The 72,089-nt window shown below is 42.8% G+C and overlaps 1 protein-coding gene across 8 annotated transcripts; it reads left to right on the top strand.

Annotated features, from left to right (window-relative positions):
• The first annotated feature begins 12,331 nt into the window (after positions 1 to 12,331).
• Positions 12,332 to 40,079, top strand: Ints10 (integrator complex subunit 10). Of its 8 annotated transcripts, none has more exons than XM_055618708.1 (19): positions 12,332 to 12,513; positions 12,973 to 13,040; positions 14,504 to 14,607; positions 15,217 to 15,356; positions 15,874 to 15,955; positions 16,416 to 16,556; positions 18,318 to 18,489; positions 20,749 to 20,918; positions 21,737 to 21,870; positions 23,672 to 23,825; positions 25,032 to 25,114; positions 26,674 to 26,826; positions 27,333 to 27,441; positions 31,928 to 32,007; positions 33,180 to 33,342; positions 34,502 to 34,595; positions 36,545 to 36,622; positions 37,421 to 37,498; positions 39,679 to 40,079. In XM_055618708.1, exons 1-19 carry the CDS (start codon positions 12,385 to 12,387, stop codon positions 39,833 to 39,835), a joined length of 2,289 nt encoding a protein of 762 aa, XP_055474683.1. In that variant the 5' UTR covers positions 12,332 to 12,384; the 3' UTR covers positions 39,836 to 40,079. The 8 variants fall into 8 exon arrangements, with proteins under 8 accessions (XP_055474683.1, XP_055474682.1, XP_055474687.1 ...); XM_055618707.1 differs by having other exon boundaries at positions 23,669 to 23,825; XM_055618712.1 differs by lacking the exon at positions 36,545 to 36,622.
• Positions 40,080 to 72,089: the final 32,010 nt, after the last annotated feature.

The following is a 72,089-nucleotide window of genomic DNA, read 5'->3' as shown; positions in this document are numbered from 1 at the left end:
ACATATAGTTTGGGTATGGGTTATCACCAAATTTAGTCTCTAATGTAACAGTATTGGAAAAGTGATGGGTCCTCTGAGGTAGAGACCCTGGAACATTAATTCTGTCTCCTAGGAGTGAGGCAGGTATTGGGGGCTTAGGTTAGCTTCCTCAAGAATGGGTTGTGTTGAAGTGAGTTCGTGTGAACGCTCCTAGCTGTACCCAGCCCTCCTTACTCCACAGTTCTGGGAAGGTATGCTTTCCTTTTCACCCGATTCTAGGAATTTTTAAAATTCTTCTGTGGTTTCTCAGGGATGTGCTGATCTCTCCATGGTAGATGCTTTCATGTCCACGTACAGCTTCTGAGTTCTGCTATTAATTTCAAGACAGGGTTTCTCTGTGTAACAGCCCTGGCTGTCTTGAAACTCTCTTCCAAGACCACACTGGCCTCAAACTCACAGACATTCACTTGCCTCTACCTTCCAAGTGCTGGGATTAAAGTCATGCACCACCAGGCCTGGCTAATTTTGGTGTTTATTTAGAGTTGGTAGGCACTATAAAATGTGAAGGATTTAGAGGAAGTTCTCAAGCTGCTAAGGGAAATGCATACTCCCCAGATGTCAGGTGGAATATTCTACAGCTGTCTGCTAAGCCCACTTGCTCTGTGGTGCCATTTAGCTCTGAAGCTCTTTGTAGATATTTTTAAACCTTCATGGATTGTTCCTCTTAAGAAGTGCCTTCACCATTTCCTACACCTAAATGGCTCAAAGCCCACTCTGTTGGGTATGTGTACAGCCAGCTCCTGTGTTCCAGTTCTCTTTACTTTCTGCATTGAGTTCCATCCGTACTCTTAGCATGTGTGGGTCTTCACAGTCACCCATAAAAAAATAAAATAAAATAAAATAAAATAAAATAAAATAAAATAAAATAAAATGAAAGGAAAGGAAAGGAAAGGAAAGAAAAGAAAAGAAAGGAAAGGAAAAGAAAAGAAAAGAAAAGAAAAGAAAAGAAAAGAAAAGAAAAGAAAAGAAAAGAAAAGAAAAGAAAAGAAAAGAAATTATGTCATTCACAGGAAAGTGGGTAGAACTGAAGGTCACCAACTAAATAAAATAAGCCAGGCAATAAAGGGCAAACATCTCGTGAATGGTTAGCTGTCTAGATTGAGAGAGAGAGAGATTTCATCAAAGTAGAGAGTTGAAGGGGAGGAAAAGAGCCTGCAGTAGAGTGGAGGGACCACAGAGGAAAGGGAGATGTGATCATGTGCAAACTGCGCTGACACAGACGTTTGAAACACCGTAATCAAGCCTGGCCTGGTAGTTTGCATCCTACTTAAACAAATTAATTTTTTTCTTTTTCTATTATTTTTTTAATTTTTTTAATATTAGTTACAGTTTGTTAACTTTATATCCCTGCTGTATCCCCCTCACTCATTCCCTCCCAAACCCACCCTCCCTCCCTCATCTCCTCCCTGCCCCTTTCCAAATCCACTGATTGGGGAGGACCTCCTCCCCTTTCATCTGACCCTGTTTTATCAGGTATCTTCAGGACTGGCTGCAAAGTCCTCCTCTGTGACCTAGCGGGGCTGCTCCTCCCTTGGGGGGCAGTCATCAAAGAGCCTGCCATTGAGTTCATGTCAAAAACAGTTCCTGTTCCTCTCATTAGGGTACCCACTTGGATACTGAGCTACTATGGGCTACATCCAAGCCGAGGTTCTAGGTTATATCCATACATGGTCCTTGGTTGGAGAAACAGTCTCATAAAAGACCCCTGAGCCCTGATATATTTGGTCCTTGTAGAACTCCTGTCCTCTCCAGGTCATACTAACTCCCCCTTCTTTCTTATGATTCCCTGCACTCTGCCGAAGGCTTGGTTATGAGTCTTAATATCTGCTTTGATACACTGCTAGGTAGAGTCTTTCAGAGGCCCTTATGGTAGGCTCCTGTCCTGTTACTTGTTTTCTCCTACATTCAATATCCATCTCTTTTGTCTCTTTTAGTGAGGATTGATCATCTTACCCCGGGTCTTCTTTCTTGTTTATCTTCTTTAGGTGGATAGATTTCAGTATCTTTATTCTATTGTATAGGTCTATATATGTGAGTATATACCATGTGTGTCTTTCTGCTTCTGGGATACCTCACTCAGGATGATTATTTCTAGATCCCACCATTTACCTGCAAATTTCATGATTTCCTTGTTTTTAATTGCTGAGTAGTACTCCATCGTGTAAAAGACCACAATATCTGTATCCATTCCTCAACTGAGGGACATCTGGGTTGTTTCCAGGTTCTGGCTATTACAAATAAATCTGCTACAAACATGGTTGAGCAAATGTCCTTGTTGTGTACTTGAGCATCTTTTGGATATATGCCTAGGAGTAGTATAGCTGGATCTTGAGGAAGCGCTATTCCTATTTGTCTGAGAAAGTGCCAGATTGATTTCCAAAGTGGTTAAACAAATTAATTTTTAAATGACTTCAACTTTCTCAGCTTGTTTTCATTTAACTCTTTATAATGCAGTTTCTTCTGCATGCCCTAGCACAGTTTTTACTATGTAGTGTCATTTGCTACACTGTGGTACAAAACAGGCATGGGTCAGATCTGGTATGCTGTTTGGGCTTCACCAAACATAATTTGTTACATCAGCAAAGATGATCCAAGACAAAATGCATTATGAAAATAAGAAAATATATTGATGATTCAGAGAATAAAACAGACTTAATTATAAGTAGAATAAAGTAGATTTAATTAAAAATATTGAGTTAAATGCCCCTTTCAGCTGTAACTATGGAAGCTTTACCAGAGAGGTGGATAAACAGCTCTGTTCCAGAAATCCTTATGACAAAGTGAAGGAATTTTGCAAAGTGGAAGGTAAAACACCTCAAAAGAAGTCTACTTAAAAGATGCTTCAAAGGGCAAGCAAGAGGTGAGCTGAGCTCTTCTACAGGGGATATTGTAAAATTTCAGAACTAAGATTTGAATGGCTAAGATGGCATGACAAGCCACACCCTCTATGTGCTGCAGAACCCAGCTTGGCCTCTGTCATCAGAACCAGAGGTACCACTGCTGTGAGCGCAAATGTCCACAAGGTGTGGCTGCTTCTTCACCTTTCCTGACCTTCAATGGCGGCTTCATTGAGCTCAGCAAGGTAAGGTGCTGGAGTGCAATCATGCATTGATCAGTTTGCCCGAGCCTGAAGTCAGTAAATGAAATTATCCACATACCATTATGGCAATATCAGCAAGAAGGAATTGCCTAAACAGATAATTTGTTGGCTGCTTGATCCCATCGTAAATACAGCATCATCTGCACGGACGAGCTGCAAGATTTGGGAGATCTGGGCTGTTAGCAAAGTCTAGAAAAGGGTCTTGTGGCTCTTCAAATAACCTTCTTCACGAGGTAGAGTGAAGAGACAGACAATGCACTCTATAGAAGGCTGGGATACTCGCGGTAAATGAGGAAGACTAAAAGATGAACTAAGGAGCAGGATACAATATGTCTGTAATCTGACCCATTGATAAACGATGCTGCTGGCAAGTAAACAAACTAATAAAAATTAACAGAAAAAGATAAAGCATTAAAAAATGAAGCCTGATATAAGGAGGATGAACTGGGTATTTTATCTTCATTATCAGAACTCTTGTTGAGCACTCAGTAATACAACAAAAGCACAGTAAAATAAGGTATGTTCTGGTGTGGCAGCCTCAAACATGCTGTGTAGCCGGAGACGGTCCTAAATTCCTGATCCTCTTGCCTCCATCTCGATAATATTATGATCACAGGTGTGTACTGTGTGTGCCTGGTTTTATATGGTGCTGAAGGTTGAATCCAAGCCTTTATATTCTCACCGCAAATTTTTATCAATTGAGCTGCATCTTTGATCATGACTTCTCAAAATCTAAATGTACTATTCCATTTTCCTTTTAGCAGGATGGCTAATTAATAGTTGTAAGAAAATCTCAAAGCCATAATTCACCAAGAATCCCAACTTTTCTCTGGTGTAAGTTTATAGCTGGATTTCATTTATCCAAAATGACACCTTCTGAGTGTGCTTAAATGACCCGGGAAAATAACATGAAGAAATCCTTGAAATGTTAAAAATCCATTTCTATTGACTCTTGATGGTCCTAAATTCCACATTGCAACTTGCTGTCAGTTTTCATAAATGTTAAATTAATTCTGACACCAAACACTTAGGAGAAACTGTAGCAGAATTGCAAGACTGAATACCTCAAGGTGTCAGGGAAAGTTCACAGGGTCTGTGTTAAGTATTATGACACTCTGGAGTTTGTGTCAAAGGCTTGCAGCTTCCAGAACAATGGCCACCTAGTTACAGTTAACTTTGATAAATTTCAAGCTAGTACTCTAGAGAAATTACGAAGAGTTCCCCCCTCAGTCCTATGGCAAGCAGCCATTGTGTCCCTAAAGCAGCTTACAGGACTCAGAATGGGTGATAAAGACTTTGTTCTCCAAAAGGCCAGTCAGTGCTCTGATCACTGTTGGGCATCCTACAGAAGGACAGATAGAGGCTGGAAGCCATTGCCATGTCTCCCACTACCAGTACTCCACTGTTTCATGCCATTCTACCATCAGCTGGGGATGTTAAGGAACTCTTGAAAGCACAAGGACAATGCATGTAGATCAAGGCTCTGACTTTTAGATGAGATTCCAAATGTGGCAACATTTCATTATGTAGGACAGAAAAAGTGTTCCCATTAGCTTAGCAGAGAAACCTGCTTTCATAGTCAGAAAGGAGCCAAAGAAAGTAGAAATAAGGAATGGAAAACAGATGGCTCCTTTCAGTTATTCACCTTCTAGGACCCAGGAACTTTTTACATCGCTTTTGTGCTAAATGACCCATTACTGGTTGCTATTTCTCTTCTGTATTTTTGTTTGTTTCATTTAAAATTTTTTTCATTAAAATATGTTATATCTTCTAGGCTTGGTGGCACACACCTTTAATCCCAGCCCTAAAAACAGAACACATTTACATAACATAATTGAGTTTTTAAAGAAACCAAAACTTCCATTACAAATGAGAGATCATGTCTCATAAAGTAAGGTGGAGAATAAACGAGAAAGACGTTTGACATTGACCTTTGCACACATCCACATGAACAAGGTACATATTGTGCGTGTACACACACACACACACACACACACACACACACACACACACACACACACTATATTGAAAATCTTTCTTTGCTGGGAATGGGGACATGTGCCCATGAGCCCAGTATTGAGGAGGTGGAAGGAAGCAGAGCAGTTCAAAGCCAGATAAATATATCACCCATGGGCCTCTCCTGGGGACTGGGGGGGGGGGGGGAGCAGTAAATAGATTTATCTGAAGGTAAAATCAGAGGAAAGAAAAGCCAAAAAATTCATGAAAAAAGACCAAAGAAAGATAAGGTCAGGCAGGGTTTGAGGAAAACGTGATGAAAAGAAAAGCAACAGGGAGCTAAATACAAGTCTATGAAGAGAGTTCCAGGCATTTACAGCTGGATGCTGGGACCAGACACTTTACAGTGTAAAGGTTGTAGAGAAGACCATGAGTGGTGAACTCAGATTCACAAGAGGGCTCATGAAGGAGACAAGGAAGCCAAAAAGCATGTTTCCTGAAGGCTGGCACCTCCGGTCTATGCTCTGAAATACTAGCGTGACATCCAGGCTAACATCTGATTGGAGACTTACTCAAAACAGGAAGCTTACTAGTGTAATGCCAGGTTCACAGGACCCTCAGAGACCACCAGGAGATGACTCAATGCAATAGCAAGAGAGCTTTATTACGAGAGCGATCGAACTCAGGACCCAAGTCTCACTGCCGCAGCAGTAGAGAATTGGGACCCCGAGCTCTGAGTGAACAGGATTTTTAAAGGGAAAATCTGTGAGCCGGGGGTTTCCATGGCAGCAGGCAGTGGGGCACAAGCCTTGGCATTACAGAATTGGGTGAAGTTTAGCAGGACGGGGTGACCTTTTCTGAGGCACACAATCACAATGGCTAAGGCATATAATCACAATGGCTATTTTTCTAAACTACATCTGAAACATTGGGGAGAATTTTCCCACCCGATTTCTACCCGATTCGCATCGATTATTGCCAGGGAACTTGTCTCTATTCTCTATGAAGCATTTATTCTGTATTATTTCCTGAAGGCTGTTGCTAGGAGAGTCAACTTTGTTTTCTGCCAAGTGCACATTCTGTGATATTTCCTGGCACCTGAATTCAGCCCCCAGTCAAGATGGCTCTTTACTCAGGCTAACTATACCCAGGCTAACTTAAACTCTTCACTAGAAAATAGCACAAACTTTTTTCATATATTCAGGCAAAAGTTCAGAGGTCACCTTACATAACTGAATCTCAAAGACATCCACAAATCCCTTATTTAGTCCCTAAATTTACAATGTAAGTGTGATTCAGCAGAGCCCTATCTACCCAAGGATCTGGGTTGGAGGGTGGTCTCACTTCTTGTCGTTCCAAAGATTGAATCTAACTTGCTAGGCAGGTCGTGCTCTTATCACTGAGCTGTATCTCAAGCCCTGTTTAATTGTTATTTTGAAACAGGGTCTCAAGAGTTTTCCAGGCTGGCTTTGAGCTCATTCTGTAGCCTACATTTCAAGTGCTCCTGTACACCAGGCTGGCCTCAAACTTTCTAAGTATATGAGGATGACCTTGAACTCCTGATCCTCCTCCTTCCACCTTCCAAGTGCTAATATTACAGGTGTGTGCTATTAAACCTAGCTTGTTTTCTTGTTTGTTGGGGGGAGGGGTGTTTTAAAGTGAAAATCAGAAAGGTTAATGACCAAATAAGACATTTTTGTCACTTGAAAAATTTACATAACATTTCATATATTAATTTAAAAAATTAATGAGGAAATGCTTAAGCTAGCAATCTACTTTTATGACCCACATTTTTTAAGATTTAAAAAAAATTACCCTTGTTGGTATAATGTTTTTGTGGAATGTATACAATTTACCCCTGTTCATTAAAATGCTGATTTCCGTCCCCCACTATCTGGTTTCAATCCAGACATTGCATTGTGATGTTTATTCTAAGCATCACCTGTCTCAAGTTTGTGTAAACATGCCACCATTTGTCCTCTCTATTGTCAGTAAAACAACCAGCCAATGCTGAGCAATGGAGAGAATGGGGTGGGACATCCAGGTCCAGAGGGGAGGAGAAGGAAGCAGGTAGAACAGAGAGGGAGGAGAGGTCAGCAGGAGAGGACTTGGAACTACATGGATAGATGAACCAGATCTAAGATAGAACTAAAATCAAGTATAATGGGTAAAATCTGAATGCTATGCAAGTTTGGAGGTTTAGATGGAGTAACTATTGCCCAGCATTGTGCTCTAGGTTAACTAAATAAATCCTAGTCTCTGTGTTGAGATTTGTTTACAGCAGGTTTATGAATAACTGCTGCTTAACTAAAAGATAAATCAATAGTAAATATTAATAACCACAACATACCTTGATCCATTTAAATTCAGTTTTTTTAAGGTCTAGATATTGGTGGAAAATACATGTATGCTGCCTGTAAATAGGCTGTAGGCATAAGGTTATTATATAATTCAAATGTTTATTTCTGCACTCCCTATATCTGGTCGCAGTCTTTGTTCTAAGAATCTCCTGTCTCAATGTGAAAACTCTGATCTCCAGTTGTCCCTTGATATCCCAATAAAGAAGCTTATAGTCAATTGCTGAGCAGGAGAAAGAGTAGGGCTGAATTTCCTGCCAACCAGGGGAGGAGGAGTTAGAGAAGAAAGTAGGGATTCAGCCATGGCCAGATGTCCAGGAGACATCGGAAGAGAGTAGCTGCAGAAAGAAGCTATAAAGCGCAAGTTTCTCTGGGATGTAAGCTGGGAGGAAACCACACTAGTTTAGAAGGTTGAGAACAGAGTAATAACTGCTCAGTTCTTGTGTTGTGAAGCTTATTAATAAACAAATATAAAAGTTTCAATTATTTGTGTGATAGCTGGGTTGAGAGAGAAACTGAGAAACATACAGTTTTATAAAAATAACTTTAACAATAGGCAAATACATTCAGTCTTCTTTAGTCTATTCTACAAAGTCCCAAGTACTCCATCGCCTGCAAAGTCATCACAAATTGCTCCTGGCATCTGTGGAAAACATAAGCAACATCCTTCGGAACATAAAGTTTCCAGGGACATGATAACCCAATAGACACAACTCATTGCAGAGTGAGCAGCAATGAGTGAACAATAGCTTAGTGAACCTAAGCTATCACCAGGTCAGCTATGAAGGGTACTCATGAAACCAAATCAAGTCTCAAAAAGTCTAAGTGGAAAGGCTATGCACTGACTTAGTTCTAGTGCTGTGAAGAAACACCAGGACATGACAACCCTTATAAAAGTAAGAATTTAACTGGGGCTACCATACAATTTCAAACGTTTAGTCCTTTGACTTCATGGTTAGAAGCATGGGACCTGGCTGGCAGTCATGGTGCTAGACAAGTAGCTGAGAGTTCTATATCCTATCCACAGTTAGCAGGAAGAAAGACTCTGGCCTGAGAACGGGCTTTTTGAAATGTCAAAAACTCACCCTTAGTGACACACTTCCTTCAGCAAGGCCTTATCTTCTAATCTTTTTAAATAGCGCCACTTTCTGGTGACCAAGGATTCAAATCTAAGAGCCTATGGGGCCATTCTCATTTCTCATTGAAACCATCACATTCCACTCCCTGTCCCCATAGGCTTGTAGCCATATTGTAAGGCAAAATGCATTTAGACCAATTTCATATGTCTCCATAGTCTATTGGAGTCTCAAGACTGCTTAAAAGTTCAAGGTTCAAAGTCTCCTCTGAAACTCAAGGCCACTCTTAACTGTTGCTCTTGTAAAATCAAAAAGCAGATTACATACTTCCAACATTCAACTGCACACAATATCCATTACCATTCCAAAAGGGAGGAAAGGGAGCAGAGTGGGGAAATACTGGACCAAATCAAGACAGAAAGCCATCACGGCAAACAAATTCTGCATCTCCATGTCTGGTGGCAAAGTGGTCTTCAGATCTCCAACCCCTTTGGCTTTGTTGTCTGCAACATACTTGTCTTTCTTGGGCTGTTTCCACACCCTGTTAGCAGGTCTACTTGGCAGGTAGCCTACGATTCTGGCATCTGCAATATCTTGTTTCCAAAAAAATCTAAACTTCACTCACACAACCTCATAGAATGGTCTCTCTGGGCCTCCCCGCAGGGACACCCCTGACACAAGCCTGGCATTAGCACCTTTCCTTTCCACAAAGGGAGATTCCACATCCCCTTTCTCATATCCTTGACTCTAAAGCCAAAACCATGTTGCCCAAGCTCTAAAGGTCTTCTGCTTGCTGGGTCTGGAACTTAGCTTCCTTATTCAAATACGTTTTCATCAGCTTTCTAGTTTTGATGGTTTCCTTTGCTGCTTAAGTTTTTCTTTAATTCCTTTTCACAAGTTGAAAGCTGAGCTGGGTGGAGTCTTGCCCCAAGATCACCTCTCCCTTTATTCTATTTAGCATCAGGCCTTTAAAAAACTTTTTATCTCCTTGAGCACTGGAGTCACATAGCCACAGTTGAAATTCTCATAAAAGCCCTTTAAAGAGCCACTTCATGGTCGCTATTTTGTATGCATGTAAGAGACCAAAAGATTAAAAATGGCTATTTTAATGCTTAAGGCCTGAACTAGCTAGGTGGAGACATTTCCAATAATGTCCTGCTTTCTTTTCCCACCCACTAGAGATAAGGTTGCTAAGAAACTGGCCATTCCCCCTTGGGAGGGACACCAGATCCTTAATGGTTTGGGGACCTTCCTATAGCCAATCAATTTAAAATGCAACATCCCTTTTGCCTTTCGCCCAATAGATGCTTGCCAGGCAGGAATCACCCCTGCTTTGGGCATGCTGGGGTGGACCAGAATCTTTAAATCACCCAACTAACTGAACACTGAACACACGGGGCTCTCGGCTCTCACCACTTTGGTGGTGGGGGGTGTGAGGCCAAGCTGCAGCTTGTAACTTATGATAAAAAAAACCTCATGTATTTACAGTGGAGTCTATTCCTGGTCTTTTGGGGTTCGTGAACTGGGCACAACACATGCTTGTTGTTTCTGCAGAATAAACGATCTTTGCTTTTACATAGTCTCTGAGTCAGCGATTCTCAGACTCTTACAAGGTCTGTCACAGCAATACCCCACTCCAGCAACAACTTCTGTCTTAGTGTTCTCTTGCTGTGAAGAGACACCATGACCGTGGCAACTCTTACAAAGAAAACATTTTAATTGGAGCTGGCTTACAGTTTCAGAGGCTTACAGTTCTATTCTGTTGTCATGACAGGAAATATGGCAGCAGACATGGTACTGGAGGAGGAGCTGAAAGTTCTACATCCTGATCTTCAGGCAGCAGGAAGAGAAAGACTCCAGCCAGTGACACACTTCCTCCAATAAGGCCACACCTCCTAATCCTTTCAAATAGTGACATTTCCTGGTGACCAAGGATTCAACTCCATAAGCCTGGGGGCATCATTCTCATTCAAACCACCACACACTTGTGTTTAGAATTTCTTTCCTTTTTTTATTAGTATTTATTTGTTTGTTTGTTTGTTTGTTTATTGAGACAAGGCTGGCCTGGCACAGGTTACATAACTAGGGTAACCTAGAACTGATAAGAGATCTGCTCCAAAGTGCTGTAATGAAAGGTTCAAGGCACTATGCTCAGCTATATTTTCAGACTTCCTTTAAAAATTCAAAATAGCCAAACTTGGATTTGACAGCTTTGGTATTTTACAGAAAACAATACTCCTCTGTCTCTGCACCTTTTGATTCTGCACACTAACTCACCACAAATTTTGACTACTTGCTTATGAATTATTCTTAGGAAGCCTGTAAATTTTTTTTGCATATTTCTATAAATGGCATTGGCATAAAACAATAAAGGAACTTAAAATAAAGCTTATTCAAAATTTAATATGAATGAGGTGTCTTTGGCCAGGGGCAAGGGTTCACCTTGCTTTGAATGACATGTGCATTGCACAGGAGCCACCTGCGCTTCTACAAACACAGAACAAGAGTTCTAGATCAACGCATTACTCGGCTACACTGTGGAGGCATTGGTGGCTGGACTTCAGCAAGGCTGAGACACCTTCCATAATGTCCAGATGTCATATCAGTCCTCGATTTAAGTTTAGTCTCGAGTCTATGAAGCTTAACGATCCTGCCTTAAAAAGCCGATTTGCTAGAAGAATATTAGGTTAGATAAGTGCTGAAGTAGATGCCTATTAAAGGCTCCAAAAAAAAAAAAATTGGTTCTCAGTCCTAATCCCATCTCTCCACAATAACAATATTCTAATCCCTCAAGATTAAGCTGTTTGCACGAACCTTTGGGGGGAATTTCCGAGACAGGGGTTCTCTGTGTAATAGCCCTGCTTGTCCTGGCAGCTTGCATAATCTTTAACGTAAACACAGCTCCCTCCAAGCACTACAGTTCACTTTTGTAATGTATAGATATTCGTGTTTACTTTAACTATCTGTATTTTCCACTGACATAAGTATATGTCAATTTCTCTAGAAAAAATCAGGCACAGGTCCTTAATTCCTGCACTTGGGCTATACTCACACATTAGAAGTTTAAAGGCCAGAGTGGTTTTAAGTGGCAACAGTTGATAGAAACTACACACACACACACACACACACACACACACACACACACACTATAGCACTTAGATTGAAAACTAAAGTGAAAATTCACTTTCGGAACAAATTTCCAATTCATCTACTGCCTTGTCACAGAACAGGGAGATTTTTTTTTTTTTTTTTTTTTTTTTTTTTTTTTTTTTTGGTTTAAATGCAAAACAAAGCCGAAGTTTCGGTAAAGTGGCACCGATTTATACTGCAGTTATTTTCCCGTTGGTCAAATGACCAAATAGTTTAATATTTGCTGGGCTGGGGATTCGAACACACTGCTGAGCATCTTCTAAATGTAAACTGTTCAGTACTAGAGAAAAACAATCAATGCACAGCGCGCGGGGGTGGGGGTTGGAGGGAGAACACCAGCGAAGACGTTAGCACAGCGCAAAAGCAACAGGCCCTCTAGAGTATTCCCGCGTGCAAGGGGGGTGCGTTCTGCACCTCCAGGCCCAGCGCTCCGGGCACTTTCCCTCCCCCGGCAGGCGTCCTAACCATCAGTGACCCCGGCCGGGTGTCAGGTGATTTCGGCTCGGGAGCGTCCCTCTTGCGGCCAGCCCGGCGCGGCAGGCCGAGGGCTGCAATCCAAGAGCTGAAAATCCACCACTCCGCAGTTTCCAGAGGGCTCTGCAGAGCCGCTGCGGCTTGGGGTTGGCTGGCCTCTGGGCATGCGCAGTGGCGCCCGGGGCTGGCGGCGCCTTGGGAGTCCCGGGCGGACGGGCCGGTGGTCGCGGTCATGTCGGCCCAGGGCGACTGTGAGTTTCTGGTGCAGCGAGCCCGGGAACTAGTGCCCCAGGACCTGTGGGCAGCCAAGGCGTGGCTGATCACGGCCCGCAGCCTCTACCCGGCCGACTTCAACATCCAGGTGAGTCAGAGCCAGCGCGTCTGCCCGCGCGGAAGGAGTCGGGCGGCCCCGGAGCCGGGCGCGGCTGCCCCTCCCGCCCCACGCCCCTGCTGCCCTGCTCCGGCTGCGGCCGGCCAGCCTTCTGCCCAGCGCCTGCAGCCTGCATAGGGGGGACCGCACACTAGACTCGGGTCTGGTTGGGCCTACTCCGCACATCATCGCCGCTAGGGCCCGGGCCAATCACGCCTAGTGGCTACTTTTGAGACGTTATCCCACTTGATCCCAGAAGCCCTGCGGAAGGAGTGAGCTCCGAGTCCCAGTCCTGAACTCTGGGCCACCGGGAAGTGTTCTGTGCTCAGGCCCTCCTTTCACTTGGGGGTGTTGTGGGGGAAGGCCGGCCTCTGAGTGATGCTGCAGGTGGGCTGGAACTTGACCCGCTACCGTGGTGGAAGGCGTTGACCCTCGTCTGCCTCCTTTCAGTATGAGATGTACACCATTGAACGGAACGCAGAGAGGACCGCCACTGCGGGGAGGTTGCTGTATGACATGTGAGTTAACTGTTTGGGATCATTCGGGAGCTTTTGTTGATTTCTTCAGATACCAGCGATTCATAGGAGTTGGGGCTCTGCAAGGTCATGTGTGCCCGTGGTACCTAGAACTTCTTAATTGCCAACCCGACTTCTGCAGAGATGACTTTTTATTCTTCCATTTTGATTCCAAAATTTGTACCCAGTGGTTTATTTAAGAAACATATATTCGTTTAAAAACATAGACATGATAGAATGAAATTTGAAATCTCCTAAACCAGATTTGAGTTTTGTGTGTATCTATAAATCAATTTGCAAACATATAAATTCATTGGGGGGGGGGGAGGCTTACAGAAGTGAGTCCATTGTGCTCTTCCTCTGAAGCTTGCTTTCATCAGCCACCGTTATGGACCCCTCTATGTCTGGGATATAGTGATGGATGTCATTCTTGATGCCAGTATAGCACTTCTTAGCCTTTCTTTTTCTCGGTGCACATTTTCCTATTGTTTTAAACTGTGTTTGGAATATCAGTAAGTCTGTATCTGTACTTTGATATTTCTGTTTTGTAGCCAAGGGATTTGTGCATTTTGTCATCCATCAAATTACTCTGTAAAAAAGATATCCTAAATGTCTGTTTCCACAAATGATATATAGTTCTGCCAGTTTTTCACACTCTCCAGTCCGTATATGGTCATCCTTATCCACCACCACCCCTCTTTTTTTCTCTTGAGCAGGAATCTCACTTTATTGGGAAGGGTGGTTCTGAACTCAGACTCCCCTGCTCCTCCTGCCTTAGAGGCCTTCGTAGCTGGGACAAAGGTTATACCACCACACCTGGCATGTATCATGGGAAAAACAACATCATACTACATTGCTTCTTAAGTTTGAGCTCCTCTTACTACAAGGCAATATCAAGTATCCCTGCAACTGTTCTCTTTGGCTGTCTGTGGCCTGTGATTTCCCTTTGTCTTTTTTTTTTTTTTTTTTTTTTTGATACAGTATCACTTTTTCTGATATTAAACAGTTTAGAAAGAAGGGTGTATCCTGACTCAGGGTTTAAGGATACAGTCCCTCTTAGGGGGAAGCCGTGGCAGCAGGAGCTACAGGTAGGTCACAATGTGTATGCAAAAGATGAATGAGTGATGGCTCTCAGCTGCCTTGTTTCTCCTTCTGAGAGGAGGTCTCATGTCTGTGATTGCAAACATTCACAGCCATATGTGGTTGATGGAGTACAGGGATGGAACCTGGGGCTTTGTGCACGATAAGCAAGCAGTCTACCAACTGAGCTACATGTCAAGCCCCTTGTTTACAAAAACTTCTAAAGACTTTAATGAGTATTCTCAATTTTTTATAACTAATGTGTTTATTTTGCTTTATTCTGACATATAAACATTCACCTAAAGAAAAATGGTTTTCTCTAAATCCTAGTATTCTTACCCTTTTCAATCTGACATCTTACTGTAATGCATTCTTTTTAAAAACAGGTTTGTGAATTTCCCAGACCAGCCAGTAGTATGGAGAGAAATCAGTATCATAACATCAGCATTGAGGAATGATTCACAGGATAAGCAAACCCAATTTTTGAGGAGTAAGTACAGTAGCAGTCTAATAGTTTATAAATAACCACATCTGAACCATCTTCTCTGTCAGAGACATCTCAGTCACACCTGTCATAGTAGGACCTACATTATGTTATATACAAGGCAGTGAAAGTCCACAGTGACGTCAGATGGTCCCTACAGCAAATGGGATGGCAGTCTGTCAGTGACATCAGGAGATGAGTGTATTTTGAACACATTTTACAATAACCAGAAAACATCTATAGATAAACCGGATCTTCACACAATAGGAGGGTGTATTGTTTGCTATAGCCAAAGACTCCTAAGTCTAGATAATTAGCAAGCAAATGGTTTTGACCATTTCTGCTTAAGCAAGTTGATACCTTTGTCTCTAAGGCGATGAAGCACACAGGTCATTCCTGCCCCCAGGATCATCAGGCTCCGAATGTCTCATGATTATTCAGGAAACACCTCGTGCCAAATACTCTGGAGTTCCAAAGGTCTGCTAGTTTGCAGGTGACTGCTGAGTGTTTGCAGTGTTATGTGTGGAAAATGCCTCACTTAACCACGTTCAGGTCAGCATTCTCTTTGTGAAACAAAAAACAGAAAGCACTTCACAGGTGAAATGTTGTTTACAGGCTTGTTTGAAACGCTTCCGGGTCGGGTCCAGTGTGAAATGCTACTGAAGGTGACAGAACAATGCTTCAACACGCTGGAACGGTCAGAGATGCTGTTGTTGCTCCTGAGGCGCTTCCCTGAGACGGTGGTGCAGCATGGGGTACGGTTGGTTCTTCCCCTTCAAGGCTACAGGTGCCAATCAGTTGGTCCCTCGGCACGCTCCACGCATTTCTAGGTGACATAGTCGGCCTAAGGGATGTCCCCTAGATGTTGACAGCAGTGTTCGCAAACTTTATGACTGTCTGCTGGGGTCCGTTGGCAGTAAGTGTTGTCAGTTCTGCATATCTTGACAGGGTAAAGTTGACTTCCAGTTTCTTAGAAAACTCTCCAGCTCTCATTTGTGCGCTCCCTCACTGTGGTGCTGGAGTTTTATAGACATTTCTCTTACCCCTTTTTAACTTTGGTAGTTCAGGGGAGAATGAGCCAGAGTGGACAGGTAGTCGGGTTGGTGAGCTGGATCCTCTGGGCAGTGTTGTTGACGTATTCTGATGTTTCTAGTCTTTAAAGTAGAATTGCTTGTTTCCCTGAGAAGTCCATGTGACAAGCAGAGAGTACTGTTTCTTCCCGTAATTCTGAGATCTGACACTGCACATTAAGTGACTTCTGTGTGGATACAGGTTGGCCTCGGGGAGGCGCTGCTGGAAGCTGAGACCATTGAGGAACAAGACTCCCCTGTTAACTGCTTTCGAAAGCTATTTGGTAAGAAATGTATTTCATAGTATTTCTTTGGGGTAAGTAGAGTACCTGGGATTGTGATTTCAGGGGAAAGGTCACATACATACAAAGGAGTTCTTCAGAGCTTGAGGTTTAATCCTGCGTTTATTTTTCTCAAGCGGCAGAGCGTTGTAAACAACCCTTGATTGTGTGTTATTTAGCATGCAATACTTCTGATAGGATGTAGATAGCATATGTGTATATCTGAAGCAGAGTCTCCTGAGCCTCCTCCTCGGACAGTCGCCCTCCATGATGTCAGGTCCATGGGCATGTTCCTCTGCCTCCCTCCGCTGCTGTCCTTTGGATAGCTGGTTTAGACAGTTGGGCCTCAAGTGATTTCCCCCGTATATTTCAGATGCTGCACTCAGTGAACTGGAATGCAAATTAGTTTCTGTCAGAACCCCACTGCAGACAACCTGATCAGTTTGTTTTCTCCTTTCAACAGTTTGCGATGTCCTTCCTCTAATAATAAACAACCATGATGTTCGTTTGCCTGCCAATTTGTTATATAAATACTTGAACAAAGCAGCTGAATTTTACATCAACTATGTCACTCGGTCCACACAGTTGGAAAATCAGCATCAAGGTAATTGGAGCAGCCTACAACCCTGCTCAGACTGGCTTTGCTAAAATAATCCAGAAGTCCCTTGTTGTGCCAGTTGTCCTTCTCTGAATGTGTTGACAGTTCGACTGACATAGTGCAGTTGCTAAACACCACACAGGTACCTCAAACGTCGCCCTGCCATAGCTCAGGAGCCAGTTCCGGCTTTGACTAGCCACCAGCTGCAAGTCCTTGAGCAAAGCAAGCACGTGCCATGCATGTCGCACATGTGCTGTTAGCGATTGGACTGTATGGACATCGTGGGTGTACCAAGCTGGCTGGCATAGCTCTCTCCTTAAGTCTTCGGAATGGCCTGTTGCCCTGTGGTACAGCGCAGCCAGGGTACTGTGCTGAATGCTGTGCTGAGTGATACAACAGCTCGTGTTTATATCAGCACTCCTGCTCAGAGAGGATGTACGGGAAAGAACACCGTACAGGACAGACTATGCCCCTGTGTGTGGCCCTTCCGGTGTTAGAGCTTACAAGACTGGAAGGCGAGTGGGTGACGAGTTCAGGGAAGAGAAGCCTCGATACACTGCGTGTGCCTCTGCATGTATAGGTCTACACAACATTTATTAAAAGTTTTGTCTTTACTAGGAAATTACTACTGTAACTGTAAACTTCTTGAATTAAAAAACTTTTGACTCCTTTTAACACTTAAACACATTTTTAAACTGGAAAAAATAGTTTGTATCTTTATAACTTTTTGCTAGAATTTTTTTTTTTTTCATGTTTTAAACTTTTTGGTTGGAGTGAGGGGAATATTGGGAGAGGGTGGGAAGGGAAATGATATATTTTAATTAAAATTTTAAGAATTAAAGAAAAAAAAGCTTTCTGGTACCCACAGACACACACATACACACACATACAAAAGGAAGGATCTGCTCATGCTGTGCACCTCAGTAACCAGCCCTGATTTTTTGAAAAAAGCAACAGAGGCCGGAGTGTACCATAATCTGCCCCTGACCTGTCTACCACCCCCAGGCCCCAGCTTTACCGCAGTAGCACTGGCTCAATCTGCCTGAAGGCGCTGCCTGGGCTCCTTGCAGGAACCTGTCACTTTTTGAGGACTGTGCCCTTGGTTCTTCACTGGTTTTTTTCCCAGTTTTCCCACTAAGCATTCATCATGCTGTGCTCTAATCAGGACCTTTGGGCAGCAGTGTTTGTTTCTAGACTTTTGGGGAGCCCATTGAGATACAGAGGCATCTGCTGGCCTTCCCTGTCAACTGTCCTGGGTTCTTCTGCAGTTTCATCTCTCTTGCCTCTTCTGTAGCTTTTTGCTCCTGAGAGGTCGGAGCTGTGCAGTTTCAGCGTGACCTTATAGACTCCAGTTTGTGTAAATGGTCACATTGCCGAGGGGATCACTTTTAGGGCACTATGTAACTGATGTGTCAGTACTTCTCCTTTGAGTGAAGATTTAGATGTCTGTCTTCGCTATCTGGTGTCACATAAATAAGTAGTAATAATTGTAGCTTGTAAGAATATATATATATATATATATATATATATATATATATATATATATATGATGTTTATATTATATATGTCATATTTATATATATAATATATGTTTATTATATATATTATATATTTATATACTTATGAGCTTTTTCTTCTATTGTGATGTATTAGGGTCAGTTCTTTTGTCTTTTGAATGAATAGGCAGATCTTTTCTGTCAAATACTACATAAATAAGTAGTGGTAATAATTGTAAGTTGCTTTTTTTTTTTTTTTTTCACATCTCAGGTGCACAAGATACTTCCGATTTAATGTCTCCGAGCAAACGTAGCTCTCAGAAGTACGTAATAGAAGGACTGACTGAGAAATCATCGCAGATTGTAGACCCTTGGGAGAGATTGTTTAAGATTCTGAATGTTGTTGGGATGAGATGCGAATGGCAGATGGATAAAGGAAGACGGTAATGAATAGTTTATTTTCAGAATTGCTTATCAAATCTTTCGGTTGTGTCATCTCAGAATCCTTGTAGAAAACAAAACCATTTTTTTTTTAATCAGTATCATGCATAGATACACTTCTTTGGGGGGAAACTGTAACTTTCACCATTTATGCAAGAGAAAAGGGTAGTTTTTCCTCTTGTCCACAGATTCCTAATTGAAGGGTAGACTCCTAAATGCTATTTAAGTGGGGCTTTGGTGATTGCTGTATGGTGTAAGGAGAGGAACCAGTCTGAAGCTGGGCAGGTGTGATGGCTGCCCGTAATGCCAGCACTAGGGAGGGAGAGACAATTCCTGGGGTAAACTGCGCACTGGACAGCTTGAAAATTGGCTTGTTCTGGGTTCATTAGGAGCTCTTTTCTCGGTAAACAAAGTGGAAAGTAATTGCGAAAGACTGTTGATCTCAGCTTCAGGTCTTCCCATGCCCACGTGTTTGCTGGACTCTGGAACCACCCTTACACTGCTCCACACAAGCATACACAGCACGCCAAACAGTGAAACAGTGCTAAGCGTAGTGTGCACACCATTAATCCTAGAGCTGCGGAAGCAAGGCCAACATCTACAGAGTAAGTTTCAGGACAGCCCTGGCTTCACAGAGAAACCCAGTCTCAAAAAATAATAATAAAAAATAATAATAGTAATGAATTTTAAAAGAGGTGATGTTGAGAGCTTGATTTAGTCATCCAGAGAGAAGAGAAGTTACCTTGACATGCTTCTGTCATGAGGTTGTCTTTGTCCATAGCAGCAGATAGAAAGGGAAATTTATCACTCATGCAAACAATAAAAAGTAACTTTAATGTGAATAAACATGTCTCAGAAGACGTTCAAGTTTCTACCACAGTGATGAAAGATAAGAAGTAATAGCTAACAGTGAACTGTTGATAGGAATGTAAATTTGTCAGCTGTTATGCAAAATCCACAAACTGACAGATCTACCTTTATGAGCCAGCTGATCCAAAGGAACTAACTTAGCACATCAAAGAGACATCTGCATATTCATGTTTGTTACTATATGTTCACAGTAGCTATGATACGGAACCAATCCAGATGCCCATACATAGATAAAAAAAATGTGCATGTGTGATACAGCCATGTTATGATATTATTCAGTCATAGAGCATCATATTATGTCATTTTTGGCAAAGTGGATGGGCCTAAATGACATAAGAGAATGAGACACAGACAGATTCACCGTGTTCCCTAGTAACTGCCCTGTGGAATAGTGATTGTATGTGCCTGGGAATGGTGGTGAGAGGGAATCAGGGAAACATTTGCTGACACTATCAAATATAGTTATTAAAGAAAAATGACTGTTCCACAGAACAGAAAGCACACAGTAATTCACAATAACTTAGCTTGTGTGTGGTGACGAGGATTGAACCGAGTTCTTGCTGTTGCTAGGCAAGTTCTCCACTGCTGATCTGGAGCCACAGCCCTGGAATAGCTTATTATAGATTTAATTTAAGTGATTTGAATAGAGGGACTTGAAGTTTCCAAAGTAATGATATGAAGGCAGAAACCTAATTACCCTAGGGCCAGGCCTGGTGCCACATGCCTTTAATCCTAGCACTCAAGAGGCAGAGCAGGTAGATCTCTATGAGTTCAAGGGCTGGCCCACCTACGTAGTGAATTCCAAACCAGCCGGGACAGTATAGTAAATCCTGTCTCAAAAAAAGAAAATGACCCTGGTTTGATCTGTATATGGTCCACTGTATGTGTATTAAGATGGTACACTGGGCAGTTTGTGAATGTGTGTGTGTGTGTGTGTGTGTGTGTGTGTGTGTGTGTGTGTGTGTACTTACATATAATTCTTTTTTAATGTTTGAGGTAGAAATGTTAATTACCCTGATTTGATTAGATACTGTATTAGATTATCACAACATATCACATGAATTTGTACAGTTAAAATAATTTTTGAAGGGGCTGGAGAGATGGCCCAGCAGTTAAGAGCACTGGCTGCTTTTCCAGAGGACCAGGGTTCAATTCCCAGCACCCACATGGCGCCTTCAGGGGATCTGACACCCTCACACAGATATGCCTGCAGGCAAAATACTAATGTGCATAAAACAAAAATAATGTAAAACATTTTAAAGCTTCATTTTACTTAAAACCACCAGCATTATATGCCCGGTACCTGGAGCTGCCTCTGGTAAGTGGCGCTTCCCCTGGAGCTTTGCCTTCGCCAACAGGCAGTGAAGTGAATTTTGTCCCCTGTCCCTCAGAGGCTGCGGTGAAATACTGCACCGGATGAAGGAGCTCTGCAGATACATGAGCAGCTTTGACAGCGAAGCTCACGCCAACTACAAAAACCAGGTGCTCTACTCCACCGTGCTGGTGTTCTTCAAGAGCGCCTTCCAGTACGTCAGCAGCATACAGCCGTCTCTCTTCCAAGGTCAGCCACATGTTCGTGTAAAAAACCTAAAATACTGGCTTAGTGCAGGTAGGAAGGAGACAGTGTTTTACAGTGTTCCACTTTCACCATCGTGCGAGATTAAAAAGTTGTAGGGTACTGCCAGCACACTTTGTCGTTGACACTTTAATTTGGTTTAGAGTGACAAGTTTTTATGTAAGTATTTTTCACTAGGCATTCCTGCATTAAGGCCTGTAGAGGTCATATAAAACTAAGGTATACCGATTCCTGTGTTTGAAAAGGAACTCAGCACCTTGGAGGGTGAGAAGGCAGGATCAGGAGTTTAAGGACAGCCTTGCTTACATAAGCCTCTCTCTCAAAAACTCAAAATACAAATCAGAAAAAAAAAAAAACACCAAAAAAACCTGGAAACGTAGATTTTATTAAGACAGCACAATAGATAAAGATTTAAATAAACTACATATTATATACATTGCATGTTGACTTAACAGTTTTTCATATATTCTGTTTTTGCTTGGAGTGTGTAATTACGATATGCATGTAATGTTCATGATCATTTTATACTCTGTGGTCCTTGTTTAAACACTTACAGATGCATAAGAGCAAATGCAAAGAAGGAACCATCATTCATTTTCAACACTGAAAGAGCAGCTTTATAAAGAATTCAGTATAGATTCATGGCCTGTTTGTGTGTATGCTCTTGTTTACATAGTCAGGGTCACACTGGCCATGGTTTTCATAAGCTTTATTTTCATGTGGCGCTTGATCTACTTCCTGCTCACATTCGCTGCTTTTTTTCTTACTTCAGTCCTAATGTTCATGTGTCCTCCTTTCCATAGGTCCTAATGCCCCAAGCCAGGTCCCACTGGTTCTTCTGGAAGATGTAGCCAATGTGTATGGTGATATTGAGATTGATCGAAATAAACACATACACAAGAAGAGGAAGCTGGCTGAGGGAAGAGAAAAGACCATGGTAACTCTTTGTGCTTGATTGCTAACAGGTTGTGTGTGTCATTTGCCAGAGATGAATCCTTGTAAAATGTGATTTTGGAGGTAAAATAATGTGACTTAATAAATGATAGTATAATTAAGTATAAGTTAGGTGCCTTCAGGAGAGGCAGGTCAAGGAACTGCTTCACTGTGTTTTGACTAATTGGTATTGGTTAAATTTGTAAAGCCACCAGGGACTGGTGGCTGCTGGACTGAGATGCTGTGCTAAATGTTGGCCTCAGGATGGAAGGGGCAACCTGGTCAGCCTCACAGAATACCGGAAGAAGCTGACCTCGTGGCGCTTCTGCTTTTAGGCACACGCATATGTGTTCCTTTCAGTCATGACTATTGCATCGGAGCTTCCTCTCAGAGCCTCAAGCCCAGATGTATTCCAAGCTGTATTTCTTAAACTTTTGCAAGCTGTTTGGAATGTCATATACTGTCTCCCCGAAAACGGGGGTTCTTTCCTAAGTGTCTGACCTAATGTGGAAGCAGAACTTGTCTTTCATAGGTTGCAACACTACTGAACTCACCATTTGTGATAGTAAATAGGGTCTTAGTTCATCACTACTTACTATGGGACAGAACTCGGATAGACTTTGTGAAGACTGTGTGTGTGTGTGTGTGTGTGAGAGAGAGAGAGAGAGAGAGAGAGAGAGAGAGATCCCTGAGTGGACAAGGGTAGGATGGACTACCCAGGTTCAGGACAGCTTTCGGACACTGAGGGCAGGGAGGAAGGAGTCATCTGGGACTGAAGAGATGGCACAGTCAGTTCCCAACATCCATATCAGGTGAATCCCAACCATCTGTAACTCTGGTGCCCGCAGGGAAGATCACCATTCTGGCTTCTGCGAGCACATACCCGCATGAGGAGACATGCACATATACATAGTTAAAGTAATGACGATACATGTTTGTTTTTAAAGAAAGGAGGCACACAAAGAAGAACCGATGTATGTGAGGTCAGCTGGGGACGAAATGCTTCACCGAAACCTCCATACGTACCTTAGTGGCGTCAGTGGAGTAAAAGCCAGGGACCATTTAACTGGGGCTGTTGACATGGTAAAGTGTTTGGGTAGAATAACTGGCCGAAGATTCTTTGACAGCATGAAGTTCAGGAACTCATTTCACCTTGACTGTCTTGGCAGTATATCTAGCCGTGCCCAATGACATTTGTGACAGTGGCTTTCTCTGCAGCTCTCTTGCTTCTGTATGGCACGGAATGAAGAGTAGTAGAAATCTTTAAAACTAGAGAGTATTCCTGAGTAGATGCAAATTCTAGGCTCACACCTCAGCAGCGGAGGCCCTGGGCATGTGTGTGCAGAACAGAGGGGACACTCAGGCAGCTGTTTCTGTGTCTTAGCAGACGCCAGCTTCAGATTACTCTGCTGTGTGACAGACTGTTGTAAGAAACCCAGTTAATTAATGTCACATACGAAGGAAATGAAAAACTGTAGCAAGTGCCACTTATACACTCTCTCTCAGTGGAAGAATCTATTTTGATTTGACTTTGATTAAAATGATGTGTTTTGAACTTAGAAGACTTTCTCATCAAAGCCAATAAACTTAATTTTAAAGGTAGAACTTGACTGAATGAGAATGTCAAGATGAAAGTCATATTATTTATCATCAGAAATCAATATCAAGTTAGAACAGCCGTGCACGTAAATATCCGTTGATATAAAAGCCAGGGAAGACAGCATTCAGAACAATGGCTAAATAATGTTTCAGCCTGAGATTGCACATGTCACTTTCAGTGAATCGCGCTCTTGTCCCACAAGCAGAGTTCAGACGATGAAGAGTGTTCAGCAAAAGGAAGAAATCGGCACATTGTTGTCAGCAAAGCTGAACTCAGCAACTCCATTGAAGTGCTGGAGAGCTTCAAGCTGGCCCGGGAGAGCTGGGAGCTGCTCTATTCCCAGGAATTCCTTGACAAAGGTGGGCGTGTGCTCCTCACTGACACCATTTAATCTCTCATATAAAACCACACTCTGAATGGCCACTGTGGTGGTTGAAATGTCAGCTCTCGTATAGCTAGTTGAACCAGGGCTAGCCATCCACTCATTTTAGAGGATTCGTTCTTGATCAGGAAGCCTGTTTCAAGTACTGTTGAAATAACCATTCATTTCTGACTCCTACCAGACCATGTATTACCATCAGGGTTGCGGTGGAGTGGGAAGGACGGTTTTTGGTCCTATCCCTGTGTTTGTATTGCTTTCTTCTGCTTCTTGCTCTATTTCTCTTCTCCCTCAAACTACCTGTGCTCAGCAATGCAGAAGGCAATGTGGGTTTTGTCTGCCATCAGCTCTGCTGCCTTGGAATAAGGCACTATGGAGTTCTGCCTTGGAATAAGGCACTATGGAGTTCTACCTGCTATGTAGACCAGGCTGGCAGAGATCCTCCTGAGACTGAGTTTGCTAACCAATCAGTTTTGCTTTCCTGTGAAATCAGGGCCCATTAATTTCCTGTTAGGCATGTGTGAACATGTCAACATGTGTCCCTGGGCTTCCTATCCCAAGCCAGCCAGCTTCTTGTCAGATGTGTCCTATTATATTATATGTGTCCTATTATATTTTCTATATTTTCTATAGCCATAGCTTCCTTTGTTATATTTATTGTTGTAGATATGTATGTGACTATTTTGGAAGAAATTTTCATTAGTCATAAATCAACCTTTAAAAAAAAAAGATAAATGGGCAGCTGGGACTACATAAGACAAAGTCTTAAAAAAAAAACAAAATTCATGGGGCAATGCATGGAGGTATATTTCTTGGGATGTAATATATGCTTACAAATGTTGGTATATGAAAATCCTTCTTGTGGGTTGTGAGATGGCTCAATGAGTAAGTCACTTGCCAACTGCCTGATGACCTGGGACCTGCATGGTGAAAGGAAAGGGCAGCTCTTGCCGGTTGTGTTCCAGCATCCACATCTGCGCCATGGAGCACATGCATACCTAAAATAAGTAAGCCATGAAGAAAGTAATCCTTGCATCTCTGAAGTAAGTGTCCCTGGCTTAACTGCCTGCCAGAGATTCTACAGCATTGGTCAAAGTCCATCTCTTATTAGTTTGTGTGTTTTTTCCCCTTTTTTGCTTCAGTGTTTATCAGTTTGGGGTAAATTTGCTTTTGAATTCTCACACAGAATTTACAAGAATTTGTTTGGCTTGGAAGACAGATACCTGGCTGTGGCTAAGAATCTTTCTCACAGATATGATCATCTACCAGGTACAGTGACTGTCTGTAGGGTGGGATTGCTACAAGCTAGTCTTAGCACAAGAGGTGAGCTGTGAGTCCTTGGGGCTTGGCCACATCTTGGAGTATTTCATGGTTGTGAGATTATAGTCCATTTTCATCTCCAGTGTCTCAAAGTGGCACCTTCTTGGTGATTGTCAGTGTGTCCAGTCGTGTCCCTGCTCTTGGCTGTGTGGAGAAGCAAGACCCACACACCACATGTATCTCTTCCTTCATGCACATACATACTTCTCAGTTGTCTTAATATTTTCTCCATTTTAAATACCATACAGAATATTAGGTTACCTTATGGCGTTGGCATATAATTTGCTTTTGTTGATCTTCTACTGTTACCCTGCCCCCTTTGTGCCCTTTCCACCTCTAGTAGCCTCATTCTCTGTCATAGTAAAATTTCTATTACCCTCCCTCAACTCTTCTTTTTTTCCCCTCGTTTGTGGTCCCAGTTCTAGTCTCATGACCTCTACCTACACTCATAACCACATGTAAACTTTCAAAGCTCGAATCTCTATATGAAAGTGCATGTAGTGTTTGTCTGTCTGAATAGGGGTTACTGAAAAAAATCAGTATTTTTGCTTCAGTAGAAGATGGCATTCATGAGCCCTTCTTCTCTCTGCTCTGCTGTCATCAAGTCTGCCACACTGTTCTGTGGCCACCAGAATGGGAGAGTAGACGCTTGCCACCAAGATGCTGACATGGACAGCTTGCTGCTTTTCACAAGAAGTAGTGAGCTGGTTCTATAGAAAGGGTGTATCTAAAATGTGCTTCATCAGAGATTCTGTGCTAGTTTGTGAATACGTGTGTGTGCATTAATGCACTCTTGTAGAGACCAGAGGACACCTTGGGTATTATTGTTCCTCGGGAAATGTCCATCTTGATTTTTCAGACAAAATCTTTTCTGGCCTAGGGCTTAGCAAGCACCTGTCTCTCCCTCCTGAGTGCAGACAACCATGCTCAATTTTTTCACTTGGGTTCTGGGTTGCTCTCGGGTCCCCATGCTTATGCTGTAAACAAACACTTTACTGGCTGAGATATCCTGTAGCCCAGTGATGGCTTTATTTACCCTAAGACTTCAGAAACTCTTTGTACAGTTGGTCCTCCATATCATAGGTTAAACACCTGCAGATCAATCCACTGTGGATAATTCTGAAGAGCAAACTGTGGCTCTACCGATGTGCAGACTTTAGCCCTTATTTCAGAGTGTAGCATTTGCTCACTGATGATGATGGCAGGTTTATAAGACGATGTGTATATAGGTTACATGCAAACGCCTTAGTGTCTTATATTAGGGGCTTGAGCATATCTTCATGTCCTTTGGGTTCCTGGAGCCAGTCTCCTGAGGATCCCCAGGGATGGCTGCTTCTAAACTTTATCTAGCATTAATTTTATTCTCTTGCTAAGTCCCCCTCTGCTCCAGAGATGCTCATGTAAGAGCCTTCCATATGTTTGCTACTTCTTGCTTAATAAACTTGTGGGCACGGGCATAAGTGCCTCTATTTTAATGTCAGTGCTTTTTGCCTTTATGTCTTTTCAAGGGGCAATATAAGAAGGCAATAGCCAGTCTGCATCACTTAGCGGCGCTCCAAGGGTCCCTTTCTCAGCCACAGATCACAGGACAGGGGACTCTGGAACACCAGAGGGCGCTCATCCAGCTGGCGACATGTCACTTCGCCCTGGGGGAGTACAGAGTGAGTACTGGGAGGCTCACATGGCGTTCTTGAAGGCTCTGTGGTGCTCTGGGATGTCTCTTCTCCTTGAGTTTGACCTTGCCACTCAGATTTGTTACTTAATTTGCTGCTGAAAATCACAGTGATCTTCTTTTACATGCTGTTTTTATAGTGTAACTTCCTTGAAATTAGTCTTCAGTATTATTTGTTTTTTCTTCTCTTTTTTGACATAAGGTATCATGTATCCCAGACTGTCTTTGAACTTGCTGCGTAGTTTAGAGGTAGGCAATATATATATGCTTATTAGTATATACAAATTCAGGGTGTTTTTTTAACAGTGAAGAACAGATTAGTGTTCCCTCGGTTTCACAGACTTAATCTCTGTGCTCACTGTTGAGCGCTCAGCGGTGGTCACAGGAGGACAAACCTGCATGCCCACTGCCTGCTTCTTTGCTGTCACGTTTGCAGTCACACTTATGGTTTCAATTTAGTGCTTCAGGTAAGTACCTGTGGTCTTGTCTTCTCAGATGACATGTGAGAAAGTCCTGGATCTGATGTGCTACATGGTGCTACCCATCCAAGATGGAGGGAAATCACAGGAGGAGCCCTCCAAAGTAAAGCCCAAGTTTAGAAAAGGTACAGTGAAGTCTTGTTTGTCAGCATAGTTCCTAGTGAAAGCACACCACTGGGTACTGTGGAGAGCTAAGGTTTTCCCTCACTGTAAATCTGTGTCTTTTCCAAAGCCTGGGCCCCTCTTCATGAGTCTGTTATCCCTGAAGAACAGCTTTGCTGTGTTGCATCGCATGAGGAGCTGAAGAGACTAATGGGTGTGCTCCTCTGCTTGTCACCATCCATGTTCCTGTGGGACCATTTGGAACTTTACCTGATTCCACATCATTTGAATAAAAAAAATAGCTAATAATCTCAATTCCCACCTAAGAAGTTAGAAATAGATACGCAAGTTAAAGAAAATAGAAGAGGGAAATAGTTATTAAAGCAGAGTCAACAAAATAGAGAAAAATCAGAGGTCATTTCTGTGAAAAGATGCATAAAATTGATAAAACCCTAACAAGCTTAATCTAGAAGGTGGTGGTTACAGTTACCAATATCTGGGGTCAGATGGTAGGGGAGGAGAGCTCCCCTTTCTGAGGACTAGGGGAGGGGGAAAGAAGGACGGAGGGAGAGAGGGAGAATGGGAGGGTAGAACTGGAAGGAGATGAGGGAAGAGCCTACAATCAGGATGTAAAGTAAATAAATTATAAAAAATAAATTGAAAAATAAAATAAACAAATTATCATGAATGAAAAGACATTACTACAGCAAATCCTGGGTACATCAAAAGGACAATAAGAGAATAAGCTATTAGCGACTTTATGCCAAGAAATTAAAAAAAAAAAAAAACTAACTTAGATGTAGTAGGAACTTTATGCCAAGAAATTTAAAAAAAAAAAAAACAAAAACAACTTAGATGTAATGGGAACTTTATGCCCAGAAATTTTTAAAAATTAACTTAGAAAGTTCTTGATAAGCACAACTTACAAAAAAAAAAAAAAGATATAAATAGAAAAAAATCTCTTATTGTAGCAAAAGGAAATTAAATTTAGATGTTGAAAAAAAAACTACACAAAGAAAATGTCAGGTCCAAATGCTTTCACTGGTGAGTTTTATAAAGAACGTAAGGAGAAATGGCACTAAAAGTCCTTTCACAGAGTAGGACATAATGTTCCAGACTCATTTTTTCCTTAAGGCCAGCCCGACTTATACACGGCGAACTTACAGGCAATAGCTTTTCAGTAAGTGTGCACTACAGACCAGTCTCTGTTATGCATAGATACAGATGCCAGGTGTAATGGACTAACAGATTAGATGAGCAGCAGGAAGGGTGAGTCAGGACCAGTGCCCTAGAAACACGGAGAAGGCCTAGCAGACACAGCGGTGTGATTCCCCTCTTACCAGATGGTGGGAGCACAGGCACAATTGTCATTATTCATAAAAAGCTTCATACTAATTTGGGATCTTAAACAATTTTAGCAAAGTAGGCAGAGAAGAAAACTTCTCTGGTATCATCTTAAGCTGTAAAATATTGAATGCTTCCTTTCAATGGGGAGGTATGTTCTCAGCACAGAAGTTCACCAGGCAGGAAGCCCATCCCATCAGAAAACAAGAATAAAGGCATAAAATGTAAAGATTTTCCAGCTTTGCATGATGGCACACACCTTTAATCCCAGTACTCAAGAGTCAGAGACAGGTAGGGCTCTGTGAGTTTGAGGCCAGCCTGGGCTACCTAGGAAGTTCCAGGCCAGCCAAGGTTAAAATCTGATCTTAATTCAAAAAATAAATAAATCAAAAGACTCTCCACAGATATGACTTTCATAATTCATGATCACACATTTGTTTATGTAGAAAAGCTAGGGATCTCCTGAAAACTACTAACTAAAATTAATAAGTAACATTTCTAAAACATTTCAATGCAATTAAATTTGTGCATGCTGGTAAGTGCTTAGAAAATGAAAATGTTTGATTATAGTTTATAGTGACCTCAAAAAACACCAGGTATTTCAGTTGAAGTTAGGGGTTGATGAGAGATACACAGATCTTCCACAATGATTATTCCGAAACGTTTCTGAGAGAAAGGAAAAATGGCCTTTGACGTTATGCCACATGGTTGCTCATGCGAAGACTTGGTCCTGTTAAAATGCTATTTTTCCCCCAAATGTGTTTGTAGATTCACTGTGATCCCAACCAAGACCCCAGCAGGCAACTTCTTAAAAATAAAATTTGACAAACTGAGTGTAGACTTTGAAATTTTGTATATATGAAAGTACAGTCCAGAATAGCTGATCTCAAGATGTAATATGTAACTATAATTAGTAAGGCAGGAAAGGCAAAATACAGACATAGGAATAGAGCATCAAGAAGTCAACCAACACAGATAGGTCAGAAGAAGTGAAGGCGCCAAAGTAACTGAGTGAGGAGAGAGGGGCCTCTTGGCACGCAGGGTAGAACAAGTTACTTGGAATATATTTGAAACAGTCCATCCCTCTGACCATCACTAAGCAGGTGTCTCTGGAACAGAAACATGTCTGGATGGTAGCCCTGGCTCAGCCCATATCAAGGCTGATTGTAAAGCTGTAACAGTTGAGGAAGTGTAGCATTGACATAGGTGTTGAATAATGGAACCAAACAGAAAGCTGAGGATCAGCTTATATGACAGTTCAGTGGGTGTAAAAGGCAGAAGATGAGACACACACACCACACCACCCCCCCTGCCTTCAGGCTACACAAAGATATTTTCAGTTTTAAATTTTACATGTGAATTAGAATTTACAAATGTTTAAAAGAAATTAGGAAAGAAAACCTTCATGCCTTCTAACTAGAGAAGGACTAAAATGTGGTCAGATTAAACTTAAAAATTCTACCAGGAGACTGGTCAGAATGAGAAGGTAAGCCATAGACTGACAAAGAATGTGTGGCAACTAAAGTCAATAAAAATTTTGCATCTAGAAGTTTCAGAAAGATCCTTCAGACCAACAGTAAAACAGCTAACCAGCCTGTCTGAGGAGAGGAAGTAAAGTATGAGCAGTAGGTCAACAGAAACAACTCTAAATGGACACGAACTGAAAAGGTGCCCATCCTGTCAGTGACATGAGCAATTGAGGCTGATATGGTGAAGCACTGTTGTGTATAGACCAGACTACAAAAGGCATGACTGTTGAGCACCAGTCCTGAGAGGCCGAAGGAGCATGCCATCCCTGTGCTCCACAAAGTGAGTAAACACGGAGGAGTCAGCATTGCCAGGATGAGAGCCTCACCACCTGCCTCTGTTCCTCATCCCCTAACCATTTCCTTAGATCAGTGTTTTCAAAACTTGATTCTTTGCCTACTGGGTCATGAGTTCCTTTTTGATGGAATGGAATATTCTTGCACTTTGAGTATAAAGGATAAATACTGAAAAAAAATATTTCTTGCTACAGCTTGCCTCTGAGTGGAGGAAGATTTAAGATATGAAGAACACAGGCCATAATGGAAAGCATTGAGATCTTGGTTTGAAAGTCATTGCTTAATTTTTCCTTCAAGTACACATGAAGCCATGTGTAAATGTGATTGATCAAACATTGGGTTTAATAGTGAAAGCTTAGAAATCCTATGAACCAGTTGTGGTGTTCATAACCATATGACTCCCTTGTATATATGTTTGGACCATCCAATAACCCTGGAAATTCCTTGGCTGGCACTCCGTATGCTGTTGACAAACCTGAGACACAGAAGGTGGAATACAAAAGTCAATTTGTACATGTTCTGTCACCATTGACCTAGTAGACTGGAAACATGCCAGACATTTCTTTATGTTGTTTGTGAATATAACCAGATGTGGCAAAAGCATGCAGACTGCCTAGAAGTGACAGCCACCATACTCAGAATTATGTCTGTCCCTGACACAGGAGAAAAGAATGACATCAAGACAGTATAAGAAGCTTCTATTGGTTTTCTGATAATTTGTTAAAATCTTTGAAAATTAAAGCTTTTATTTTATAAAGTAAAATTATCCAGGTGTTAGCCTTGTATATAATTGAGAGACCAGGGCCTCTCAAATGAGAGAGTGGCCCAGTGGTTACGAGTACTCGGTGTCCTTGCAGATGACCTGGCTTAGGTGCCCAGCTCCTACGTGGCAGCGTATAATCATGTGTAACTCCGGCTAATCATGTGTAACTCCGGCTCCAGGGGATCCAACACCCTCACTGACCTCCACAGGCACTGCACACTTGTGGCACACATACACATATGTAGGCTAAATATTTATGCCACACAGAGAAACGGAGTGACAACCACATTGGGTTTGTGCCATTCTCCCTACATAATATATATATATATATATATATATATATATATATATATATATATATATATGAAATATATTATAAGAATTATTTGATAGAGTAGGAAAGACATTTGAGAAATGAAATCAAGACACCAAAAATGAATGTCACCTTCACAAAGTGTGATTGTTTTCTGCGGCGTCACGAATTCTGAGAGTGTTATCTCGTTGGGGAAGGGTGTGGAACATTTGTCAAGGCAGTTGTCTTTCATGGTAACCTGCACTAACAGTCTGGCCTTGTGTTAGGTTTGGATCTGAAGCTTCTGCCCTGTACCAGTAAGGCTATTATGCCATACTGCCTGCACTTGATGCTCGCATGCTTTAAGGTGAGCTTAACGTGGGATTAGCAGGAAGCGCACTTCCTTTGAAATATGTCCTGATGAACTGGCATGAAGTAAGAGCTTTGTTCACACTGCTTTGTACCTTTAAATCAACAGTACGGCAGGCAAATTCCCTTGCCCACTGTGGTTGGTATGCAGTGAAATTGGTTTGATGCTGTGTATGTCAGAATGTATTAGCTACAGAAGAAGGCAGTATAAATATTGTGGTCACCGATGTATGAAGAGCTAATTCTTTTAGACATGAGGATCAGCACCAGCAAAGACTAGTAGCCCTGGGAAGCTTCAGAGGCTCTTGAAGCCACCACAACCCCTGGCTGCAAGGAATAGAGCCTTGGGGCTGGGGATATAGCCATTTCAGTGGCTTGTGTGCAAAAGGCAACAGCAGTGGTTATTGCTTTATACAATAGTTCCACACTAACCTAAGCACTAGAGCTCTTGGGACCAAGCAGTGTGATTTAATGCAGCTCTCCCTTTCACGCCAAACCTTTGGCCTTTTCTGTAGCCCATACTTTATTGCTTGATGTCTTTCTTCTTCCCTGCACCATCGTCTCAAGCCCTTCAGTGATGGCTTCCTGCCCATCTTTCCACTTAGGGTTGTTTCTTAAAAGATACCTCCAAGGTTGAAGAGTGCTTGCCCAGAACCCGCAAACTCTAGTTTCAATTCCTGGTACTGCATAAACTGGGCACAGTGTATATACCTATAATCCCAGTACTTTGGAGGTGGAGGAAGGAAGAATATCAGATCAGGAATGTCCTCAGCTATCTAACAAATGCAGGGCCAACCTATGATACATGAAACCCTGTCTCAAATAAATAGGACAAGAAGAACAACAACAAAATTCCCATTCTCTTCACTGTCTAGGACTACTCAACCTTCTCTATCTCTGAACCTCAAAATCAAAAACTCCCAGTTCACCTGTTCATGTCCAGCTTTGGTCAAAAGACTTGTCAGCCCACTGTGCACAACCCTCAGGGGGAACCCGGGGCTTCTTAAGAATCCAGCCTTCTTAGAAGGATGTCGAGACAGCAGTTTTGTTGTCTTAATAATAATGGTTTATAGTGTATACTGACATATGGTGCCCCCTTTTAAGAAGTGATATTTGGTATGACCTAGGCTTTCTGGATTTATTTTTTCTGTCTGAAACTTTGTCTTGCAGCTGAGAGCTTTTACAGATAACAGAGATGACATGGCACTGGGCCATGTGATTGTACTGCTCCAACAGGAGTGGCCACGAGGAGAAAACCTTTTCCTGAAAGCCATCAGTAAGATTTGCCAGCAAGGAAATTTCCAGTATGAGAACTTCTTCAGCTATGTTACAAGTATCCTTTCTCTGGACTAAGCACAATCGCTCCTGAGTGTTTCACACAAGGGCATCATACAATATGAACCATTCTCAGAAGAGATACTGCTTTTACTCCTTGTGGGGAAAGAAGAGTGAGGGATAGAAATGGAGCTTGAAGAGTCAAGTGAAGAGTCAAGTGAAGTTTCAAAGATATCATTCAAGGAATCAGGAATGTTGATGATTCTTCATTCACTTCTAGCTGACTTCCAGAAAGGCAGTCAAGATACCTATACTTAGAATGGCCTATATGAGTTCTTGCCAACAACAGTTGGTTTCTTGCTAGCAATAGTTGGTTTAGCGTAGACTATGGCTTTTGTAGCATAGACCTTGGTCTTTATCTATGGGAAAAAAATGTCTCCTGTGGCCTCTTCTGGGACAGAGGCTGCCCCTGGGAGTAGTTGATTGCACTGGGCCTGCTCCAGCAAAGCTGCCAGAGGTTATGCTAATGAGGCAGAGTTGCTTTGTGAGGTGCGCAGTTCTTAACGTCTCATGTTTGTAAAGGAAAAGACAGCCTTGAACTGAGGGTACACCCCGTTTGGTTGCTTTCATTTCTTTGCTTCTAATATATATTCTCTCAACTTGCAGGACACTATATATGTCCCCATGCTCGCCCGAGCAGCCGCTTTTGGTATTTTTTAAAGATAAATGAAAGTTACATAACTTTTCCCCAGAAGAATGCATCATATTACATTTTATACAAAATTCTCTGGGTTCTCAGATATTTCCTTTCTTGAAGCATCTAAAAGATGTGGTCTGCTGGGTCTTCTTGTAAATTTATATTCTGTCAGCCAGACCCTCCCTCCCCATTCTTAACCATCTCTTCGATTTCTTACTAAGAAATTGCTCTGCGGCCATGTAGAATCTGTTTGATTATCCCTGGAAAAGCCCTTTGCTGATGCTTTTCAGTTTGATGGGTCTGGAGTGTGAGCTCATGCACTCCATACACACTATGGCCCAGCCTGGTGGACCTTGTACAACAAGTTTGGTTAATGCAAAAATCAACTCTGGTTCAAGAACTGACTAGGGTTGTTAGTAGGAGGGTGATGAGCAGGTTCTTTATCTGTGGAGAGCTGTTTTCTCACCTGGGAGAACAGGACAGTGTGTTACCTGTCGGTTGACCTGAATGTGCCCCACAGACATTGATATGCTGGAGGAATTTGCTTATTTACGAACCCAGGAAGGAGGGAAGATTCATCTGGAATTACTCCCAAATCAAGGAATGCTGATCAAGTAAGCAAATGATCTTTTGTTATTCGAAGCTGAGTTCTCACCTTTCATGTGCTGGCATGACTTATTTGTAAATTTCTGTACCTTTCAGAAATTTAATGGAAAGGAATCCAAACCTGGGTCTTTGTTTTTGAGGGTCCACTTGATCCTGGGTGTCTCTTAAAGACATGCATTTCTTAGCTACATTTTGGGGATGGGGGATGTTGCTTAAATTGGGATATTTTTGTTACTTTTGAAATTTTTTTATTAGACAGAAATTTCTATATGCCATTTCCTTTCCAAAGTTTAGTATTTATTTCTGACAGACATGAAGTGACTTTAATTTAAAGCAGCCATGCTTAACATTGTACTGGATTAGGAGGGGGAATCCTCAGCTCTTATTTATAAACTATGTCTTAAGCCTTTTTGAGCTTCCTTGTCGCTTTTGTACTGCAAAGTGATTTAGCTGGTTCTAGTGCCCCTAAAACACACCTGCCCCCAAAATGATGGTGGAAGTGCTCTGTCCCAGGTGTGCCCCTGAGCCCCTAGTCCATTCCAGACACCCGGCTTGGCTCCGAGGAAAACACAAAGTTAGTGAGCGTTGGTAATTTTAAATGGCTCATAAACCTTGCTCTGTCCTCAGTCCTCATTGCAGTTTGGCTGACAGACTCTCTACGGCAAGCACCATGTGCGGTCTGCTTATTCCTTCTTCACTTCCTGCATACTCAGGGCCTGTAAATTAGAGTCAGGTACACAAGGCTCTGAACCCAGAGCAGGAGAAATGCATTGCTGAGACTAGAAACCTCCTCCTTCATCCCTCAGTTTTGGCAGAAGCAAGTTTTTTAGTTATTGGAAACAAAAGTCCTTACTTTGCTCTGCCTTTGTAGATCTTAGGGGCATTGGAGGAGAGAGGTAAGAAATGCTTATGTTGGATTTTTGTAACTCAGGAATTTGGCCCATAGTGAGCATTTCTTCCTTATCATGTCTCAGCAAGAGGACGGCCCGGCAGAATCTATCCTGAAGAACAGAAAGAAGACTGGGAAATCCCCTTCTCACTTTATAAATGATGCATGTTTTAAACATTTCCAGTCAAGAACTAAGGTGATGTTTAGGAGCATATGAGGTCCTTTGCAAATTAGATTGCTAGTCAGGATGCCCTAGACACTCTCCTCTTCCTTTCTCCATTGACTGTTTTGATTATGAAACAAAGTCATGGGGCATTTAGCTGCAGGTTCCAAGCATTGTTAGCTATATGGAAACCCAGGTAACCTATTTTCTGTAGGGACTTCTAGGTTCTGAAATTGATTATACAAGCTTTTCGTTAACAGAGCTTTTTAGTTCATCGAAAGCCCCCCATTCAAATTGTCATACAATAGATGGCCTTAGAGCCAAACTCTCCCTGCAGAGGGATTGGTCTGCAGATGATTACCGCATGACTTAGAGAGTGTCTGTGGCAGTGTGAAGGGATGAATTGACAGTCCTCAACAGTTGAACTCAGGCCTCACTATGCTGGGCCTTTCTCCTTTGCCTGTATTTGCTTGGTGTGAACAGTATTAAACTGCAAATAATCCCTAGCATTTGGATTTAAAGTGAGGACATATCAGGTATCAAGATAATGTCACTGGACAAGGTTGCTTGTCCAAGAAGGCATCCATCCTGCTTTCCAAGGCTTTCCCACCTTGATCAACCTAACCATACTTTCCTTGAGCTTTCTATAGAAGACAAGCCTCCTAAAAGCCCATGGTTGATGAGGAAAAAGGACTAGGGATTATTAACTAGTGATCTGTCCTTGTAGGAATGTTCTCTGTGAGGGTCTCAACATGAATTTGAAATCTGTATTTCAGATAATCTATACCTAAATGACACCGAGAAACTGCATAAGACAGAGCTTTGACTGACTGAGGTGTGATTAGACTCTTGAATAAAACTATCTATATTCCTTTTCCCTTTGGGTCCAAACAAATTCTCTGAAGCCATTGCAGACCTTTTGGGTGGTCCCTCGAGATGAGTGGCAGAGATGTTGTGAGCAGTGTACCTCTCCTCCCCTTGGGGTAAGGTTGTGAGTCCGTCCTAGTTGTAGCATCTCGGATGCAAGCAGGTACAGTACAAACACCAGGCACCTGGTGCCAGGCCACAAGGAGACATAAAGTTCTTCATTTGTTGTATAGATATGTGCTGATGTGTGTTAAATTAGAGAAATGTTCTATGCTGATGTTCACAGTATAATAGTTGTATTAGACTGGATCAGAATCGAAAAAGATACTCTCTGGGATGATTACCAGCTAATGTGCTAAATCTTTATTACAGAATTCTGCAAAACCACTGGTTCCAGCCTTCTTTTTCCCTCCCAAATCTCAAACTCACCCTTTCTTTAACGAAAACATTGCCAACCGTTCTGAGTCCTCTTTAAAGGGCCTCTCAGTTCCGGGCTTCAGTTCCGCCAGAGGTGGCTAGCCAGCGTCTCCAGGTGTATTTCTGGGACTGGCGTGGGCATGAGAAGAGTGAGTGAAGGAGGCTGAATTTTGAGTCAGACTTCTCAGATGCTAGCCCTCCCCACTACCGTGTCACCTCCCCCTTCCTCACTGATGCCTCTTTACTCCAAATCACAAGTGGGCAGAGCTCTGGGACCAGCAGCCAAGATGCCTCTAGACTGGCACCAGCAGCGGGTGCGGTGGGACCCTCAGCTTCTCCCAGCCCCCTTGAAGACACACCTCGGCCAGGGGCTTGTGGAGGTGATAGTTTCTGTACAGTCCGCTTCCAGTCTGTGTATCTACTCTGGAGTGTTGTTTTTGCAGTGCAGGCTGAGCTGGTGTGGGTGTTTGAATGCTGCTGTTTGCTGTTTTTTAAAGGCCTTCTAGCCCTCCCATGGGGTTACTGCAGCAGGAATTCTTACCTGTGCTTCAGCCCAGCATACAGACTGCTGACAGGTACCAAGTGGAAAAACACCTGCTCATAGTGTGCTGTTTGTCAACATGTTTTCCCGCCCATGGTTTTCAGCTCTTTGTCCCTCGGTGCTCTTTTTCATGCTTTATTTATTTGTTTTTAATTTGTTCTGCATTCCTTGGCAAACCATCTGGTTGTAAATATTGTAACATTTTTAATTTTTCTCCATGAGTTGCCAGTGTGTTTGTGTTGAATTTGAAAATCATTATGGATCTGGGAGGGGAAACAAAAGTTTGATAAAACTGTATTAGACTAAGTGACTATTAGAGGAAGTGCTAAACTGATCTCTTTTCTTGGGTCATGAATATGATGTTGACATACATTTACCACAGTAAACTTTTTATGTGGGTTTCCATGTTAATGATCAGGACTGTTTTGCTCTAAACAGATATTCACACAGTCTTTCCCTGCCTTAAGCAGGCCGCCTTGTTTCAGACTGTACCTTTCTGAACTGGCAATATTTAATAAGCTAAAATGATGCTGAGTTTATTTAGCTAGATTCTCCTGTTGTTAAACCGTAAGACCTAACTGCAGTCCTGTGCCGCTTACCAGCAGGGACTCACCTGTCATGCACTGTACTGCTGCATGGACATCATAGGGTGCAGTTATTCAAACCTGAGCTGCGTACCCAGACTACAGGGGTACACTATAGTCAATGCAGCCCTTCATTGAGTGTGGCGCGAGACTGCCATTGACATCAGCCAAACATGCATAGAGGCTCTGATGCAGATATGATTGAGTTGTGCTGCTGTTGCCACACATTTGTGGACACAATCCCACTGGACCATGTCAAGCAGAGTAGCAGTTATTTGTGTCTTTAGTAGTACTAGGGGAGAGAGTTTGTCCTTTGACATATGACCTGTACATGCATGTAATTCAGACTTGGTCCAGTTTTGGGTTGCAGCCTAGGGATCCAGATTAGATTAGACAGCATAAAGCAGTGTGCATCTGTCTGCCCAGCGGGCCCCAGACTCAACCCTCAGAGACACCCAGCTGAGTCAACCAGCTTGACCTGACGTGTCCATGCAGAACTGTTCCCTTGTGGCCCTGCTGTCTTCCTTCCCTTTAACGCGGCTGTGGGCTGTTGCACAGTGTCCTGTTTTCACGAGTCTAAACACAACATCTTTCACTGTTGCACTGTGGGGTTGTGACTCCTTCTCACTTTCTATGTAACAGTGTGTTTTAGAAGCAGAAGCATTTAGCATGATAGCCACAGCCTCAGTTTTATCACTACCTGAAACCGTGTGACTTGGAGAGAGTTAGGGATGAGGTAGGGAACAGAGGTGGCTTTTGTTTGTCTAAAGCTGTCACATTACCAAACTAGCCGCCCAAATTCCTCTGTTTGTGGTTGAGTCCACTGAGTTTTGCTGGACTTTTCTTTTCCTATGTTCATTTGTTGTCCTCACTTTCTGGGATTCTGTTTGTCCTTTCCCGTCCTAACGCACGGCTCTTGGGGCACAGTTAGACACCTCTTGGCTTTTGCTCCCACTAACCTACCCACAGACGAGCAAGCACCTGGACAGCTCTTCATAGAACCTCATAGGCAGTGATTGTACCTTTCCAACCTGTGACACGGTTCTGTCTCAGGGCCCCAGGGTCCCTGCCTTTTCTACAACAGTCTGGATGGACACAGCACTCAAAGGGGGATCTACCCTGGCCTGGCTCCTTGGGAATAGGCCTGCATTCAGGACCCCAGCAGCTCTGCAGGAGCCTGAGCTTTGCTGGGCCTACCAGCCAAGGAGGGCCTGCCAGAGAGCTCAGGGAGCTCCTTGGTGACTAGACATGCTGGGTTCTTCTTCCCACTCCTGTCTCTCTGGGGTCTGTGGCCAGGTTTGCACAGCGAGGCCAGTGAGGGTGGATGTAAAGCACCCCAAGGCACTGCACTGTATGAGCTTCAGAAGCTCCGAGGAGAAGCAGGTGACATTGCATTGACCATTTGGCTGTGTAAAATGACCCAGTCTAGGGCAGGAAAAATGTCTGCCTAGTATTGAGCCTGAGAAGAATGGACAAGAGTGGTTACCTGGTTGCAGCTTTTCGTTTTAAATTTGTTTTAAATGTGTGACTATACTTAGCTATGAGGCAGGTGATTCCTACCCAGGTTACACTAAGCCTTGGTGCTGTTTCTGACCGTGGTCTCCTTCTGTTTCCCTGTCGCTGACCTCAGGCACCACACCGTCACTCGAGGCATCACCAAAGGCGTGAAGGAGGACTTCCGCCTGGCCATGGAACGCCAGGTCTCCCGCTGTGGTGAGAACCTGATGGTGGTGCTGCATCGCTTCTGCATTAATGAGAAGATCTTGCTCCTTCAGACCCTGACCTGACAGACCTCTGGGCCACCAGCAGCTCAGCTCTGTGACTGGAGAAGTCACAGCTATAATGAGTGCTGCCATACCAGGGCTGATGAAGAAACACCAGGTCCTAACTCCCTTGGTTGCTTAAAAGTCAATCTCAAGAGTGTGGGAAGTTATTTCTATTTTTAAGAATTCAGGTTTTTTAATTTGTATAAAACAAGTCAGTCCATTTTGTAAATAAAAATCCTAAAATATGAAGTGTAAAAAAACCTTATTTTTAGTTTCAAGTAGGGTCTTTTATTTTTCTAAGCATGCAGTAAAAGTTCAACACAATTGAATGAAAGAATGAGTTTTATTATATACTTTCATGATGGAATATGTCGTCCATGACCTGAGGTGTGTGTTCACTGATACACTTCGGTAAGTATTGTACATCAAGATAACATTTGACCTTTCATTTTATGCAAAATTGAACTTGAGCTTGTCCTTTTCCCGCTGAGAGTATCAGAAAAGCTGGGACAAGAAACAGGTGAAACAGCAAAGGGACAGGGGAGCCTCTTCTCTGCTGCCTCAGACAGTCAGTGTGGCCCGTGGGCCTTTGGAGCCAGACAACACTGCCTGGCAGTCACCCGGAACCCATCCCTGCTCTGTTTGGCTGGGTGAGCAAGGATGTTGTTTTGTAGGTGTTTTCAAAAAAAAAAAAAGAGAGAGAGAGAGAAAGAGAGAGAGGAAGAAAGGAAAGGGCATTCTTATTTTCTCCCAAGGTCATTCTGTGTATTCTTGGGGTCTTAACACAGCCTATTGAGGCATAGACTTTAGGTATAAGGGATTTTCTTGCTATGTCAACTGTCATAGTATGAATAGTGTCACCCAAAGGTCATTGTATTCAAATTGGCCTTAACTTCATGTTGGTTTAGTGTTTCATATATGTAATGATGGTTGTGTATAGACTGTCAGTAGGGGGTTCTATATTTTAATTTATTTATTTCCTGTTGAAAAGTCTATGGGTTGCAGCAAATACCTTGAAAATACTGTGCTGGAGAATATCGCAGTAATCTGGGAGAAAAAGAAAATGATTTTATGATTTGAGTACCATTGTTCATATTCCATTAATAAAAAAGGAATAAAAAGAATTTTTAAAAGGAATAAAACACCATAGTCACACAGTAGTTTGTTTTAAGAGTTACCTTCCTAATGGGATGCCAAGTTAAGATCGGAGTGACAATTCAGGGTCACCTTGCGCACAGTAGAGATCTTTCCTTTTGTCAAGGGGCAACCTCATGTTGCCCCAGAGAAAACTGGCTGCTGAGGAATGACATGCCAGCGCTTTAACCAGAGCTCAGCCAGCTGCCCAGAGCCTTGCCGGCACAGGAGGCACACCCACACCTCCAAGAATTAACTCTCCAGGGTCCTGACGCTCGCCGCATTTTGTTGTGCCTCACCTGTCTGTCCTGGGGGTCAGCTGCTGTGCTCTGCAATGCTGCTTAGCCCAGTGTGAGAGGACGTTTTTGTGATAAATTCAATACACTGGTGGCTCCTTATGGTTTTTGTTTGTTTGCTTTCTTTTTTGTTTTTGTTTGTTTGATTTTTGAGACAGGGTTTCTCTGTGTAGCCTTGGCTGTCCTGGACTCACTTTGTAGACAAGAGACGAGGCTGGCCTCAAACTTACAGAGACCTGACGGCCTCTGCCTCCCTGAGTGCTGGGATCAGAGGTGTGTGCCACCACACCCAGCATTGTTTTCTTATTAAATCTGAAACTCAAGATAATATTAAATAATATATCAGTGGTTTCAAGCAAAAGGAAATAAGGTTTGTCTGGGTGACCTTTTCCAGACAAATGCCTGACCCTGCTTCCCTTCAAATGCAAGCCCTGAGGTGGCTTCTTACTTGGGGTACACTTCCGTGAGTCAGGACCCCCCCCTCGACTGGCTCTTTTCTGAGAGCTAGACATTTTAGGAAAGCGTAGCACTGGAGCTGAGATCGACACAAATCGGGTGAAAATTAACTTTGATAGCACCAAACTGTAGAAGCAGCTGTTAGCTTTTGAATGTCTTGGACTCTGATTGGTCAGTTATTAATTTACTTATAAAATAGTTCTAATGTTTGCTATCTCTGTTTCAGGCCTGCTGCCATGTATGTCATGTGTATTTTCTCCTGTCAGCCCGTGAAGCAGGTTTAATGAGTGGATGAGGAATCAAAACTTAGGTTTTATCTCAGCACTGAGGTCTCAGGACTTGTGACCTGACCTGGATTTCTGCTTCTGATGTTGGAAAGAGACCCAGCTATCTCTTGGATTCTCAGAGGGTTCCCCACATTGGTGCTGCGCTGTACTTGGGAACAGCTAAAAGAAAAGAGTAGAGGCTAAAGGTGTAGTTTCCTACCTGAAGAAACTTGACAAGTGGAATATCCCCAATAGCTCCCTGTACACTAGAAGCCTGCATTGATGATGTTAAATACATAGAGATGAAACACAAAGGAGGGAGGGAGGTGGCTGTTGGTAAGGCCTTCCAGAGTCAGGATGTCTCCACTAGACCTGGAAAGCTGGAGTCGGCTTTAGATTGATGAGCATCGAATCCTGTTCTGTGCTTATAGGAAGAAGGCCTTCAGGCAGATGGAGGTGTAACAAACATGCAAGGCCTGTGGATATAACTTAGTGGGGAACATTGCTTAGCATGTTCGAAAGCCCTGGCACCAGGGGTAAGGTGAATGTAATCAATGTAAATTATAATACATGTGCAGAGGTGATCTAACAAAGCCTTTTAGTTGCCCAGTAAATGGGTGCAAATGAACGTAAGAACAAGACAGGCTCCATTCCCATAGTCACTGCATTCATAGCTCATGATCATTGCATCTGGACTGAGAGCTAATCCTGGCCCCTCCCAGACCCTCCCTCTGCCTTCCTTAAACTCCTGTAGTGAGCCAGAGGTTATCCCCTTGTCAAAGGAAACCAGTAACTCACACGTCTTCATGAAAGCTGTTTCATTCCTGTCTCTCCCACATGACTGAAATTTTAAGTGCCATGATAGGGAGTTTTTAAACATGGCAACTCCATGTGTCTACTATAGTCATTCGACATAGATTGCATCCAGCAGAATGGTCCTGACCCCACTTTTAATCTCCCTTTTTTTTTTTTTAAATCCCATCCTCATAAGCACTTTAAAGAATTTTTTTTTAATACTCCAACAAATGCTCAGGTGATATTTTTTTAATCATTTCAGTACACATTACTCTGCCTCTAGGTATTTGTATCCTAGGGTGTCATAACAAAGGGTAACAAAGTGGGTATCAAAGAGAGAAGTCTATGATGTCACAGTTGTAAAGGTCCATATCCAGTCTTGGGGTTGCCACAGCCGTGCTTCTGTTACTTAGAGCGGAGTCTTTGCCTTTGACAAGCATCTGAGGGCCCACATTCAGACTTCCCTAGCTCCAGTTTCTCCCTGGCTCTCCTGCTGTTTTCACTCCCAGGAGGACTCAATTATGACCCCATCTAGACTAACTGTATCTGTGAGATCTCAACACGAATTTTGAAAAGAAACAATAACACCCTAGAAAACAAATGTTGGTCTTTATTACGATTTGTTCACATAATTGTCAGGACTATATCTCCTTGCTTTGACAAAATATCTAATAAAAGCAGTGTAAGGGAAGCAAATTTATTTTGACCTGAGGTTTGAGGGGATTCAGTCTATCATGACAGGGAAGGCATGTGAGCAGGAATGGGAAACAGTAAACAGGAACTGGGGCATGGCTTTAGGACCCCACTTCCTCTGAGACTCCAACTCTGGTCCTACGACCTTTCCTAGTAACACCGACAGCTGGGGACCAGTGTTCAAGCTACTTGAAACTGTGGGAGAAACTTCAATTCAAACCACAACAGAATAATAGAAGCTTCACCCTGCCTCACAAAGACATAAAATTTTAACACTTTCTACGTTCTCTAATTCTTCACATAAGACAGGCTGCACAGAGCAGGGGCAAGAGCTTGCCTTTAGAGAATTTATGCATTGAATATTTTTTTAGAATATATAACTTTAGGTGGCCTATTCTCTTTAAACCAACATGTATAAACTCACCACAGTGGGAGGATGTAAATTTAGACATGTTAATCATTTATCCTCAAAGGCACCTTCTAGAAGTGAAGACAAAGGTAGTGAAGTATTTCTAGTTCGTGATTAAAAATCGAACCATTATCTCCATCTAGGGAGAGACTTCTTATAAAAATTAATTGCTACCTTTGTTCTTAAAACATTTTTGGAAACTAAAGGCTATTTCAATGAGGAAAAAAACTGATTTTAATTGACTTTTATTTGCCTTTTAAATTGAAGCTTATACTCAAACACCTTTGGTTCATCTCTGTTAGCAACTAAGGAGGCAAAATTCTAATGGTTGAATAGAACCATTAGAAATATTGGCTGACAATTTATTGATCACATAGTGATCAACAGAATAAAAACACTGAAAGATTTTTTTTAAAAAAAACATGTTTACTTAAGGCAGGGCTTGTTGGAAAGATGCCAGTGATTAAGAACTGTTTTCGGTTTCTAAGCAGTGGCCTGTGCCCTCCACGGACAAGGGGGTTGTGGCTGCTTGTGTCGCTGGGTTGTGGAGGTAGGACAAGGGCCTAGCAGAGACACAAAAGAGACATTCCAAGTTATAGCCTCAAAAGACCTCCTCAGCCCTTGTCAGACTAGACCCTGGCTCAGGTAACTTCTTATTTTATAGCTCTAGGAGCTGCTAGATTTGCTTGCCCGTAGATCCCAGACTGCAGACAGAGGAATGAGGACACACACAGCGGATGCTGCACTGAGGTGCACTGGTATCTCCACCACGTTCCTTCAGCAAAGGGGGAGGCTGTCCTTAGCACTTGTGACCTCAGAACACTGCAGTGCGGTAACTGCCAACCACCTTGGGACCTCACATCCCTCTAGGAGGGATGGACTTGCCAGTTAGGAGCTCCATTCAAAATCCCAAATCCTTGTCACTCATCAGAAAACCAAAGGAAGTATGACATTTGGGGTCAGAGACGATTCAAGTATCCTGAGATCAAGGACAAGCTATTCTTCACAGGTTCCCTTACTGGTAAAGTCATAGAGCTGATAGTCATAGTATCTGATAGAAGCATTAAAATGAGTATCTTAGAAACTGTAGACATACTCTTCTCATAGTTGTACAAAAAAGGCATCACATCACAACTGATCTTACAAGTGGTCAGAATTCCTTTATTTGGTTATTGTTAATATTTGTATTTAGTATGTATATTTTGAGGCACAAGATTAACTTTATTTATCAGATTAGGTGTGGTGGTGCATGCCATTAATCCCAGCACACCTGGGAGACAGAGGCTGAGAGTTCAAGACTAGCCTGGTTTGCATAACAAATGCCAGGTCCGCCAAGACTACACAGTGAAGCCCTCCACACATGCATACGTGTGGATGTATGCATGCCATTGCATGTGTGGAGGCCACAGGACAACTTGCTGAAGCTGGTTCTGTCCTTTTGCCTCGTGGGTCCTGGGGACTGAATTCAGGTTGGCAGGCATGGTGGCGGCCACTTTCACCTGCTGAACCTCCTCATTGGCCCAAGAGAAATTTCTAACTGTTCTTTCTACAACGTTAACCTTCTCATTGAATGAGTACTTGGATCTTGAGCTAGATGCCAAAGTAAATGTAAAATTATTCTTACTTTCCAAGAAGTCTAAGCATATAATTGAAACCAAAGAGCAAAACAGCAGAGACTGTGGCACAACCAAGAGAAGAAGAGGCTCAGGGCACCAATGAGACCCAAGCACTTACTAATGAAACTGAAGAAAAAGGGCTCTTCTTAAAGGAGCCCACTCATGCCTGTGCTCTCCGGGTTTTCGAACTCTTGGAACACCTCTCTCTCATGTTTAAGCCTATATTAAAATAAAAAAAAAAGCAACAATAAATTGGAAATGTTGGTGTTGTCCTCCTTCTGCTCATATTTAAAGAAACCATTTACCAGGCATACATAAGGATTTCAACCTCCAAGCTGGAATCTTGAGAGACATACAGTCCTTAACTGTCTGTAAATTTAACCCCTCAGGTGAGCCTGCCTGTTTGTAGGAGCATTTAGGACAGTTTTGGCAGCTCACACATTCAGTTTCCTCTGCAAGAAAGAAAGATCACCTCGTTACAGATGTGGTGAGGGCTTCCATGGAAGCAGTGGGAAATCTAGCCTCTCATGGTAGACCACACTGCAAGTGCCTGGGGCTATCAATTTATCTAGACTGCTTTAAGAGCCTCAGAGAATCACAAGTTTCCTGAAACACTGTTTTTTTCTTTCTCATAATAAATTTATATACCTAATACCCTTTATTCAAGACAAAAATTAAGCATAGGAGAAGAAAATCCTGGAAAACCTAAATCCTTGGTGATGCCATTTCTACCTCTGATTTTCTTAAACTTCAGCACTTCTAACACATGAGATATTAAAGTAAACTTACAATACTAAAAGCTGTGTACAACATGAATCCATGACACAATGGATTTTCAAATTTAACCCAAATTAAGGCCACTTCAATATTCATGTCACAAAGGGAACTCCTGGCTCCTCTGAGGCCTGTCTGTCCACCAACTATCCTAAGCCAGCCATAGTGCTTACTGTGAACACACAGATTGTCTCCAACTTCTGAATTTCTGATTTCTCCATCTGCATTTTGTCTGTAATACCACTCATATATTTGAAAATGTTTCTTATATAGGTGTCTTGGTGATAAATCTTTGGGGCTTCTGGGGCCTACAGTTCCCCCTTTGCTGCATTTACCCGATTCTGCAATCAGAGTGCGGTGGTGCCACAGACAATATGTAAGTTCCCCGTGTAAATTGCCCTTTTTTGTTTATCTGCAAGAAGTTCTAGTCTCATCTCAAGATTCGCAGGTCTTTATAGCATTTCCTACAAGGTACAGTACAATTCATCTTGAACAAAAAGAAGCAATTATTCTTTTAGCATTTGGTCTATTCTGCTTTAAAACTATTTCTATTCATCATTTTGTGAGGACTACAGAGCTTTACAAAAGAAATAACTCTGGGCACTATTCTGGGAAGCCTATTTTTTGGTACTTGTTAAAAATAGCAAGACAGATTTTATTCGACTATTGCAGGATGGAAGAGACTGAAGTCAAGTGGAGATGTGTAGCCAGTGGGCAGCCGAGGAAATAGATTCCATAGTGGAACCAAGAGGAGTTGGGCTAGCGTTGAGGGTTTTAGGCAGAGCAGAGGAAACTGATGAGATGTTAACTGTGCAAGGGGGTCTAAGCAGATGTTGGGGCATAAATATGAGAAAACTGGCTTATCGGAATTCTTTTAGAACTGGATTCAGCAGACTAAGCCAGTGGACACAGAAGCGTCTAACGACACTAACAAATGTGTGGCCAAGAAATGAACACAGCTGGTTCTTGCCAATGAGTGTGATTTTTGAGTAACACATTGTTTTTGACCTGTGTGTTATGTCACTGTGACAAAATGTTTGCCAGGGGCCACTTGGGGGATAAAGATTGATTGTGGCTCACGACTGCAGCATGTCTTGAGGAAGGCATGGAGGAGAGGGTCTGGCCACTCGTGCCAGACCAGGGAGTGAGGCAGCAAGCACCAGGGATAATAGACCCCTGAAAACTATCACAAGTGAGATGGCTGTTCCTGTGTGGTTGATGCTGGGATCTCCAGTCTGTTCTGTTAGTCTGTGGTCACTGCCAGGACCACAGTGTTTTTGTTTCTGTGGCTCCGGGATTAACGTCTGAGATCAGGTTTGTGGAATTTATAACATTCCTTTTTCTGTAAGGATTGCTTTGGGTATTCAGAATCTCTACCTCCCTAGGAATTTTAGGATTTTTTTTTCTAGGTCTGAGAAGAATGTCATTGAAATTCTAATGGAGGTTACACTGGTTGCTTTCAGTACTTTGCAAAGTACTGAAAGTACTGAAAGTACTGAAAGTAATCTACAGAATTCTGTAGATTACTTTCAGTAATGTAATATTTACACAATATTAATTATGCCTATCCATGAGCCTAGGAAGTCTTTCTGTATTCTGGTATTTTCAATTTATTTCATCAGTGTTGTAAAGTTTTCACTGTGGACGTTTATTCCTCGGTATTTATTATTACTTGAAGCTACTAAAAAGAGGAATTTTTTTCCTGCTTGTTTTAATCCCTGAGTTCATTATTCTTATACAGAAAAGCTACTTAGTGGCTGTGTGAATTGATTTTGTGTTCAACTAGTTTGACAAAGGTTTTTATCAGATGTAAGAGTCTTCTGGCAAAAGAATATTTCAACTTCTTAACCATGAGATTGTGTCCTCTGCAAAAAAAGATAATTTAACTTCTTTCCTACCTATTTTTTAATCTTTTATTTCTTTTTCTTAATCTAGGTAAGGTTTTGAGATGCTGTTGAATAAGAGCAGTGAGAGTGAGAACCCTTTATTGTTCTAGATTTTAGAAGAAGAGATCTTGGTTTTTCTCCCCGTTTAAAGCACTGTTGGCTATCAGTGTGCTGACGCATACATTCTTTATTACGCTGAGTTACCTGCACTTTGTTCTTATTTTCTTCAGGACTTTCCTTATGAAGAGAGCTCAAGTTTGTTGAAGGCCCTTTCTGCTTTAATCTAGATGGGAGTGTGGTTGCTGCAGAAAATGTGCTATAGACATACAATGGGCTAAAGAAAAAGGATACTATGACATTTGCAAGAAAAAGGCTGCAACTGGAAATCACTGTTTTGAGCAAAATAAGTCAACCTCAAAAAAACAAACAAACAAACAGCATTTGTTCTTCCATATTCAGAACCTAAATTTAAAATTCTAAGCTTATGTATATATGCATGTGACCATGTATGTTTAGGGGAGGTGGGAAGTGGAGAGGATGATCGAGACATGTAAATACACAGGGGACCAACAGGGAGAAGCAAGGAGCCTGATTTTGCAGGGGGGTGGAAGGTGAAGGGGAGAACATCAGGAGAGAGGCGTGACTAGACACACAAGCATGAAGAAGCCATGTCGAAACCTATTACTTGTATGCCAATGTAAAAAGTTAAATCCAAGAAAAGAAAGAATTACATGAATCTTCACACTGCACCTTTGGGGCTTTCCAAGCCTCTTCTATACCTCTATTGTAGGAGGGACTCCGCATGTCAGAGAGTGATGAGTTTGTCTCTGGGCACACTGAGTGACCAAGAGGAGAGACAGGGTGGGTCATACTTAGGAGCTCTTTAATAAAAAAGCCAATGAGTGATTGATCAAAAGCAGGTTATACCCTTTCCTAAACGATACATGGAAACAGCCAGAAGAGGCGAGAAATTATGTACCTGTAGGAACAAGGAGCTGCGGAGAAGAGGACAAGAAGAGACGTGTGTCACTGTGTGTCATTGCTTACTCTCAGCTTTTAAACACACTCTTATTTTTGGTTTCAAACTTAAATATAAATTATTTTTTAAATACTCTGCACTTGCCTTTGGAGATAAACTTCAAGAACTTGCCAGCAGGTGGCACTATCCTCTTCTCAGAGCCAAACCAGCCTGGCTCTTCTCAGACGTTCGGGGTCCATGTATGGTGATTTTCTTCTAAGAAACCAGAAGCTCAAGTGGGTTGAGCAAGAAAATTGTTTGTTTTTACAGAGTCTACATAACCACAAATTAGTGTGGTCACAAATACTGGCCACACTAAACTGAAACAAATTCTCTGATATGAGCCACTTTTCTTGGGTGTTTGTTTTGTAAAATAGAGGTGAATTTAAGCTCTTCTCTTTCCCGGAAATCCCTGCATGCAGACAAGCACTGTCCACAGAGCCAGCTGATTTATTTACTGGCTTCTGAGAGTTTGTCTAAAAGTGCAGCATCTTGAAAACATAAAGGTGCTATTAATGAGAACAGAATAGACTCTGATTGTAAGGAGAAAGGAACTGAGTGGGCTTGTCTTTGACCCCATTGCCACTCATGATGCGACCACCTACATCTGTTGTGTTTATTTGTGTGTGTACATGGTGTTTGTGTGTATGTGCACATGTGTGTGGCAGCCAGAGGTTGGTATCAGGTGTCTTCCTCAATCTAACTCCATCTTATTTTTACTTTTGCTGATTTGACTACACTGGCTGGCCAGCAAGCCGCAGGGATCCTCCCACCTCTGCCTTCTGTGCACTGGGGCTTCAGGCACACCCAAATTTTAGGTGGGTGCTGGGCATCAAACTCAGCTATCAACTGAACCATCTCTTCAGCCCTTTTTCCTTTGAGCCTCGATCTTGCAGCAACACAAGGAAAGAGTTTGTGAACAGGGGTTCCTTAATGCTCTTTACCCACAATGACCTTATCAACTGCTGTCCTGTTTGCCTGTTTGGTCCCTGAAGTCATCTCTCTCTCTCTCTTCCCTGCCCACTTTTTCTTTCAGTCTTAGCATCTCTGTGCGTCAATAGGCCGTCATCAGATCTCCCCACCCACGCTGGCAGCTTTCACGTTACCTCCCATTCACCCACTCACATCACTGCCTTTGTCTCACCCACTCCTGACTTCAATTAGCAAACTGTTTTTTCCAGATGGTATGTTTCTGCTGGAACTCCTCTGCTGATTTTTTTCTCCCAGTCCATTCCTTTTGCTATGTGGGAAACTGTGTATCTTGGCTTTGTTCTATGGTCGAGGAACTGGGTGAGGATTCCTACATTCCTTTCAGTTGGTGAACTCTCCAAAGTAGAAGATGCATTCTCTTTATCATCATTTGTTGCTTTCCGGGCCTTAGTGGCAGCATTTCACCTCCCACAGAGAGAATGTACAGTAGAACACTGAAGACAGGAAAGAGCTAAATAAATGGATGTTCTATCAATTCAGTGTGCACACCAGACAATTGGTGATGTGGACAGCAAAATAAACTGCAGCTGCTTTTCATTTTCTGATTTTAAGCAGTTTGGCATTGCTCAATGGCAGAGGTCTGTCTTGCTGTCATTTTAAGTAAATGTACAAGTGATGAATCCTGACTGAAAAGCACCAGCTGGGATTTGAATAGAGATTTGTGAGATCTAAGATCATCCTGCTGTTCCCACAGCTCGAGAGCGCTTCACCTTAAGCTCATTTCTTTCCCTATAAAAGAGACACCACAAAGTCCATGTTGGGAGCCCTCATGCCAAACGGCTTTCTTTGTGTGTTGTAAGGCTCTAATTTTATCAAACTGCTCTTACAGTTCTGTTACAAAGGTTCTCAGTAAAGAGTGTCTGTAAAGAAAGGGGCGTTGATAAGGCATTTGCTCAGTGGTTGACAGGCTATGATAGGAAAATTTAAAGCATCGTGTGTACCAATGGAATAAATTTGAAGAGTCCATATCCTGATAGAAAAGATTAGAACTTCTTAAACTTTTACCCTGCCATTGACTGGAATCTGCATCCCAAGGGAATGGGTCCGTAGGATTATTTGGATTTTGCTCTTTCTCCTGTCATGATTGGTGGGATTATTAAGCCATTTCCTTAGCAAAGATACGTTTATTCATTCTAAAAAACAAAATGAAACAAAGTACGTGGCAGACTGCTGAGAGAGCATGGAAACTAAGAGTGCTTGCTGCACATGCCCGGTGGCCTGAGTTTGATCGCCAGAACCACACATACGGGCAGGACAGGACCAACTCCTGCTGGCTGTCCTCTGACTTTAAGATATTTCTCAGAAGCCTGTGTTATCAGAAGCCTGTGTGAAGATAAATCTTTGTCAAGGAGTTGGCAGAATCCTCATCAGCTCTGTAAGATCAGTTGTTCATGATAAGATAGATGTCTGTAGATATTAGAAATGGTAGACTTATTTTCAAGACAACCATGTAGATCAGAATGTCTATTCCAGAGCCGAAAACAAGATGTTGCCTGCAAGAAGTCTAGAGACAGGGTTGCTTTGTTCATTCATTCTGTATCCAATCTCTCCTGGAGAAGGCAGAAAATGTACATACATATACACAGGTCAGAAAAAGCAAAAATACTTCTAAAACCTATGGCAGAGCTTGAAAATGTCAGTTGTCTCCACCTTTCCCAGCAACCTTCATGGCTGATTCCCTAGCAACGCTGAGCTACAGGGTATTTTTGTTTTGCTGCTCTTGCCACAGCACTGAGGCTGATTGCTTGGTCAAAACTACTCATGCTCAGGCGGTTACGATGAACAGAGAGGCTAGAAGGGCCTTGTGGTTTTGTTTGGGACGTAGCCTCAACCGAGGATAGAATTTAGAAAGCTGCCGAGAACTCTGGAGTCCAATATTTAATGCTGTTTTACCTTCAGGGCGGCAGAGCTAGAAGGGGCAGAGGGAGGCTGTGGGCTGGTTTTGAGACTTTCAGTGATTTTCCCACACTGCCAGGCAATAGCAGGTCCACTGAGACACTGTTCCCTCCGAAGCCTTACTCCTAACACTCAGAGATTGCTATTTGTTTATGACTACTATACTTCATTGCAAATATTTATTCATATTCCCTTGACTTTTGCTTTCAGCCACAACTTTCAAGCATTTCTTGTGCAAGTTCAGACTCATTTTGTAGGACTTGCTTTTCACATCAGAGGGCTTATTATATCTTTAAGCCCTTTGCTACGGAGCCTACTCTAGCTCACCTTAGACACTCTTAGACTAACCTGATGAAACCCATAGAAAGAATGTATATTTTTTTAAAGCATATACAATATGGTGAGGGTAGTGTAACAGCAGCTTTCTTTATATTGAGAAGCTGAAAATGGTTGTTGCTCAGGCCATCATGCTGGATGCCTGAGCAATTATAATCTGTCATCGAAGGCCTGGAGGATTCCTTTGCCACACTGGGAGGCTGAAGAAGTCTCCATGTCTTCAAGGGATGCCAGTTGATGGCAGAAAGGTAGACAACCTCCGGAAGTGGGCAGATGAACTTGTCAGGAAGCTGTGAAAGCCAGTAGTCCAAAAGGAAAAGCTGTTCTTTGACTTTCTTATATCAATTCTCCTTCACAACCATCTCCTGACCCTCACTGCCAGAAGGTGCCATCCACATATAAGATGGTTCTGCCCACTTCTGTCAATGTTATCAAGAAAATCCCTCACAAGCATGCCCAGAGATTAACCTAGATCAGTGATTCCCAACCTGTGAGTTAAAAGACCCCTTCACAGGGGTCGCATATCAGATCTCCTACACATACCAGCTATTACATTATGATTCAGAACAGCAGCAAAATTACAGTTATGAAGCAGCAACAAAATAATTTCATGGTTGGAGGTCACCACAACATGAGGAATGGTATTAAAGGGTCGCAGCGTTAGGAAAGCTGAGAACCACTGCTCTAGATAATGCCCCCATCCCCGATTTCTCCAGAGACTTGCCTCACAGGTGAGTCTAGATCCTACCAATCTGACAATATTATTTTTTGGTTGGTTGGTTGGTTTGGTTTGGTTTTCTGAGTCAGAGTTTCTCTGTGTAGCCTTCGCTGTCCCAGACTTGCTCTGTAAACCAGACTGGCCTTGAATTCACAGAGATTCATCTGCCTTTGCCTCTCCACAGTGCTGGGAATACAGGTGTGTACCACTGCACCCAGACAAACTGACAATATTAACTATTGCCTTGAAAAGCAGATAATCTAGAGCCCCCAGTGAAGGTCATTTGGAGGCAGAGCCAACAAAAGGGAATAAGTAGGTAGATGCTGTGACCTGGTGGTGGCTGATTCTGGTTGTTGTCACATAATCCTAGGAAGTCCAAGAACTGAGCCTGCTCTGTTCCAGGTACACCATCACATCAGCCACTCCTACACTTGCTTTCCATTTTCAACTTCCCTTTCCACTCCCTCACTCCTACTTCCTGAGGTCCATTCCTATAATAGATTTTCTTGCTGAATAACAAATCCAACTTGTCACCAGATCTTTACTACCAATACAAAAAAGTTATCACCTGCCCCATAAGTCAAAGGTCAGGTGGGATTGACTGAATTCTACAACTCAGACAGGCCTTGAATTTGTAATATTCTGACCTCAGCCTTCAAGGAAGCTAGAAATATGAGCCTGAACCATCTGGATAGACAAGTCCTTGCAACTCAGGGTGTTCACAGCTTTTGGAAGCCATGCCCAGGTTTTTTGTTTTTTGTTGTTTAGTTTTTAATCAATTTTAAAGTTAGTTAATGGACTTCTCATGACATATGCTGTCTGTGTGTGTGCAGCCTGATATGTGTATAAAACAGTGTACTCTGTAGTCACTCATCCTCTTCCCCAACTGCCATCCCCCGCCACTCACCTCCACCACAGCCCCCTTTCCGTGGGCAGAGTCTGGCCTTCCTTTTGCCTTCAGGTAACCCTCAACCCACTGTCCATTCCCACCCACTTCCTGCACTTCTTCCCACCTGACTACCCATCTCAAAGCCTGAGTGGAAGTCTCTCAGCACTTGAGTTTCTATAACATCTCCTGCTGCCAAGAGCTAGAGAGAACTTTCTACTATTAAAGGGCTTGTGTAATTAGATTAAGCTGATTTGAGTAATCCTGCCCTTTGGATTGAACCCAACTGACTTTTCCCTCCCGTTCTACTGTGTTATAGTCTTATAATCTTAATCATGCAAACTTGTCATGGTCAGCGCCACAACTCAGGGCAAGAAATCTTTGGGTCTCATATTCAATATCTAGCTTAAAACATCTCCTAACTATCCTTCCTGAACCCAAGTTTTTGCCTCTTGTGTCTGCTATCAGCATAAGTCAAAGTAAGATATCTCATACATGTAAGAAATGGCGGGGTTAAAAGAATCAGTTAGGAAGCCAGAGAGTGAGCAGAGTAGTTAAGAACATTGGCTATTCTTGTAGAAAACCTGGGTTCAATTCCCAGCACCTCTTTATGGGCAACTTACAACTGGCTGTAACTCCAGTTCCAGGGGGAGCAGGGACCTCTGGCCTCCTCTACAAACATTAGCACCCACATGCACATAGCTACACATAGATACACACCTATAATAAAATAAATATATTTTAATAATTTAGTTGAGATTTCTAACACAAAGGTTTTAAAGGTGCTTCATGACTTGTCACTTTCACTGCTTGAAACTTACCAGAGAAACAGGGCTAAAAGTCCAACAACTTCCTTTAAGAGCATCACACTATTTAAGTCCCACAGGCTGCCGGCTCTTTGCCTGTTGATCTGATTTTTACAGTTACCACTTCATGTTTTATTTTCTTGCTTTTGTCCTTTAACATAGTAGCTCTCCTCAGTCACCTCATGTATTCCTTACACGATGTCTGAAAGGCTTTATGACCATGATTTTATGGCCAGAAAATAGGACTCAGTTTCAGAAATTTCTTGGGGTCTCACAGTTATAACAAAATTGTTTGAAAACCCAGAGCTGTCTGATGCCAGAGAGGAACTGGGTGAGAGAAAACATGACACTGAGTGACAGATACAGACCTGGTCTCAGGGCCAAGTGCCTTCTTTCCTCTGGGTTTACTACGCCCAGGTGAGACCAGTGGACAGAGCTAAAATGTGGCTCTTTTGTTTTGGGGTGTGTGTGTGTGTGTGTGTGTGTGTGTGTGTGTGTGTGTGTGTCCTCAAGCTCAAGAACATTTTGTTTTGAGACAGGGTCTCATCATGTAGCCATGGCTGACCTGGTATGTGTAGACCAGACTATGTGTAGACCATGCTGGCCTTGACTTCACAGAAATCTGTGTGCTTCTGAGCTGGGATTAAAGACAGACACAAAATATCTTCTTAGAAACTCAGACCACTCCCAAACCTGCCAGTCAGAACCTGGGTTCTGTTAAGGTCGCCAAGGGGACACTGGGAGTTTAGAAGCACCCACCTGACAAAAGGCTTTGGCACCTAGTTCAGAGTGTGGGAGCACAGTTCCTGGTTGTCTGTGGAAATCAGTCCTCCCTGACACAGGCTGGAGTGTGCCCATGAGAATCAAGGGAGACAACAGTTCATGTTGCAGTTTCATCATTGACACTGGTGACCCCAGAGCCTCCTTCTCACACTACATGTGGAATGGTGCCACTGTGAAGGTCCAGGGACATGTCTTCACCTGAAACCAGAAACCAAATCCATTTTCTGGGGTAAAGGAGAACCCAGCAAAAAGAAGCTCAAGGAATCATGGGCCTTGTCCTCCCCAGCTCTTGGAGATGTAATTCTATGACAAGCACTGTTCTGGTCTCTCTCTGGCCGAGCATTTCTTTACTCTATCTCCAATGTTGGGTTAATTTGTTTTTCTGCTGCTTATCTTTGACTTTTTAAAAGTTGGCCTTCTAGGTCTTTTCCTGCAATAATATTGACTGAATGAGATGATTATCAGAGCTTAGTAAAGGTTGCCAAGCCATCTGGCAAAACAACCACTCTGTGCGCCAGCCACTCGACACCTTGACACCAGCAAACCCTTCTCTCTACCTGTCTGTGGTCCCCCATGCAGAGGGCCTGTGCCTCTGTAGATGCATTTGCCAGGAAAAACCCTGAGTCTAGAGGTGAGAGGCTGAATACAGTTAGTAACAGAGAATAAACCCCAAATTTCATATTCTCTCAACCAACTCCCACCCTTAACCTGACCCTCACAGTGTAAAAGAGAAGCAGATGTTGTTTTGACTTTCAAAAAAGAAATCTACTTTATGCAAGTGCCTTTCATAAGAGGTGATGGGCTGTGGAAGAATGTATTTATTCCTGCTTCGCACTCCGTTCATGTAACTTTTCAGATCAGACTTCCAGGCCATAATAAATACGGAAGAAAAACCTACATGCAGGTTTACCATAACTGCTATTTGCAATGGAGGATGCAGTTTAAATGCAGAAAGCTACCTGTGCTTTCACCCCTTCACCCCTGCCCTTCCAAACACACACAGTAGTTTGGAATCATTCTGTATATGTGCAAAGCCTCACAGCCATACTTGTTTTATTGATCCTGGATCACAACCGTATAATAATTCGGTAGCCTACTTAATACACTCGCAGTAATGCTGAGTTACGCTTAAAACGTGACCTCTCCAAAGTGAGCAAATGATTCATCCGCTGCAGGTTTGATTTTCTTGCTTTTTCCCTTTAAGACAGCAGCTTCCCACACTTACCCCACGTGTTCCTTACACAGAGCCTGAAAGGCTTTATTACCATGATTTTATGGTCAGAAAATAAGCCAGTTTCAGAAATTTTGTAGAGTTTCACAGTGATAACACAGTTGAAAACCCACAGCAGTCAGATGCCAGAGGGGAGTTGAGTGAGAGAAAATATGACATTGAATGACAGATACAGGCCTGGTCTCGGGGCCAAGTGCCTTCTTTCCTCTGTGTTCTATACTCAGGTGAGATCAGTGCACAGCTCTGGGATGTGGCTCCTGTTTTGTTTTGTTGTGCTCTGGTGTGTGTGTGTGTGTGTGTGTGTGTGTGTGTGTGTGTGTGTGCGTGCACGCACGAGCGTGCACACTCATGCTTGTTTTGAGACAGGGTTACATCATGTATCCATGGCTGGCCTGGAATTCTCTGTGTAGACCAGACTGGCCTTGAACTCACAGAGATCTGCCTGCTTCTGCCTCCAGAGTGTTAGGATTACAGACATACATGAAGAATCTTCTTAGAAACTCAGGCCACCTGCTACCCTCTGATGAATCTGAAACATTTTCCTCATCTCTAGCATTTCAGTCAACTCTGTAATTAGATGCCCTCTGTATACCCAGAAGCTTCCACAGTTCCTATTTCAGGGGCGGTGATTCTCTTCCTCAGTAAATAACACTAGGAAAACAGATTTCGAAGTTAGCATCAGGAAAGGTTCAGAATCACTGCCACCCAGAGATGGACAGGGTGCCCAGTGGAGTGAGGGTGTCTGACACAAACAGCGGAGTAGTTCCGAACCATCTTCAGCGCCATTTATGAAGATCCTTAATGAGACATGCTTGAGGTTTTGCCCTAGGATGTGGGATGACTGACGAGAGGTTTCCAAATATGGAGCGGCTGTGAGTGTGAGTGAGCACTACCCTCCTCCTGGTCCTTGTAGCTTTCTTTAGTCACTTCCCTTTCATGTACAAAGAGTTGTAACTGACACACACACAAAAAAAAATGTTGAGGAACTGATAAATGGAGAAGCCACAAGTAATGAATTTTATATATGAGAGATGTTTGTAGAATTAATATATTCAAATGAACTTTCTGGATCATTTATTGTATTGTTACTGAAAGCTGTTACAAATAAAAATAACCTAAATTATCTGAGTGTTGGGGTGCAGACCTATAATTCCAGGCTGGGCAGGAGGACCTAGCTTCTTGGCAGGCCTAGGCTATGTAGCAAACAAATAAACAAACAAAACCTAAAGGGCTGGAGATGTGATTCAATGAAAAAGTGTTTGTCTAGCATATGGAAGTACCAAAACCCAAAAACAAGCAACTCTCAAATGATCTGTGGGGGGTTTTGTTGCTGCTGGTTTTTTTTTTTTCTTAAGCTGCAGCTTGAGAGTATAAAAAGGAAATTCATCTAACTTGTAAAGAATTACAAAGAATATGATTCCTGCCTTCTTCGTTGTATATTTCAGATGTCCTGGTCAGGGCTGGACATTCCACACGAGTCCCTGAATGTTTCCAGAGTCTAACCAAATAGGAGTCCAAAAGTGGCTGGGAAGACAGATGCGAAAGTGAGAGAAGGTCAGGTCCATGCATAGGTATACAGATCTAGTAGGTTAATGGCTGAGACCTCTGAAGGTTGCAGCTGATGGTTCCCAGGTCACTGCAGGGCAGATGGCATTACTCAGAGAAAGTCAGGCAGGGCTCCAAGGTTCACCTTGCTCCTGAGGGCACGACCTTAAACAGCCTCTGCCTGTCTCCCCTCCTTCTCACCTGCAGCCCTAGACAAACAAGATCCTGGGGCAGATTTCAGGAGAACCCTGCTAACACGCTCTGGAGCCTAGTTAGTTAGAATTTTACATTAAATTTTGCTCTGACATTGGAGCTGCCTGGAAATTTTTTTTGTTTTCAACACTTGTGTGGAGTTTGAAATGTCAAGCCGTTGTGAAAATGCAGTCTCCAGCCTTGCATTGCCTAGCCAATAAGGCAAACAGCAACCCATGTGAATTGAGTAAGATAAGGACTTATTTTAAAATAGAACCTTCTTGCCCCATGGAACTTGTGTCACTGTGAAGACTGAGAAACAGCAGGGAACCATTTCGTATAATTTCCCAATAGTCGTAGAAAAGGTTAAATAACAGGGACAAATTGCCTAAGACTATTCCTCTCCAAAGCACAAAGTGGCAGTAACATACGGTGATTATCTGAACCCAGGAAGTCCTAACACGAAATGCTAGTGTTTGCTGGCGCTCAGTGGCACTGAAGTGTAAATCTACAATGTGAACTAAGGAAGCAGAGAAGTCTTTAGTATATAGCACATGTGGACAGCATACTATGAGCAGGTATCCCATAGAAGCCTAAGGGCAAGCCGGCTTCATGGTGTGCTATTATTAATCATTATTAGTGATACATTTTTTTTCCTATAGCATTCTGTAACTGGAAAACCATCTTTATACATTGTCTAGAGACTCAGCAAACCTCAAAGTAGACAGGGGAGTCTTACCTGGTGAGGCACCTGCCTCAACATCCCACCAGCAGCCATAGCTCTCAAAAGTTAACACAAAACACCCACAGGCCACATGACTGTGTGTACTGTGAGGTCACCTGCTAGCCATCTTCCTACCTCCCTGACCCAGAAAGAATCAGTTCACAGACTCCCAAGTCCAGGTCATGCCAGTGGTAGGTGTCTGGAGATCAGAAGACATACAGGGCCTTTATTATCAGAGGGCTACACCTGCAAGCCACAGCCTTCGAGACTGTTTGCTCTTACATAAAATACTGCCAATAATGATAATATGAGTTCCATAGCTATTCAAGGATTGCTGATTTCCAACTGTGTGCACAGGCCCACGTCTGAAGGAAATGGAGGGTTCAAAGCCTTCCTCCAGGATTTTGTCAGTGAGAAGAGAGGATAGGAAATCCCTTCACTCACTTAATGGAGGTAGGAAAGGTGGCCTTGGTTCAAATGGCAAAAGAAAGGAAAAGAAAATGTGTTTCCAAAGGCTCCTGTCACGGGCTCTCACCCACCTTCCTGCTCACAGTAGCCTCTAACTTGGCCTTGGGCTATACAGTGTCTGAGCATCTGATTTATGATAGTAAACTTGTTGTGCAAGAGAAATTGTTATATAAAGTGCAGTCTGGGTATTTTTGCATTTGGTCACGTGTGCTCTGGAGTCATGCTTTCTCTGGCCCAAGGAATGAAGCAAGCCTGATTACTCTCCACTCAAAAAACATGGGTTGGACGAGATAAAAAAAAAAAAAAAAAACAAGAATTGAAATGCTCTTCAGAAATGCGGCTTGCTGAAGCAACAATCACATTGTTCTTTAACTCTGAGGTGTCAAGTTCTAATGTCTTCCATAATCAGAGCTCTGTGTATTCACCAGTAGAAACACGGAAGGCAAAAATCAGAAGTGTTGGAGTGGTAGTAGCCAAGAAGATGAACCACTAAAAATAGCAGCTAGATGAGAGGCAACAGCAGAATAGCCAACCTCCTAGGCCTGGCGTCCAAGCCAGACTCTGGAATGCAAGGTCCCGCTTGACTCGGCCACACTGTTAGACATCCCTCCGGTTCCCCCAAGCCTGCTCTGGTGTGGCAGAAATAGAGACAGCCCAGCATGTGTGTAAAACAGCCACCACTGGACCCCAGTCTCCAGATCCGTGAAATGATGGCGCTTATGAACAGGGTAGCCTCCCTGGAGTAAGGTTTGACATCAAGACAGCATAACTCAGACATCACGGCTATTCTAAAACTCAACTCCTTCAACACATTTTAACTGTGTGAATTACACATTTTTCTATCTATAGTATTGATAAACAGTTATCTATATTTATTTATATTTATTCATTATAATACACACATTTATATAGACATATATGTGTATGCCAGTAATAATCAAAGAAAAAGAGCCTATTAACTCTGGTAGGACATGAGAGGGGTTTGAGGAGGGGTAGCTGGGCAGGGAGGGGAAAGAAGCAGAAAGAGATACAATTTTAAAATTTAGTGAAAATTGTTTGAAAAATAAAATTAAATTGGTGCCAGTTATGAAAATAAAACAGATTTGATCTCTTGAATGGTTCTTGCCTCTTGAGAGACTGGGTTAGTCTTCAGGAGTGGTGACTCAGTTAGTTACTATGCGAGCAGGCTAAAATGAGCCCTGCAGCCCTGCTCCCTCTGTCTCCAGCATGTGGTTCAGTCTTGCATGAGTCTGTTTTACCATTACACATGGAGAAGCTTGAGGTCCTCACAAGAAGGTAAATAATCGCCAATGCCATGTTCTTAGATTTCAGAAACGTGAGCCAAATAAACCTCTTTCCATTATAAATCCCTCCCTGTCAGATAGATAACAGAAAACAGATCAAGGCAGTCCCCGCCTCGTCGCTGGGATTCACTAGTGGATGCCTCTGAAAGTCTTGATTCAGGTCCCATCAGATGTCTCTAATAGGAGGTCCCTACGGGGCCCAGGGAGGGAAGAGATGGCGTTCAGCCACCTTGCACAGCCTTAAGTGAATCCTGAACACTGATGACCTTTGCTTGGCTGATTTGCAAAATGGATGCACTATTATGTTTTGTTTACTCTTGAATGCATTGTGAGAACAGAGAGGATGACTGAGTAATGTTCTGTGAACTCTAAAGGACAATTCAAATATCAGTGAGAAAGAGAAACAAGGGAGGGGGGCCCTCATCACTGAGGCCTCGTGTGTTCTCCTCACCAGCAATAATGGGGTTCCCTGGGGTTACGGGTCATTCCCAAGTGACAGTGGGCACACTCAGGGCTCAGGGTCCTCCAAGTTGGTGAAGAATATGGACACCAAGTTTTTCCTTGTTATACTTGGCACACGAAGCTTTGAAGAGAGCTTGGCTTCATAGCACTCAACACCCACTGCCCCAGCGACTGGGATGGTTAGCTGATGACGCTGTTCCTTTATGCCCTGTCTTTAACACAGCTATTACAAAATCATAAATGCTCATTGCATTGTAAAAAGGGAGGTGAATGTTTATAGCCCTAGAGTTAAAGGCCAGTGGGGGTTCTTTATTTTCAGTTGGTTCCCTCTAAGCCTTTGCTTTGTTCTAGCACAAAGTTTTCTATGATGACACAAGGACAGGGATCATATCATGTTTCCCCTGCCCTCCAACTCTCATTGTACCAGTTTTTCAATACCCTCACCTCATCAGCTTTCTAGCAATATGCTCATATATGTATTGTTGTCCTTGGAAACGCCACTATTTCCAAACAACCTATCGTAAAAGTAATTCAATGGGGGCCAGAGAGATGACTCATTAGCTAAAAGCATTAGCTGCTCTTTCTGAGGATCTAGGTTCAATTCCCAGCTTGCATATGGCAGCTCACAACCATCTGTAACTCTCATTCCAGGGGAATCTGGTGCCTTTTCCTGACCTCCATGGGCACTGCAGTCACATGGCACAGAGACATACATACAGGCAAAGCACCTACACACTTAAAATAGAATTAAACAATAATTAAATAGGGACTTAAATGAAAGAACAGCTGTGGGAAGCTACAAAGAAAAGATCCCGTAAAGTTCCTGTCACTAGACTAAACTTTCAATTTCCTGTGGAGACTGGAAAGAAGGCAAGCCTTTGGTGGAGCACTGGGGATAAAGACAGACAGGCAACAGGCGTCTGAAAGCTTTAAATGAGGGTGACCACTTACTCTTGTTTTCTTCATCATTTTAGGCTGAAAACCTAGAACCTAGTGAAGTAACTGGAAAATAAAGAGAAGTTCTCAGAAAAAAATGAACCAAGTCCACTCAGAACTGGTTCACTTGATGCTTCTGGTTATTTGGAAGCTTTCTCAAGATGCCTAGTCAAACCCTGCTGACGATTATGTAATTATGGGGGCAGTGGTGTAAAGTGTGTAAGGAAAAACAGGGTATGCAACTGCATTCAGGTGCCACTGAAAGTTTACAGTCAATACAAGTCTGATCTGATCACTGGGAAGTGGAGACAAGAGGACTCCAGCCTACCTGAGTCCAGGCCAGTGGGAGACTCTCCCTAAACAAACATAGGTAGGTTGTGTCTGAGGGACAAGCCTTGATTTTGTCCTCCGGTCTCCACATGCATATCAACACACATGCACACGCACCCCGCATGTATCTACACCCAAACACATCCCAATTATTTAAGGAATTTTCATTGTGCAACAGGGTTCCAATATTGGGTTCACTACGGCATTTCATGTCTACATTCCCCTCTCCCTTCTTAGAAAAGGGAAGCTGCCCCACCTCATATCATGTAGTTACATCAAGACTAAGTGCATCCTCTTCCACTGAGACCAGACAAGGCAGAGCTTGGGGAGTCTTGTGGAAATGAGTGTGTGTGGGGGGGGAGGATAGAAGGACCTGGAGGGGACAAGAACTCCACAAGAAGGCCAACAGAGTCAACTAACCAGGGCCCATAGGGTCTAACTGAACATCGACCAAAGAGCATGCATGGACTGGACCTAAGGCCCCTACACATATGCAACTAATGGACAGCTTGGTCTTCATGTGGGTCCCCTAGCAAGTGAACTGAGGGCTGTCTCTGACATGGACTCTGTTAAACTGAGAGACTGCACAAAACTATTGGTCCAAAGCTGTATATTGAGTACAAACCCAAAATAACATAGGAGATTTGGAGGTAAATTTTCAATCATTAAAAAGTCAACTCAGGCTGAGGAGGGTAGCACACACCTTTAATCCCAGCACTCAGGAGGAAAAGTCAGATGGATCTCTGTGAGTTTGAGGCCAGCCTGGTCTACATAGTGAGTTCCGGGCCAGACAGACTGCATGTCTCCAAAAAAAAAAAAAAAACAAGCAAGTAAGCAAGAAAAGAAGCAAATAATTGGGGAAATGAGTTAGCTTTTTTTCTAAGAAATAGGCAAGCAAAATGTATTTCAAAGCACACAATGATTTTGTAGCCATAGCAAAATCAACCTAGAAAATATAAGTGCCCTTTTTATAATTCAAAACAGAGACTAAAGCCATGGACAAAACCCTTTCACTCACACCAACACCAACTCCAAGTTTTGAATACAAAAGAAACCTTTTTTTTTTTTTTTTTTTTGGAGCAGGGGGAGGGAGTCTTCTCCTTCCAGTAATTTTTGGAAGGAAGTTTTCTCCTCAGGACTATCTCAGGAGAGGGACAAGCCTTGAGTATTACTGAGGACTGAGAGGTCAGACTAGTCTTGTCTGGATAGTGAGCTCTGTTCTTCTGGTGGACTCCATTTCAGGAACTTGAGGTTTGGATAATTTCTATTCACCAGCTAGTTTATAGGAAAAGAGCCAAGAGGGGGGAGGCAGTGGTGGGAACCTCTCTGGGCACAGATGTGGTCACCCTGGCCTGGCAATCAATTCAGGTGGCACCATGTCTCACCATCACCCAGACCACTGGCGATCTGGACATAGACAGCTCCCTTAGGGTCTGCAAGATGTCTGCCTGTCCAGGCCCTTCTGGCTTTTAGAGTCCCTGCTGAGAAATCAGGTGTGATTCTGATTGGTCTGCCTTTATCTATTACTTGGTTTTTTTTTTCCCTTGCAGCTTTTAATGTTCTTTCTTTATTCTGTACTTTGATTATTATGTAGCAGGATGAATTTCTTCTCTGGTGTTTTTATTTGGTGTTCTGTAAGCCTCTTGTATGTTTATAGGCATCTCCTTTTTTTAGGTTGGGAAAATTGTCTTCTATGATTTTGTTAAAAAATATTTTCTGGTTCTTTCTTTTATACCTGTTATTCTTAGGTTTCATCTTTTTCATAGGAGTTTCAGGGATAAAGATGGAGCAGAGATTGAGGGAATGTCCAACCAATGACTGGCCCAACCTGAGACTCACCTCAGGAAAGAGAGCCAACCCTGAAACTATTAATGATACTGTGCTGTGCCTGCAGACAGAAGCCTAGCATAGCTGTCCTCTGAAAGGCCCCACCCAGCAGCAGATTGAAACAGATGCTGAGACTCACAGCCAAACATTAGGCAGAGCTTGGGGAGTCTTGTGGAAGGGTGTGTGTGGGGGGGGAATAGAAGGACCTGGAGGGGACAAGAACTCCACAAGAAGGCCAACAGAGTCAACTAACCAGGGCCCATAGGGTCTAACTGAACATCGACTAAAGAGCATGCATGGACTGGACCGAGGGCCCCTACACGTATGCAGCTGATGGGCAGCTTGGTCTTCATGTGGGTCCCCTAGCAAGTGAATTTGGGGCTGCTTCTAACATGGACTCTGTTGCCTACTTTTGGATCACTTCCCCCTAGCAGGGGCTGCCTTGCCTGGCCTCAGTGGAAGAAGATGCACTCAGTCTGATGCTACTACATGTGCTGAGGTGGGTTGATATGAGGTGGGACAGCTTCGCTTTTCTAAGAAGGGAGAGGGGAGAGAGGGTGGGACTGGGAGGAGAAGAGGGAGGGGCTGCACTTGAGAGCTAAAGTGAAATGTGTATTTATATATACTATACACATTATTATAATAATGTATATTATATATTTGTATATTATATATGTATACTGTAATTATGTAATATATAGTATATAATGTATATTATATATAATGTATATATATTAATATATATATATATATGAGAATGACATCTATCTGACAATAAAATGAAGGGGCCAAGGCTCATGACCACCAACTGGTTGTCCATTCTTCTCATGATTTTTGTACTTTCAATTCCTTCAGAGCATCTCAAGGAAAATGTACATAAGAAGAAACTAACTGCAGGGTGTACATGTTTGGAATACCAGCACTGAGCAAGGGACACTGAGGCAAAAAGACCTTCTGTTCTAGGCTAGCCTGAGCTACATAGAAAGACCCTTGAAAGAAAATACTCCTAACCTCTAAAGAGGGTGAAGTAGCAAACAGGTTCATCACTCAATGGGCTTTTTGAAAGTGACACAAGAGCAGCAGAGCAGCAGAGCTGTCCTGCAGATGCCAGGTTCCAGGACAGCCACCAGGACAGAAGTGGCTCCGTTTAAGGGTCAGCTCCCTGGGGTGTTGGCACTGAAACACAGCACACATTGTGTCCATTTTGTGTCCCCACACAGGGAAAAGACCTCCTGGCTCTAGGCTCCAAAGCCATTTCCTTCTGTGCTTCTCAGGACTATGAGTTTTCAAGGGTAAAATTCTGAGCATTAGGAAAAGTTCTCACATGTCGCCACAGTAGAAACGAAGCCAAGGCTCTTGCGTGAAACACACTTCCAATTCAGACGTCAGCGCAGTTTCAGAAACATAATTTGTTTGGGTAAATCTGCAGCACGACCGATTTCTCCATCTTTTAAATCATTAGCCCTGAAGACTGACTCTGGGGAGAGGAAGCAATAGTGCATTTCCTAACAACTGCTTTATCGTGCCTTGGATTGGAAGCCGCATCATTAAGAAGGACAAACACTCCCTAACTCCAGCGTGTATATAGCATGCTCAGGTCACCAATTCCTTTCGAAAACGATGCCAAAGGCTGGGGAGATGGCTCAGTAGATAAGGATACTTGCTGTGCAAGCCTGAGGATTGAGTTTAAACTCTGAGCAACCATATGAAATGCTTGGAAATGGCTGAGCAGCTGTAACTCTAGAGCAGCTGCAGAGGGCCGAAACAGGAGGCGCTCCTGGGGATGTGTGCCTGCAGCAGCCCTGTCTCAGGGAAGAAGGCAGCAAGTGCCCCTGACAGCCTCCTCTCGCCTCTACCAACATATCCAAGGTCTGTTTACGTGCATTCACACACACACACACACACACACACGTGCACACGCACACAATGATTCCATTTGATTTCAGAGTACCCTGCAATGAAGGAAGGGGGATGTTACTGTCTTATATTTACCGAGGAAGAAAGTTAGGGATTTAGAATGGTTAGACAAATTGTAGACTCCAGGTCCCCCAAGGTCAGTTTTCCCCCGCAGCAGTCCTGGGACCACCAGCTCTCTCCTATTCTTTACAGTATTCATGGTGACTTACAGGGCTCCCGAGCTGCAGCCAACTTCAGACTAAATGCATAAGGGCAAACTATGACCCTTGCTTCCCTCATCTAGATGTTGCCCAGAGCAAATGTCAGCAAGTGTTTTCCTGATGGCTTCCCCCATTTATTTAATTTCTTTGAATTAACATACAAGTAACAGGCTCCCATATCGTGTTTTCAATACACTTCATCTCAGCTTTTCTACCTGCCTCCCCTCCCTCATCTTTCTTTCCTGGCTGTATTAAAAGGTTTTTAATGTGGCCAGTGACAGGAATGGTAACCTGAAAATTGTAGAGGACAATTGTGTCTTTATGTTTCAACATATAAAGCCAAACTCAATCAGTGACTACATTTTCACCTGTCAGTCAGATGTTTTGACAGCTTACATAGAAAGACTGAAGAAAAGAATCATCCATCCTCCACCCTTCGACTAAAAGTCTCAGGTGACGGAACACACTGCGGGTACATACAGCAGGGCACTCTAAAAAGATAATTCTGCCAAGTAGAGCTTGAAAACGTCCTGCCACAGGGCAGAGACAGTCTTCTCTGGCATGGCCCAGTTCGGAAACCATTCACATACCTGGCTGTTCCAAATGGCAGGTGCTCCTCTCTGCCGTGCCAGGGTGGGAGCTCACGGCCTGGCAATCTGTGGCTGAAGGATAGGGTGAATCATCTGCACAGATCCTGCCTACTTAGCACACACAAATTACACACACACACATACATGCATGCACACAGATACAAACACAGACATGTACGTACAAACATGCAGACAAATACATACAAAGACAGATACTACAAATGTGTATACATAATACATACAGGAACATAAACACAAGTATATTCAGACAAACAACACACATACAACCATACACACAAACTCATACAAAGACAAAGACAAACACTGACACACACAACACACACAGGAACATAAACACAACACATAAAGGCACACAACATGCACAAACACACATAGGCACACGAGTGCAGACCGTGGCCGTGTGTCTCACCACTGGCCCAGAAACATTAGCGCCAGGTGACTGGCCTGAAACCTGCAACCACAGCCGAGAAAACCCGTCCTCCCCTATTTAGCTGTTTTGCCACAGAGATGAGAGTGACTACCATAGCAGGTCACTTTTATGTGACCTCATTGACTTACCGAGCCTATAGCTGGAGTTTGTCATCTGTGTGCCCCCACCCCTCCAGGAATCCTGGAGACTGTGATTCAAGAAGGGGGGCCTGGCTCTATCGTTTCTAACGGTAGAACAAACACAACTGTACTGAATTACAAAGTTGGTGAATTCTCAGCCAGGTCCAAGGATGCAGGAAGAGCTGAGGACGTCAGCGCTGACCACCTGTTGCGCTGGCTTCCTTCTGTGCTGGATTTGTTGAGGCAGAACTTCTGTTCCTCAGCCATTCACACTCAGTAATCACTGGCTTTCCTCGGGGCGTGTACCCAGCCCTGACTACACCCTGACCAGGGGACGGGTGTGCTAACTGGCTAGATATTCTGCCAGCGTCTGTCCCTCAGTCCGAGCCAGAGCCGGTTCTCCCCTCAGACTCTCACTGTATCGAGGCAGTCTAAAGCAGGAGACGTTTCGACCATACTTACTAAAATAAAATTACTACTAATAAAAAAGGTGTAAAACATTTCTAATAAGTAACTGAGTAAAAAATGTGCAGGGATTTGCTTGTTTAAAAGAAAGAAAATAATAGTAATAATTCAATATAGTAAGCTCAGGAAGACATAGACCTAACTCACTATCTCAAAGGTGGGGGTCCCTCAGATCTGAACTAAGGAGCAGATTTCATCTATCTCAGTGTATTTCACTGACAGTGAGAGAGAGGGAGAAAGGGAGAGTGATCCTTGATACCTTGATATCTTCATTTCACAGTGAGCCTCATGCTGTTACTTTTATATATATAAAGAGCTTTATTTGAATCCAGTCCTGGGAATTTGTCCATATTATGTTCTAATGCTATTCTCTCTTTCTCTCCCCTTTTTCTTGGTGTTTGTTTGTTTGTGTGTGTGTGTGTGTGTGTGTGCGCGCATGTGTGTAAAAGAGAGAGAAAGAGGAAAGGAGGGGGGAGAGAGGATGGAGAGGACAAAAGAGAGAACCTTGTTTTGTTTTGTTTTGTTTTGTTTTGTTTTTTAGTACTCTTCCTTGGCCTAGAGCTCACTTAGGTCAGGCTGGCTGGACATCAGTTTCTGCAGATGTGCTGAAGTGCAGATGTGAGAGCTGGAGTTCAGCACCCCAGAACCCACACAAATGTTGGGTGAGTACAGAAGCCTGTCTACAATCCTGCCCCAGAAGACACAGGAGAGCCTCAGAGCAAGCTGGTAGCAAGAGAAGCCATAGCGGTGAGCTCTGGGCTTGACAGCAAGACCTCGCCTCGGAGAAGAGGAGGAGGAGGAGCAATCAAGCAGCCGCATAAACGCATGCACATGTCACGTACTCCCCTGGTTCTCAAACATGCAAAATATGCATACACACGCGCACACACATTCACGAAAAATAGAAGAAAAAAAAAAGAAAAAAGAAGAGTGTTTGCCTTGAATCTGTGCCTGAATTGGCGGAAGTTGTTTATCTTGGCTGTCATCCAACATGATGCTTCCTCTTCAGTCTTCAGAGAAGCCACTGAAAGAACACTGTTTGGACACAGCTGTGCTGGTACTAAATGCTTTTTCATTTCATATAAAAAGACAGAGAATTTCCCTTCTAAGGCAGAAATGAGATTTAATGCCTCATCACAAACACTACTTTTTAATAATTTCTACATTAGAAATAAGTCAGACAGGCATGTAGATGTGAACATTCCTGTAAGAACACACAAGCACATACACACCGTGAAACAAAAGTTTAAAGGATTTATTTTATTTTTCCGTAAGCACGTATGTGTGTTAGATGTGTATGTCTGCATGCATGCCAGTTCCCATGAATGCCGGAAGAAGGCATTGATCTCACGGAGCTAGAGATACAGGGCGCTGTGGACTGCCTGTGTGGGCGCTGGACTGAACTCAGGTCCTCCACAAGAGTCCTCTTCAACCCCTGCACCACCTTTCCAGCCCCTCAGCAGAAGTCGAAGTCACTTGTATTTATTCTTTCTTTTGCCCAGTTCTGATTGTCATCTGGAATACACGTAACAGGCCAGATGTGGGGGTACACATCTGTAATCCCAGATGTTGGGAGCTGAGGCAGAAAAGTTACACGGTAAGTTGGAGTTCAGCCTGCGTTACATTCGGTTTTGGGCTAGTGAGGGCAGTTGAATAAGACTCTGCTTCAGCCAACTAACCCTGATATCAAGCTACCCTTGCATTCCTGGACATCAACTTACTCTGTTGATGTATGTCATACTGTTAGTATGTATGTATGTATGTCATACTGAGCTAATGCAATCAGATCACTTATATTTTATTGCAAGATTCTGCACTGGTATTCACAATATTATCACGTGAGATGAACATTTTATTTTTAATATGCAGCATCATTTTCAGGCCTAAGTTTCAATGTTACATATTACACATGGTTCATAAGCAATTAGTTTGTGTGTGTGTGTGTGTGTTTAGGCAATTCATGCAGCTTTATAATTTTTTTGTCCAAAAGGATTAATAAAATTCCTTTATGAAAACAACAACAAAAAAGAAATAAGTCAGAAACACAATTCAAGTGTAACATGTTCATTATTATTGTTATTATTTTATTCAATAAATGACATTTTGGAGGTGGGAAACCTAGAAATCAAATTCTTTTGTTCCTATTCTGCTGAATGAATGTCAAAGTAATTCCTATCCCTACAGAGATGGGCCAATGAATTCCCTGAAGACTTTGTCCCAGAAAACAATGTGTAAGACAAGAAGTTATGTGTCTTTGATACTTTGATACTAGGCACCTGGATAATCCCTGGGAACTAAAAATGGGAGGTGTGTGCCAAAGCGAGTTGGGTATTGTGTAATTGAGTAAGATAGTTGCTTGAGCTCAAAGGATGTCTCATGAGAATATAAAATTACTGAAGTTAATCCCATGCACTTATGGGGCAGGAGAAGTGAAGGACGGCTCACCACCTCTTTCCCGTTTTCCTGTCTTGTTGCGCAGTCAGTGCACTTCTGACTTATGTTACCCTGCCCCCACGCCCCTCCTGGGAGTTACAGCTGCCCTTGGTCTTGTCCAAGCAGAACATAGGTGTGCTGGTCTCCCTTTCTATGGTCACATAATGGTAGCAGCAGCATGAGCTATTTCTAGAACCTTCTGGCCACTAAGAAGGCTACCGGGTGAGACTGAAGCCCAGAGCTGGGAAGGAGGACAGAGCTACAAAGGTACAAAAGCTGCTTCTAGTATGCGACCAGCACCTTCACTCTTAAAATGGAAGGTACTTTCTCACATTTCTAAGTGGCACTCGCCTCAGCTTTCTCAGCTTTCTTTTTTTGTTTGTTTTTGTTTTTTTTTAATTTTTATTATTAGTTACATTTTATTAACTCTGTATTCCAGCTGTATCCCCCTCCCTCATTCCCTCTCAATCCCACCCTCCCTCCCTCATTTCCTCCCTGCCCTTTCCAAGTTCACTGATAGGGGAGGACCTCCTCCCCTTTCATCTGACCCTGTTTTATCAGGTATCTTCAGGACTGGCTGCAAAGTCCTCCTCTGTGGCCTAGCGAGACTGCTCCTCCTTTGGGGGGTGGGGAAGTCAAAGAGCCTGCCATTGAGTTCCTGTCAGAAATAGTCCTTGTTCCCCTCACTATGGGAAACCAATTGGTTACTGAGCTACCACGAGCTACATCTGAGTAAAGGTTCTAGGTTATATCCATACATGGTTTTCTTAGCTTTCTTGTTCACTCAAAGATGATATTTACTTCTGTCTTCATTTAGTCAAACAAGTAAATCAATTATAGTGATTTTTTTTTAATTTCCAGACCCTTTCAATGTTTTACTAAGTAAATTTAAGCCAAAGTTTAAATATATTAGTAATCACGAGTTGATGATCAATAACTGGTTTTGAAAGCCACATGTTGAGTCCATAGACATGTGACTACAGGCTTCCTCAGTATTCTGTCTGTACAACATGACAGAGGAAAAAGAGAAGCAGAGAAGCAGATGCAACTGGAAATGACCTCGTGGAGTGAAGTAAGCTGGTCTAAGAAGGACAAGTACTGCATGTTCTCTCTCGTGTGGTTCCTAGATTGAAGACAGATACATAAAAACATGTGTGTATATGTGGCATAAAAGTAGAAGTGTAATGTGTAAGGGAACAAGGGAGACTAACGGATAGGACTGCTGAGAACAGGGACAGCTTTCTTAATAAAAGTGATACCACTCTCAGGTAGTGCCAGGAGTTACTGTAGGAGAATGACAAATGCCATCTATTGTGATAACTT

This window comes from Psammomys obesus, unplaced genomic scaffold (assembly GCF_907164565.1).
Source record: "Psammomys obesus unplaced genomic scaffold, mPsaObe1.curated_primary_1811, whole genome shotgun sequence".
In the NCBI taxonomy this organism is placed as follows: Eukaryota; Metazoa; Chordata; class Mammalia; order Rodentia; family Muridae; genus Psammomys; species Psammomys obesus.
The sequence above is the reverse complement of the archived record's forward strand: the minus strand, read 5'-3'. Positions and strand labels throughout refer to the sequence as shown.

Bases quoted from the DNA above. Each gene is read 5' to 3' on its own strand.
- Ints10 (XM_055618707.1), top strand. From the start codon at position 12,385: ATGTCGGCCCAGGGCGACTGTGAGTTTCTGGTGCAGCGAGCCCGGGAA. The intron at 36,623-37,420 runs GTAAGGTTGTGA...TGTTTTTTAAAG, and splicing joins GTACCTCTCCTCCCCTTGGG to GCCTTCTAGCCCTCCCATGG. The intron at 37,499-39,678 runs GTACCAAGTGGA...CGCTGACCTCAG, and splicing joins AGCATACAGACTGCTGACAG to GCACCACACCGTCACTCGAG.